General features: G+C 40.6%; 2 protein-coding genes across 3 annotated transcripts; both read left to right on the forward strand.

Moving 5' to 3' along the window:
* The first annotated feature begins 8,622 nt into the window (after nt 1-8,622).
* Nucleotides 8,623-54,718, forward strand: phactr3b (phosphatase and actin regulator 3b). 2 transcript variants are annotated; one of them, XM_058630691.1, is made up of 13 exons: nt 8,623-8,973; nt 33,993-34,151; nt 34,781-34,855; nt 35,015-35,152; nt 37,288-37,503; nt 37,572-37,779; nt 38,465-38,655; nt 42,483-42,636; nt 49,470-49,525; nt 52,260-52,321; nt 52,588-52,728; nt 54,028-54,104; nt 54,314-54,718. In XM_058630691.1, the coding sequence occupies exons 1-13, from the start codon at nt 8,784-8,786 to the stop codon at nt 54,327-54,329; spliced, it is 1,683 nt and encodes a 560-aa protein (XP_058486674.1). In that variant the 5' UTR covers nt 8,623-8,783; the 3' UTR covers nt 54,330-54,718. The 2 variants fall into 2 exon arrangements, with proteins under 2 accessions (XP_058486674.1, XP_058486675.1); XM_058630692.1 differs by having other exon boundaries at nt 33,996-34,151.
* Nucleotides 54,719-60,930: 6,212 nt separating this feature from the next.
* Nucleotides 60,931-71,820, forward strand: LOC131461454 (SRSF protein kinase 2-like). Its single transcript, XM_058632726.1, has 15 exons — nt 60,931-61,040; nt 61,861-62,060; nt 62,140-62,248; nt 62,325-62,412; nt 62,660-62,747; nt 63,437-63,543; nt 63,644-63,803; nt 64,015-64,040; nt 64,136-64,192; nt 65,205-65,490; nt 65,569-65,666; nt 69,437-69,544; nt 69,611-69,680; nt 69,764-69,856; nt 71,099-71,820. The coding sequence occupies exons 2-15, from the start codon at nt 61,883-61,885 to the stop codon at nt 71,281-71,283; spliced, it is 1,653 nt and encodes a 550-aa protein (XP_058488709.1). The 5' UTR covers nt 60,931-61,040; nt 61,861-61,882; the 3' UTR covers nt 71,284-71,820.
* The last annotated feature ends 269 nt before the right edge of the window (nt 71,821-72,089 follow it).

The following is a 72,089-nucleotide window of genomic DNA, read 5'->3' on the forward strand; positions in this document are numbered from 1 at the left end:
CTAGTCTTGATGACCATTCAACTATGCTTTCCACCACAGTTTTGCCATTCACCCATTCACCCATTCACCCATTCACTCACACTTTCATACAGCATCTCTGTGCAGCGTATTTTCTGTCACTCATCTTTCAAGTGGGCTGGTACGAGCCATGAAAGTCCAGGGCTGAAAATGAGTCCCACTTTTTATATATAAGATAATCTAAGGTTTATATATAATAAATAATAAACATGCATTTCCAAGAAAGTACAATATACGTAGAGAGATATTAACAATATGACTATAAAAAGTTACAATAGAATGTACATTATAGACAGTTTGCAGAATATATGAGCTTGATATTTACAGTATAAACAAGATTGAACATGAGATATTATATATGTATATTGCACTTCCTGCAGGGAGGAATCACCTGTGAATGAGCTGTGGACCACTATGTTAGGATGTGCAGAGAATAAGACTCTCCTCCTGGTAACTTATTTTGCTTTTTATTTGTTTATCCATTTTTGCCCCTGCCTGCCCTGACTAGCCTGCCTCTTTGATGTTGTAGTTTGGGTTTTCTGAGTGCATTTTCATCATGGACACATAGTGCTAGCTCAGTAGCCCCACAATATGTGATGTTGATTATCTTAGACAAAATGTGTTGGTTTTTGTTGTTGCCTAATCCCTCTCCTGTAGCCTTCAAGCTGCATAGCCATATTTTCATTGCCAAACATTGTCCTTGTGTTTTCTGTTCATGCTTTGTTTTGTTTTAAATCAGTAATACACATGTGAATTTATTTATGACGAGAGTCTAAAAGATTTTTGAATTTTTTTCATGAAGCTTTGAACCCTTGTACAGCCTTGGAAAGGAGTTTGTTTGTGAGAATGACAAAGCATTTTACATTATACGTTATAGTATGTTAAAATAAATCATTTTCCCCCTATAATTCACAACATTTTAAATTTTTATAATTTATAATTATTGATTGGAAATTACACACTGGCCAGAGCAAATATTTACAGGGTTCAGTGAGGCTGTGGGTGTAATAATGATATATGTTTTATTTACATTGTACTTGTGTGATTTTTTATTCAGACATTTTCTCTACAGAGGGTTTAGAGGTCTCGAGGTCTAGATTTGAAGAAGACGCTTTCTCACAGCACAGAAGATGCCTAATGTGATCTGTCCAGAGGAGGAACAGACAGATATCTGCAGTCGCTTTCTTTGATTTTCTGACATCTTCTGCATCTTTGTCAAGAAGCTTCCACAGGTCAATGTTATGTCTCGTCAAGTTTGTTAGGTTAAATCACTCATGTTTTATTTTTATATGCACTTCCTGTTTTATTTTGTATTCACCTTTCCCTCTCATTTCAGAGCCTGACCTCCTTCCCTTCTGTGAATTCCCGCCACTGTGATTGTCTGCCCCGCCCCTGATTGTATTCACCTGTTACCACTTCCACCTTGCTTAAATAGTCCTGGTCTTCCCCTGTCATGTTGCCAGTTCTTCTTGTTCATGAGCTACTTCGTCAAGTTATTTCACAGTCTAGTCATTCATGCTTCCCTGGTTCAGTTTATGCGTACTGAGAAATTGTTTGACCTTCCTGAAGAGCGCTTTTCGTTAATGATTTTTGAATCCTCCCAGTGAGTGTTTTTGTTGATAATCTTATTACATAAACTTTTTGTTAAACCTTATATTGTCTGGAGTCGTGCATTTGAGTCCATCAGTCTTGTGCCTGAAACCATAACAGTCAATGCCTGAAAATAAAGCACACTTAAAGTATTTAAATACATGCATGTATATGTTTATATATATATGTGTATATATATATACACATATATATACATATATACATATATATATATAAATACAAATTAAATGATTGGTTTACTGTACCTGTGGAAGCTGCAGCAGGCTCTCGCTGTGCCGGTGTTGATGATGATGATGATGGTGCATTTGGGATGAAGGCAGCACACTAAGACTTGGAGAGGCACACATCTTCATCAGTGTTTGTTGGAATGTGAAAGCCAAGCGTTTTAAACCTTGGATCCAGCAAAGTTGCAAGAGAACTGATGCTCTCTGCTGCAGACAGTTTCTCACCAAGTATACAGTTGAGATTTAGTCCCAGTTGCTGTTGTCATTAAGTGCATGTTTCAGCATATGTGTCAGTGGAATTCTTTGCTCTTGAGAGAGCTTGACTGTGGTGAAATGGTGAAAGTATTCTAACACACTGGAGTGTTGTCAGTTGTGACTGCATCCCTCTGCTGATACAGGCGAGGCAGCATCTCATAAGTGCTGTTCCTGTTTGAAAGTAACAATCTTCCTTGTTCTAAATCTAACGTCATCAAGGCAAGGAGTGGGATCCATTCATCTTCTTACAATAATATTCAGGGCAAGTGCAAGGCAGATGTCATACATAACATGAAGAAAGTTGTGCAGTAGCATCATATTTGCCTCTGCATCAGTCACCAACCTTGTGTTTCCCATTCTCCCGTGAACTCCCCAACATTCCCGATGTCATTTGTCTTTTTTTATTTGTATTTTTTTTTATTTGTATTTTCTTGTTAGTTGGTGGTGATTTGCACTTCAGGGCCACTGTAAATAACAGACAGTTAAAAAATCTAATGTGCAAATGTATGTGAGCGAGATAGAAGTGAGTGTTCATGTGCTTTATACAGATATGAGTCAAAGGTCTGGTGCGATGTACAGTATGTATTTGTTACCTCTTTAGGACCTTTCATGTCATAAACACTGACCTTGTCAGGACCAGCAGTCCTCAGGGTCCAAAACCCGGACCTAATGAGGTAAAACCTCAGCCTCTATGGCTGCGGTTAACGTTTGGATTATGTTGTAAACTGTGGCTGTGTGGTTAGTTTGAGGTTAGGTTTAGGCATTAAATGGTTAAGGGTATGGTTGTGATGAGACTGTATGAAACATAACACAGAACATCTGATGTGGTGTGCACATTTAAACCCGTGATCCAGGGAGCCATTTCAACAGATTATTGTAGACAGCGGAATAGGTTGGACAACATAAAGGGATATTAAAAATTTGAAATCAAGTCAAAAGGTTTCATATAAGGGGCCGTATAGGCCATAATCCAAACTCCCCTCTCACATAGACTACTGAAACCTCTCACCCAACTACTGGAAATCAAACCTCTCACACACACTACTGACAATCATTATTTTGAGATACTTTATCAGTTTGACTAGGCTAGGTTTCAGTAGTCTATGTGAGAGGTTTCCCGAGTATTTGTGAAAGGTTTGATTTTCAGTAGTCTATGTGAGAGGTTTCACTAGTATTTGTGAGAGGTTTGATTTTCAGTAGTCTGTGTGAGAGGTTTCACTAGTATTTGTGAGAGGTTTGATTTTTCAGTAGTCTATGTGAGAGGTTTCACTAATATTTGTGAGAGGTTTGATTTTCAGTAGTCTGTGTGAGAGGTTTCACTAGTATTTGTGAGAGGTTTGATTTTTCAGTAGTCTATGTGAGAGGTTTCACTAGTATTTGTGAGAGGTTTGATTTTCAGTAGTCTGTGTGAGATGTTTCACTAGTATTTGTGAGAGGTTTGATTTTCAGTAGTCTATGTGAGAGGTTTCACTAGTATTTGTGAGAGGTTTGATTTTCAGTAGTCTATGTGAGAGGTTTCACTAGTATTTGTGAGAGGTTTGATTTTCAGTAGTCTGTGTGAGATGTTTCACTAGTATTTGTGAGAGGTTTGATTTTCAGTAGTCTGTGTGAGAGGTTTCACTAGTGTTTGTGAGAGGTTTGATTTTCAGTAGTCTGTGTGAGAGGTTTCACTAGTATTTGTGAGAGGTTTCACTAGTATTTGTGAGAAGTTTGATTTTTCAGTAGTCTATGTGAGAGGCTTCACTAGTATTTGTGAGAGGTTTGATTTTTCAGTAGTCTATGTGAGAGGCTTCACTAGTATTTGTGAGAGGTTTGATTTTTCAGTAGTCTATGTGAGATGTTTCACTAGTATTTGTGAGAGGTTTGATTTTCAGTAGTCTATGTGAGAGGTTTCACTAGTAATTGTGAGAGGTTTGATTTTCAGTAGTCTGTGTGAGAGGTTTCACTAGTATTTGTGAGAAGTTTGATTTTCAGTAGTCTGTGTGAGAGGTTTCACTCGTGTTTGTGAGAGGTTTGATTTTCAGTAGTCTATGTGAGAGGTTTCACTAGTATTTGTGAGAGGTTTGATTTTTCAGTAGTCTATGTGAGAGGCTTCACTAGTATTTGTGAGAGGTTTGATTTTTCAGTAGTCTATGTGAGATGTTTCACTAGTATTTGTGAGAGGTTTGATTTTCAGTAGTCTATGTGAGAGGTTTCACTAGTATTTGTGAGAGGTTTGATTTTCAGTAGTCTATGTGAGAGGTTTCACTAGTATTTGTGAGAGGTTTGATTTTCAGTAGTCTGTGTGAGAGGTTTCACTAGTATTTGTGAGAGGTTTGATTTTCAGTAGTCTGTGTGAGAGGTTTCACTAGTGTTTGTGAGAGGTTTGATTTTCAGTAGTCTATGTGAGAGGTTTCACTAGTATTTGTGAGAGGTTTGATTTTCAGTAGTCTGTGTGAGATTTTCACTAGTATTTGTGAGAGGTTTGATTTTCAGTAGTCTATGTGAGATGTTTCACTAGTATTTGTGAGAGGTTTGATTTTCAGTAGTCTGTGTGAGATGTTTCACTAGTATTTGTGAGAGGTTTGATTTTCAGTAGTCTATGTGAGAGGTTTCACTAGTATTTGTGAGAAGTTTGATTTTCAGTAGTCTGTGTGAGAGGTTTCACTCGTGTTTGTGAGAGGTTTGATTTTCAGTAGTCTGTGTGAGAGGTTTCACTAGTGTTTGTGAGAGGTTTGATTTTCAGTAGTCTATGTGAGAGGTTTCACTAGTATTTGTGAGAGGTTTGATTTTCAGTAGTCTGTGTGAGATTTTCACTAGTATTTGTGAGAGGTTTGATTTTCAGTAGTCTATGTGAGATGTTTCACTAGTATTTGTGAGAGGTTTGATTTTCAGTAGTCTGTGTGAGATGTTTCACTAGTATTTGTGAGAGGTTTGATTTTCAGTAGTCTATGTGAGAGGTTTCACTAGTATTTGTGAGAGGTTTGATTTTCAGTAGTCTGTGTGAGAGGTTTCACTAGTGTTTGTGAGAGGTTTGATTTTCAGTAGTCTGTGTGAGAGGTTTCACTAGTATTTGTGAGAGGTTTCACTAGTATTTGTGAGAAGTTTGATTTTTCAGTAGTCTATGTGAGAGGCTTCACTAGTATTTGTGAGAGGTTTGATTTTCAGTAGTCTATGTGAGATGTTTCACTAGTATTTGTGAGAGGTTTGATTTTCAGTAGTCTATGTGAGAGGTTTCACTAGTAATTGTGAGAGGTTTGATTTTCAGTAGTCTGTGTGAGAGGTTTCACTAGTATTTGTGAGAAGTTTGATTTTCAGTAGTCTGTGTGAGAGGTTTCACTCGTGTTTGTGAGAGGTTTGATTTTCAGTAGTCTATGTGAGAGGTTTCACTAGTATTTGTGAGAGGTTTGATTTTTCAGTAGTCTATGTGAGAGGCTTCACTAGTATTTGTGAGAGGTTTGATTTTTCAGTAGTCTATGTGAGATGTTTCACTAGTATTTGTGAGAGGTTTGATTTTCAGTAGTCTATGTGAGAGGTTTCACTAGTATTTGTGAGAGGTTTGATTTTCAGTAGTCTATGTGAGAGGTTTCACTAGTATTTGTGAGAGGTTTGATTTTCAGTAGTCTGTGTGAGAGGTTTCACTAGTATTTGTGAGAGGTTTGATTTTCAGTAGTCTGTGTGAGATTTTCACTAGTATTTGTGAGAGGTTTCACTAGTATTTGTGAGAAGTTTGATTTTTCAGTAGTCTATGTGAGAGGCTTCACTACTATTTGTGAGAGGTTTGATTTTTCAGTTGTCTATGTGAGATGTTTCACTAGTATTTGTGAGAGGTTTGATTTTCAGTAGTCTATGTGAGAGGTTTCACTAGTATTTGTGAGAGGTTTGATTTTTCAGTAGTCTATGTGAGAGGCTTCACTAGTATTTGTGAGAGGTTTGATTTTTCAGTAGTCTATGTGAGATGTTTCACTAGTATTTGTGAGAGGTTTGATTTTCAGTAGTCTGTGAGAGGTTTCACTAGTATTTGTGAGAGGTTTGATTTTCAGTAGTCTATGTGAGAGGTTTCACTAGTATTTGTGAGAGGTTTGATTTTCAGTAGTCTGTGTGAGAGGTTTCACTAGTATTTGTGAGAGGTTTGATTTTCAGTAGTCTGTGTGAGAGGTTTCACTAGTGTTTGTAAGAGGTTTGATTTTCAGTAGTCTATGTGAGAGGTTTCACTAGTATTTGTGAGAGGTTTGATTTTCAGTAGTCTGTGTGAGATTTTCACTAGTATTTGTGAGAGGTTTGATTTTCAGTAGTCTATGTGAGAGGTTTCACTAGTGTTTGTGAGAGGTTTGATTTTCAGTAGTCTGTGTGAGATGTTTCACTAGTATTTGTGAGAGGTTTGATTTTCAGTAGTCTATGTGAGAGGTTTCCCGAGTATTTGTGAGAGGTTTGATTTTTTAGTAGTCTATGTGAGATGTTTCACTAGTATTTGTGAGAGGTTTGATTTTCAGTAGAGTATGTGAGAGGTTTCACTAGTATTTGTGAGAGGTTTGATTTTCAGTAGTCTATGTGAGAGGTTTCACTAGTATTTGTGAGAGGTTTGATTTTCAGTAGTCTGTGTGAGAGGTTTCACTAGTATTTGTGAGAGGTTTGATTTTCAGTAGTCTGTGTGAGATTTTCACTAGTATTTGTGAGAGGTTTCACTAGTATTTGTGAGAAGTTTGATTTTTCAGTAGTCTATGTGAGAGGCTTCACTAGTATTTGTGAGAGGTTTGATTTTTCAGTAGTCTATGTGAGATGTTTCACTAGTATTTGTGAGAGGTTTGACTAGTATTTGTGAGAAGTTTGATTTTTCAGTAGTCTATGTGAGAGGTTTCACTAGTATTTGTGAGAGGTTTGATTTTCAGTAGTCTATGTGAGAGGTTTCACTAGTATTTGTGAGAGGTTTGATTTTCAGTAGTCTGTGTGAGAGGTTTCACTAGTATTTGTGAGAGGTTTGATTTTCAGTAGTCTGTGTGAGAGGTTTCACTAGTGTTTGTAAGAGGTTTGATTTTCAGTAGTCTATGTGAGAGGTTTCACTAGTATTTGTGAGAGGTTTGATTTTCAGTAGTCTGTGTGAGATTTTCACTAGTATTTGTGAGAGGTTTGATTTTCAGTAGTCTATGTGAGAGGTTTCACTAGTATTTGTGAGAGGTTTGATTTTCAGTAGTCTGTGTGAGAGGTTTCACTAGTATTTGTGAGAGGTTTGATTTTCAGTAGTCTGTGTGAGAGGTTTCACTAGTGTTTGTAAGAGGTTTGATTTTCAGTAGTCTATGTGAGAGGTTTCACTAGTATTTGTGAGAGGTTTGATTTTCAGTAGTCTGTGTGAGATTTTCACTAGTATTTGTGAGAGGTTTGATTTTCAGTAGTCTATGTGAGAGGTTTCACTAGTGTTTGTGAGAGGTTTGATTTTCAGTAGTCTGTGTGAGATGTTTCACTAGTATTTGTGAGAGGTTTGATTTTCAGTAGTCTATGTGAGAGGTTTCCCGAGTATTTGTGAGAGGTTTGATTTTTTAGTAGTCTATGTGAGATGTTTCACTAGTATTTGTGAGAGGTTTGATTTTCAGTAGTCTATGTGAGAGGTTTCACTAGTGTTTGTGAGAGGTTTGATTTTCAGTAGTCTGTGTGAGAGGTTTCACTAGTGTTTGTGAGAGGTTTGATTTTCAGTAGTCTGTGTGAGAGGTTTCACTAGTATTTGTGAGAGGTTTGATTTTCAGTAGTCTGTGTGAGAGGTTTCACTAGTGTTTGTGAGAGGTTTGATTTTCAGTAGTATGTGTGAGAGGTTTCACTTGTATGTGTGAGAGGTTTGATTTTCAGTAGTCTGTGTGAGATGTTTCACTAGTATTTGTGAGAGGTTTGATTTTCAGTAGTCTGTGTGAGAGGTTTCACTCGTGTTTGTGAGAGGTTTGATTTTCAGTAGTATGTGTGAGAGGTTTCACTTGTATGTGTGAGAGGTGAGTTTGGATTATGGCCTATATGGCCCCTAATACCCTCATAGTTTCACCTTACTGTATGTCAGTAATGCATCCAAACCTTTACAGTGTATATGGCATTACTCAGGCCTTTAAACAAGGATAAAACAATATGAACATTCAAATAATATATGGAACAAATAAACATGGTAAACCTGAAAACTAGAAGTCTTTGTTTGAAAATAGGTCAAAGTGGGTGGAGTTTTTACAACTGTTTTTTTTTTTGTGATTGTATAAACACTTTTAAATATTTCAAAATCTTAAATTCTATTCACAACATTTTCCAGTACATTCTCACCCTGATGCATGTTCTGTATTATGCATATCATTTGATTTAATATGTGATTGTTTATTATCTTATTGAGTGTGGGCTCAGTGCTGCTTGATGTGTTCTCGTTTTCTAGCATCTTTTGTTTTATTTTTTAATTCAATTCAGTTTTGCTTCTTTTTTTTTAAGCGTCAAGTCGAATTGTAACATTGGGGTTTGCTCCTTGCACTTGAAGGACATGATGCTGCGACACGCCGAGTGGATTTCCCAAGCAGCAGCAGTAACAGCATCGTCATCACCGCCAGCAGCAGCAGCATCACCGTCAGCAGCAGCAGCATCATCACCGTCATCATCATCATCAGCAGCAGCAGCATCACCGTCAGCAGCAATCAGCATCAGCAGCAGTAGCAGCCTTGAAAGCAGCTCCACCACTTGATGCTGCTGGCGATCTTGGCCGCCGGTGGCTCCGCCTGTCAGCGTTGCAAATTACGCTTCCTCTTCTTCTTCTTCACCATGGCATCGTCGGACGCGCTGGATGAACACTGCGTGCTGCAGCAGCGAGGAAGATCCCAGAGTGACCCGAGCAGCATCAGCGAGGTCCGCCTGGCTGAAGCGCACAGGGCAGGTAAGAGGATGTAGAAGGAGGAGGAAGAGGAGGAGGAGGAGGCTGAAGACGTGCTGCACAGCTGTCATCTGCTCTCCGTGTGGGCGTGTGTGCTTTAGACAGGTGCTTATGGAGAAGAGACGCACTATCTGCGGTCATGTCAATGGATTTCACGGGGATAAATGTTCCCCGTGAACGTGAATGTGCAGTCTTTGCTGTGCTCTGCTGTGCTCTGGCCTTAAAGCTGTAGTTATAGTGACACAATGAATCAGTGAAATACTGTGTCCTCCATCACACTGTACGAGATGTTGCCTCGAGTCATTTGGCCTATGATGACTCATTTGTATCAGTATCGCATACACAGGTGTGTGTGTGTGTGTGTGTGTGTGTGTGTAGAAACATGTAGGAATCATACAGAGGTGGCATGCATAAAACATATATATAAACATACTGTATTTCTAATATACTGTATGTACACACATCTAAGTTTACTATGTGCAACAATAATAACACCGTATATCACCATGAAGGTGAGATATCACCTATAACCTAGCTACTACAGATTACATTACACTAACAAACTAACTCACTATGTAATTCTATTGATCCGACTGGGGCCCTGGTGATCAGCAGCCACTTTAGCTTATTCCTCAGACTAGAGCTGTGAGTGACAAGTACAGAATTGGAAAATAATAATTAATAAAATGAGATAAATGTTAAAAAAGATATATATATGAAAAATGTAAAAATAGAAGCAATACAATTAGATATGGAACAAGGATGTAAAACATTGTTGAAGATATTGGCACATATACAATATACAACTACAAAAGGTTCAAAATATATTACTATGTGTCAAGCTATACAGAGGACTCAAGCGCAGGCAGCGTTTAAGAGTTCAAAAAGGCAGGATTTATTCGACAGGATGGTCAAACAAAACAAGTCAGGACACAGGCAGGAAAAACAGGCAGATAAATCCAAAAAAAACCATGTGTTCAGGAATCAGGGCAGGGCAGGTTTATGTAGGGAGGAAGGTGAGTGGAGAACAGAAACAGGTGTGGCAGGGAGGGGGAGTGAGCAGAGACAGCAGGTGAGTGGGAGAAACACAAGCAGACAAAATAAAGCAGAAAGAGACACAAAAGGAGACAAACAAGACACAGGCATGACACTATGTAAGATTGTGCAGTGCAATAACAAAACATTTTTAAAATATGCACCCCTAGTGGAAGTCTAAATAACAGCAATCTGGTACCTTGGGTGTGTCGATGGGTATCCATGGGTCTTATTCTGAAACGTATCCATGGGTCTTATTCTAAAACTTATCCATGGGTCTTATTCTAAAACGTATCCATAGGGCTTATTCTTAAATATATCCATGGGTCTTATTCTAAAACGTATCCATGGGTCTTATTCTTAAATGTATCCATGGGTCTTATTCTTAAATGTATCCATGGGTCTTATTCTAAAACGTATCCATGGGTCTAATTCTAAAACGTATCCATGGGTCTTATTCTTAAATGTATCCATGGGTCTTATTCTTAAATGTATCCATGGGTCTTATTTTAAAACGTATCCATGGGTCTTATTCTTAAATGTATCCATGGGTCTTATTCTTAAATGTATCCATGGGTCTTATTCTAAAACGTATCCATGGGTCTTATTCTAAAACGTATCCATGGGTCTTATTCTTAAATGTATCCATGGGTCTTATTCTTAAATGTATCCATGGGTCTTATTCTTAAATGTATCCATGGGTCTTATTCTAAAACATATCCATGGGTCTTATTCTTAAATGTATCCATGGGTCTTATTCTTAAACGTATCCATGGGTCTTATTCTAAAACGTATCCATGGGTCTTATTCTAAAACGTATCCATGGGTCTTATTCTAAAACGTATCCATGGGTCTTATTCTTAAATGTATCCATGGGTCTTATTCTTAAATGTATCCATGGGTCTTATTCTAAAACGTATCCATGGGTCTTATTCTAAAACGTATCCATGGGTCTTATTCTTAAATGTATCCATGGGTCTTATTCTTAAATGTATCCATGGGTCTTATTCTAAAACATATCCATGGGTCTTATTCTAAAACGTATCCATGTGTCTTATTCTTAAATGTATCCATGGGTCTTATTCTAAAACGTATCCATAGGGCTTATTCTTAAATATATCCATGGGTCTTATTCTAAAACGTATCCATGGGTCTTATTCTTAAATGTATCCATGGGTCTTATTCTAAAACTTATCCATGGGTCTTATTCAGGGGCCAAAATGACCCATAGTTACGTTTCAGTTGGAGGACGTAACACACAATAAGTTCATCATAGAGCAGGAAAAAAAAAATCATAATTTCCTTAGTAAACAACAGTGACCAACAACAGTCCTAGTGATTTATTTTGAGCTGCCACAAGGGGTAGTCTGCATCTTTTAACTAATTTTATCATGATAGGTTTTCATTCTAAAAATGCAGTATTTATTTTGCTGCAAAAAGCTGTTTGTTTCTTACTAAAATGTAAGGAATTTAAAATGTTATTTTTTTGTCAGGATACTATATGGACATATGGATATATATGTATATATACAGTATATAAAGAACTGTATATATATATGTATGTATATATATATATATATATATATATATATATATATATACATATATACACAGTATATATGTATATATACAGTTCTGTATGGGTTAGTTGTTCTTCTGCCTTTTGCATTTATTTTTATTAGCATTTGTTGTTATATAATAATGAACATGCATGATGCACTAATGTTATACATTCCCACATCAAATTCTTTGAATACATTTGTGTTTTTGCAGCAGGGGAAGATTGAATATCACACACAGACTTGACTGCAGTGTGTTAAGATGAAGCTGATGAGAGTGATAGTTGTGTATTTGGCTGTTTCCATAGTGACCCAAATGGCAGGAGGCAGATTTTGGCTCCCCAGCTGTGAGTGGACATACTGTTTAGTCTGCTGCACTTTACACTGGTTGTTGTTGGCTTTGTTTTTTTGGTTTTGTTTCTCTTCGTTACACTCAGCGCTGTACAGCAGCCGGTCAAAGTGAAACCCTGCCCCACTGTGACTCATGAGAGGGGAGTCACATTTCAGTCATTGGATATAGTGTTTTGAAAGGTATTGGTGAATCAATGTGAAAACATGATAAATCACTTGTTTAAACTTTGACATCAATCATCGCACATGTGCTGTAGATTCACCTGGTTTCACAACCAGAAGAAGAGATGAGTTGATCAGGGACGTTGTATTATCTGCACAAGAACAGGACTTAGTTACTGAGTCATTGGTCTTTTCAGTCTGTCAGAGAATATTTGATTTATTGTAAAGAGGTAAATTGTCAATGAAAACGATATTTGCCAATTATAATAATCTGCATCAGTCAAGTATTAGCGTTTTTGCTGGTAAAACTTTATATTCTCATCAAATATTAAAGAGGAACTAAACCCCTAACCACTTCACGTTCAAACTAGTGTATAAGGTTATCTAGTAATATTATTCAGTGATCCAGGTCCTTGGTAGTTTTGTGTAAAGTATTTGAATGACATATTTTGTGTTAAAATGTGTACTGCCTTCTCTGGACAAACACCTCCCATTACATTGGAATTTTCCTATTAGCTGGCTCTTCCCGGGCTGTCGTCACTAACCGTTCTCCTCTGGCCACGCCCCCAGAGACACAGCAGGCTGTGTGTGCATAAATTCAGCGGAATTCAGCACGAGCGGGAGAGGAAGTGGGAAAATAAAAAGATGGTACTTCACTTTACTACATCACAGAAAGAGTCCTTTTGCAGGCTCAGCGTGCTCCTGTGTTTTCGCTCAGTACAAACTCTGCTCTGTTTGTTGTGTTTACAACATTTACAGTGGATTTCCACTCGTCTCTGACTCCAGCTGTGCAGCTGTGGAAGCGGGCGGACATGAGACGGCAGCAGTGAAGTGGAACTTGGCTGAGCGGAGCGCGTCCATTCCGCCCAGCAACAGTGAATACTATTTTCTGATTGGCTGATTGGTTGCTCATTCAAGACAGCTGTATGAATGGACGACACAGAGCAATCTGCCTTCACATCAGAGATTCATAGATTATTCGTCGATAATTATTTGCGCTGATTTTAATTACTTAATAATAATAATAATAATAATAATAATAATAGATTTTATTTGTATTGCACTTTACATTTGAACAACAAACCTCAAAGTCAGTCAGTCATCATCTACCGCTTTATCCTCAACCAGAGGGTCGCGGGGGGTGCTGTGCCAATCTCAGCTACATCGGGCGATAGGCGGGGTACACCCTGGACAGTTCGCCAGTCCATCGCAGGGTCACACACAGATAGAGACAAACAACCATTCACTCTCACACTCACTCCTATGGTCAATTTAGAGTGTCCAATTCACCTATCCCCACATTGCATGTTTTTGGACTGTGGGAGGAAGCCGGAGAACCCGGAGAGAACCCACGCACACACGGGGAGAACATGCAAACTCTATGCAGAAAGGCCCTTGTTCCGACCGGGGCTCGAACCCGGGTCTTCTCGCTGCAAGGCGAGAGTGCTAACCACTACACCACCGTGTGGCCCACAAACCTCAAAGTGCTACATTTAAAAACAAGATAATAAAAGAAATAAATTAGCTGTATGCTTTTCTAAAAAGGTAGGTTTTGAGTTCTTTTTTAAAAGCATCCTCCGTCTGTGGAGCTCTGAGGTGGTCAGGAAGGGCATTCCACAGACAGGGAGCGGCAGCTTCAAAAGCTCTGTCCCCCATGGTCTTGAGCCGTGTCCTGGGTGCGAGCAGACGGTGCTGTTGGCCTGACCGGGTCCTGGCTGACGAGTGTGGTGTGAGGAGGTCAGTGAGATAAGTGGGGGCATCACCTGGCAGACAGTGGTGGGTGTGCAGGAGGACCTTGTACTCAATGCGGGCGGAGATAGGGAGCCAGTGAAGTGAGTGGAGGATGGGGGTGATGTGCTCGTACTTCCGCATCCTCATCAGGACCCTGGCAGCGCTATTCTGAACATACTGGAGCTTTTTGAGGCTCCTGCCAGGGATCCCGATGAGGAGTGCGTTACAGTAATCCAGCCTGGAGGAGACAAAGGCATGGATGAGTTTCTCTGCAGCTGGAAGGGAGAGGAAGGGGCGAATTTTGGAGATGTTACGGAGGTTTTGCAGATGTGGGTGACATGATTGTCAAAGGAGAGGTGGGGGTCAAACTTGACCCCTAGGTTGGTAACGGAGGGAGAGAGGGGAATGTTGTGGCCAAAAAGTGAAACTGAGGTTATGGGGGAAGAACGGAGTTCTTATCAGCGTGTGAGTGTTTGAAGGTACTGAAATGTGTGTGTGTTGCGCTAAATGCAGCTCTAAGCTGCCGCTGCCGCGATTTGTACTTGCTGTCACTCGATCGTCACGCCCCCTGCGGTGCTTACTCACCGATACCTCCCTGCCCACTTTTTGTAGATTTTTTAAATCAGGCATTGGGCGGAGTCTGCTTCAGAAAAGGTTTAGTTCCTCTTTAATTAAATTTCAAAGTTCAATTCTATGAAATGGTTATTTTCCAGATCTGATTCAAATCTCATTTGGAGGTTGTTTTGTGTGTGATGTGTGTAAGAGAGCATGCGTGTGTGTTGCAGCTGAGACACTGTTACTGTTTCACAGGGCGTGCTATCTTTAGATGTGAAGGCCACATAGCAACACAGGAAGTTCTCTTGCCAACGGCAGATAATCTTGCATTCTTGCCCTCACTCTCCAGTGCTTGTCATGCTGTGGTAGCCATGGTTACGTAATATAACATTGGTGTATGGGCAAGTCTGAGACAATGCTGTCAGGAGCATCCTATTATAACACTCTGCTGTTTGTAATCATTTCAAAATCTATTGTTGACGCCTTAATTATCTATTAATTTTGTTTATTAAAGATGGGGGCAATATTTATTGTGGCACGGTTAATTTGGGAAATATTTTGGCTTTATTTTCATCTGGGATGTTTGTTATAATAATAATGCTTGTGTTCATTTATTGTGTTTTTGGATAATTGATGTTTGGATGGGAGGGGCAGAGGAGGTCTACGTCCCACTCGAGCAGTGTATATTGGGTTACAGAGGAGGTAACACCTATTTTTGCTCACCACTAAATTAAATTATTTTGATTGAGACTTGTACAGGTTTTTTTTTTTGGAAATAGCACTTTCGGACATTTCATATTTTTTTTCTCGATTTTCACCTGTAAATATTTTTTCACGGTATGCAACTTGGGTTGGACAAATAAACAGAGAAACAATATCTTAATATTTTATATCAATATTTTAACCAGACTTTGAAGAGGGTGCTGCAAAAGTTTGTTGATGACACAGGCAAAGATTGGGACCGCTGGTTGCCTTTCCTCCTCTTCACCTACCGTGAAGTTCCCCAGGCATCAACTGGTTTCTCCCCGTTTGAACTGCTGTATGGTTGGGACGTCCAGGGGCCAATGGATCTGCTTCGAAAGCACTGGGAGGCCCCATCTTCCAACTTGCATGACAGAGGAGTAGTGCAGTATGGCCAGGCCAAAAAGTCTTCTGCCATCATCTAATAACAAACTTTTGGCCAAATGGCAAGGCCCATATGTCATTACACGGAAGATAGGCCCAGTCACATATGAGGTACATCATCCTGAGAACAAACGCCAAGGCAAAAGTACCATGTCAACCTTCTGAAGGAGTGGAAGGAGCGTCCAGCCTCCATTACCTTGGACTTGTGCAAAGGATACTGGCAAGTGCCATTGGCGATCTCATGTCGACCATATACTGCCTTCCGAACTCCAGCAGGACTTTACCAGTTTACTGTGATGCCTTTTGGACTACATGGGGCACCTGCTACATTCCAGCGATTGATGGAATGTAGAAGTGGTTGTGACCACTGCAGTGCTGCCTACCTTGATGATGTGGTTATCTTCAGCAACAACTGGGAGGAGCATGTCTGTGATCTAGCACTGGTCCTGGGGAAGATTCAGAAAGCTGGACTGACACTTAACCTCTCCAAGTGTGAATGGCCGAAATGGGAAACAAGTTACCTAGGATATCAACTGGGCCGAGGAGAGGTGCGCCCACAAGTGGATAAGGTTGAAGCTATCCAGAAATGCCCTTGTCCTCGAACAAAGAAAGAGATTTGTGCCCCAATTCGCAACCATTGCCGCCCCACTCACTGAGTTGACCCGTAAGGACCAGAAGAACCTGGTGAATTGGTCAGATGACTGTGAGGCCCCTTTCAGCACCTTGAAAGCTCACCTGTGCTCTTCCCCAGTTCTTCGGAGTCCAGACTTCAAACAGAGGTTCCTGGTGCAAGTTGATGCATCTGCCATTGGTCTAGGAGCAGTGCTAGCCCAAGGCATTCCGTGAGAGGAGTGTCCAATCTTGTACCTGAGCCGCAAGCTCCAGCCACGTGAAACAAGGTGGAAAAAGAGGGCCTTGTCATTAAATGGACACTGGAGAGCCTCAGATATTACCTATTAGGACTGGAGTTTGACTTAGAAACGGACCACAGAGCACTGACCTGGATGAACACCATGAAAGACAACAACAGTCGCCTGACTCGATGGTACCTCTCCCTCCAACCTTTCAGATTCAGCATCCGTCACCGCTCTGGTAAAGTCAATGTGGTAGCAGACTGCCTTTCCAGTTTGCCGCACACTGACAACCTCCCAGAGGAGGGGGATGATGTGACGGAGTGACACGTAACTAATGGCACACACACACACTCGCTGATAGAGCGCAAAGACACACACACACCCGCTGAGAGAGTGGCCGCGCACACGCACACACGCCGCCACACACTCGCTGATAGAGCGCACAGACAGACGCATACACATACCGAAATGCTTTGTCAGTTTTCAGTAACATTTGTAGATCGCCAAGGGTGCGCACTTGCCGCTCCTACATAATCATCCTGTTAACGATTAACTTGGTTCAAACTTACTTACCCCTCATCCTCAGTTTGCGTCTGCAGCATTCCAAACATTGTTTACGCCAGCGGCGCACTTAAATGACGACTATGGCGGGACGCTTAGTGTGACGTCACTATTGTTTGTAGTTCTATTAATTATCTATTCATTTTGTTTATTAAAGGTGGGGTATGTATAGAGTATAGGATAATAAAAAATACTGTAGGTTAATAATTGTGCACCCCATGTATTTCATATGTCCACCTTAAGACTGAGGTCTGGTGACGGGTCTGAATGGGTGAATGGCAAAACTGAAGTGTAGTGGTCATCAAGACTAGAAAAGTGCTATATAAATATAGACCATTTACCATTTACCATTATTTCTATGTCTACAGGTTAGTATTGAACAGAAAGAGGCAAAGAAAAATAAAAGTATGCAAAATGAATGTAATATAAATGTGGCCAGATATCGACAAACCAGGAACAAGTGTGCCGAGGGGCATTTGAGTTATTTGATTTCTAAGCTTTCCAACAATGTGTAACACATGCAAATCTGAAAAATACTTGAAATACTTGAAGAAGATGTGGCCATTTGAATGTAGAAACTCCTTAAACTGCTTTAGGGAGAATTTTAGCCTCAAAGATTTTCACCTTCTAGGAGCCAAGAGACAGAATCCTCACATTTACATAGTCCAACCCCCTCCTGGTCTCAGCTGTCAGTGACATCTGATATCTGTTGACCCACAGGTAGTAGTTTGAACAATGGTTATTGAAGAGGTCCCAGAGGGTTCCCAGAGAGAAATAAAATGAAATATGAATTTACATTTTATAACAATTAAAAACAAGAAATGTAATATACTTACAAGGATCAAAGATAGACACATATTTCTAATATCAAATGAAATCAGATACATTTAAGTGGCTCTGTGGTGTAGTGTGGATGGATGTGATGATGATGTGCTAATTCTCAGCTAGTAGCTAAATCCTTAGCATCACAGTCAATACGTCATACCCGAAGCTGTGTCATTCACACATTATTCAATCAGGTTGGTTTGTTATTCATATTAAAGAACCCATAGTCCTATCTCACTGCAAACCCCTCTTCATTTTTGAGATTTTTGTTCATCATTAGTTGAGATTTCAAAGAAGCAACTTCCTTCACATATATGACAAACCTTAGGGAAACAGAAGTATTTCAGCAGTGACGTTTCGTTTATTGGATTAACAGGAAATATCTAATAAAAACAAGATTAGACTGGTGCATAATTTTGGGCACCTCAACGAAGGGGCCTGACCATTAAGTGCTTTGTACGTGAGGAGGAGGATTTTAAATTGAATTCTAAACTGTGGGTGGAGCCAGTGTAGAGAAGCTAACACTGGAGTTATATGGTCTCTCTTTCTAGTTCCTGTCAGAACTCGTGCTGCAGCATTTTGAATGAACTGAAGGGTTCTAACAGACTGGTTGGAACATCCTGATAATAAGGAGTTACAGTAATCTAATCTAGATGTAACAAAAGCATGAACTAGTTTTTCAGCATCCTGTAAAGACAGAATGTTTCTAATTTTCATAATGTTCCGCAGGTGGAAGAAGGCTGTTCTGGAAATGAGTTTTATGTGTGAATCAAATGTAGATTGATGTCATCTAAAGTGACAATGTGATCAGAAAGTTTTTCTCTAAGGTGTTTAGGGCCAAGTATAATGACCTCAGTTTTTTCTGAGTTTAAAAGTAGAAAGTTACAGGTCATCCAGGACTTAATGTCTCTGAGACATTGTGTAAGAATGAGCCTTACACAATGAACAAGCATGCTTTACTGAGACTGCCATCTTCACCTGACATGTTTCTACAGCAGCCTGAACAGATGAAGAAATATGGCTCCACCCACATCAACCTAATTCATAAACAATCAACTTTTTTAGGGAATTCACATCAATTCAGACAAAACCCTTCAGTTTAGTATAGCTTCAATATTCACAGGGTATTAATCACATGACATATGCTTTGTCCAAGGTCGTTCTTCATATAAAGTATCATACTGTGAGATGAACGTTGGCTCTTTATCACATTGTCCTTTAGAGTGTGTGACAGGACGAGGCGTTGTGCAGACAGTGTTGTTAGAAAAGGCTTTAAAAAGTAAGATGGGTGTCACTCTGTGGACACAACTCCTCAGGGTGTTTTAGAAGACGTGGAACATGTGAAAGCAGTGATGAGAAACTTAGTATTGTATTGTCAGTAAAGCCGTGATCAGTGTGGATCATTACAGGTGGGATGTGATGGGTCTTTAAAGGATTGTAATAGTTTTATTCCCCAACCAATCTTACCCTCGGTCGTTGGTGCAGCGAGCGGAGACTACACCTGAGCAGTTGATGTTGAGAGGAGTCTGCTACTTGATCACTGTGAATCATTCATGTGGCCTCTAATCTGAGGTGCTATTAATCTGTGGTAACTCTGATGAAGTTCTCTGCAGCAGCAGTAACTCTTGGTCTTCCTGTCCTGGTGCAGTCCTCATGAGAGCCACTTTCATCGTAGCGTTTGATGGTCTTTGCGACTGCACTTGAGGATAATGTTCAAAGTTCTTGACCTTTATGTTTTAAAGGAATGGACTGTTGCTTCTCTTTACTTGATTCTTGCCATAATATGGATTAGAACAGTGGTCAAATAGAGCTATTGACTGTTATAGAGCTTTGTACCAACTCTATCTCTGCACAACACAACTGATGCTCTCAAATATAACAGGAACCTCTGGGAACTCCTTCAGGACTGAAAACCATTCCAGGTCATGACCTGATGAAGCTGATTGAGAGAAGCCGTCATCTAAGCAAAAGAATATAAAATTTAAACATATCCTGGTTTCTTTAACACTTACTATATAATGTGTTCCTTCATAGTTTGGATGTCTTCAGTCTTAGCGCATGGTTTCACATCATAACAGCAGCCTGCAAATGTGTGCATGTGCATGAAATCACAGGCTTTTTATGTCATGTACAGACTGAACAGCAGAAACAGAAATGGTTATGCAGTGCCACCCCCGCCCCTGCCACACACACACACAGTCTCCCCTCCCCCAGCAACCAAACACAGGATCTCTGAACACGGAGGTCACACGTACAGTAGGACTGAAACATTGCTTATATTGCTCAAATATAATCTGAAAATGACGATAAAACATGTTTAAGCTGACCGAGCATGTCGGCAGAACTTACTCCTGCTGCCAGGGTGATGTATGGTTTTTGAATGTTTCATGTGCTGACCTAATTCCTTTCAAGTAGAACCAGAACATTGCACATGAGAACACAGACACATGGCATCATCATGCTGAATGAAGGGGCGGCGTGGAAATGGAGCCACAATAACTTGGAAGCTGTGGACAGGCAGAAGGTCCAGACCATGCAATTACACTAAAACAACCACTAGGTCTCAGCAGTGTTAAAGAAACATACTGGAAGTAATGGCCTTTGAGTGTGATTTAAGCAAACTCAATGAAATACATGCAATTATAAGTGTAGTTTGATTGTAGATTGCTGCTGTTATTATCTTGGGAGATTTCAACCACTGTACTCTCCGGAAAACTCAGTTTGTGAACTTTCCCACCAGGGAAAACAAAATACTGGATCACTGCTACAGCAACATTAAAAATGCCTTTTCAGCTGAACCACAACCCCACTTTGGAAAGTCTGATCACCTGGCGATCCAGCTCAAACCGGTTTATAACAAAAGGCTCAAGTCAAGCCCAGTCACAGTCAGAACCATTAACCATGGACTGATAGTGCACAAGCTAGCCTGCAGGGGTGCTTAGAGGCCACAGAATGGAGCATTTTCAAAGAGGCCACTAGTGACATCCATGAATACACAGTGACTGTTAGTGACTACATCAGCTGGTGCACGACCATCTGCGCACCCCCCAGGACTGTGCGTATGTTCCCCAAACAAACACCGGTTTAATGTGGTCATAAAGCGGAAAATAAGGTAGAGGCGGGAGGCCTTCAAGTCAGGAGACCACGGGGAGTACAAGAGAGCCTGGTACGAGCTGCAGAAGTCCATCAGAGCAGCAAACAGGGCTCACTCCCAAAAGCTTGAAGGTTACTACCTCAACCACAACACACGCAGCATGTGGCAGGGAATCCAGTCCGTCACAAACTACAGGAGGACCACAACAACCACAGACCCCCGGGACGTCATGCTCCCAGACGGCCTGAGCAACTTCTATGCGAGGTTTGACAGGCTGAACGCAGACACACCCTCAAAAAATCCTGTGACCCCACAGACACTGCCTTCCAGGTGACACACACACAGGTCCTGAAGGCTCTGAAGAAGGTGAACCCCCACAAAGCGGTGGGACCCGGCGGAGTGCCTCCCAGAGTACTGAAGGCCTGTGGAGAACAACTGGCCGGTGTGTATACCGATATCTTCAACACATCACTATCTCAGGCTGTAGTCCCCCGTATCTTCAAAACCTCCTAGTCCTCTGTACTTCATCATTCTGCTCAGGAAAGCCGGACTGAACCACCGCCCTCTCACCCTGGCCTACAGAGGACTTATAGAGAGCATCCTCACCGCAGGCATCACTGTCTGGTACGGAAACACCACACAGGCAGAGAGGAAGGCTCTGCAGAGAGTCATAAAGACTGCGGAGAGGATTATTGGGACAAAACTTCCTACCATGGACTCCATGTATACGCAGTGTTGTAGGAAAAGAGCAGAGGGAATCATCAGAGTCTCACTCCACCAGAGACTCACACTCTGCTCAAACACAAACGCTGCAAGTACAACCTGAGGCACAGCAGAGCGGACAGCATTATAACACACAGAACTCGCTTTTTTAACAGCTTTTTCCCGGCCACAGTCAGACTGATGGCAAATCAAAACCACTGAACTCTCTGTAAAATAACCAGACACCACCTCACTGTAACCATGTGTAATATTATGTGCAATATTCCTCTCCCTGATAAATGTGCAATACATCCCAGGGCAATACTGCAATTCTCTCTGTTTGTGTTTCTGTATGTATATATATATATATATATATATATACATATATATATATATATATATATATACATATATATGTATATATACATATAAAAGTGCTGTATATTTGTATATTTTTATTTTTTCTACATCTTCTTTTACATTTTTTTAATATTTTTATACTCTGTATAGATTTTATTTTGAGCTCTATATTTATTCTTTCAACTTCTCCTCTCAGGCTGTCACTCTTCAGTCACGCTGACTCAGAGCTAAACTGTGAGCTAGCTGCAACATAGCACTCAGTAGCTTCATCGCTGTCCCTCTTCGTTGCTCCTCACATTTGTAAATAAATATTTCTCAGCATTTGTACAAAGCTGCCATGGTCAGTGGTCACAAGCTACAACCTCTGTGATCAATGAGCCAGGACTTCTTTTGGCTCTACAGGTTATGATGCCACATCAGTTACTTTGTCAAATACTGTTACACAGTAGATTACTGTGTATTTGTGCATTCAACATGCACGTCCAGTGGACGTCTGCTTATGGAGCATCATTTTGTTTGTTGTTAACCAGGTGAGGTTTATCCTAAAGTAAGAAAAACAACTCTATTATTGACCATGTAAACTTTACAAATTCAACAGTAATTTCAAAGTTACAATAAATGTATTCCAGCAACACACATGAAGCAGATGATCATTTTTCCTTGATTTATATGAATAAATAATAGTTTACTGTATCTTCAATTACGTCATTGTTTTGTTGATGACGATGTTTCCATGAAAAATCCTCAGGGCACTGATCATGACTTCAGAAACTAAATATACTTGACTCACTTTTCATGATTTCTCTGAAATCTGCTCCAATGTTACTGTCAGATAATGAACTTCACACACAATGAGCCGTTAGCCTGCTAACTTTGTGCTAACAGGGAGCAGAGACACACACACACACACACACACACATACACTTCCCTTTTAGTCCGGTAGCAGTAAGCTTAGAATAATTAATGTAAAATCCTTCATCAAGACTCTAAACTGACCATAGATGGCAAGTTTGAATAGTCTCTGTATATTGACTCTGAACTCTGTCTCCTGCTGTAGCTTATGCTCCTGGTGTTAGAGATGGTCCACACTGGTCAGTCTGTCTGCTGACAACTCCACACTGGTCAGTCTGTCTGCTGACGGCTCCACACTGGTCAGTCTGTCTGCTGACGACTCCACACTGGTCAGTGTGTCTGCTGGCTCCACACTGGTCAGTCTGTCTGCTGACGACTCCACACTGGTCAGTGTGTCTGCTGGCTCCACACTGGTCAGTCTGTCTGCTGACAACTCCACACTGGTCAGTCTGTCTGCTGACAACTCCACACTGGTCAATGTGTCTGCTGACGACTCCACACTGGTCAGTGTGTCTGCTGGCTCCACACTGGTCAGTCTGTCTGCTGATGACTCCACACTGGTCAGTCCGTCTGCTGACGACTCCACACTGGTCAGTGTGTCTGCTGACGACTCCACACTGGTCAGTCTGTCTGATGGCTCCACACTGGTCAGTCTGTCTGCTGATGACTCCACACTGGTCAGTCTGTCTGCTGGCTCCACACTGGTCAGTCTGGCCCCACACTGGTCAACCTGCTGGTTATACCTATAGCGGCAGACCAGAGAGACCCAGCAGCACAGCAACCGTCTGCAGCAGGTTGTGTAGAGTGGCAGGACGCAAGATGTGGAAGTGCCTCAGCCAAACACAAGAGAGAAAGAGAGAGCAAGATCAATGCCACCTCCCTTTATATGCCCTGTGGTGGCGATTGGTGGGAAATTGCCTCTCCTGCCACTAATCTGTGAAACACAGCTGCTCTCCCTTCACTAAGAGTGTGATTACTGCGAGGTTTGTAATCAATTGTAAAGTACTTTGGTGCAAATGATCTCACAAATGGACACTCCATGACTGTGGATTTGAGCAGTTGGGTTGCTGGTGGTAAAGGAGTGGCAAGATGTCAAAACAGGGTGGCATTGGATGTCCTCAGTACACTGTGTGAAAATCCCCTATCCTCCTGACTACCAGGAAATAATATATATTATAAAATGTAATATGTAATATTGTAACCAATGCCCCACCCCTTCACATTTGTTATAATTGAAAAGCCCTAAATGTTCACTGTAGATAGCAAAAGGAGTTTATTCAGTAGTATGCAGTGGGAGATATTCAGGTTTACTAATGTCCTCCACAGAGAACACATTATATGTTAAAGGAGTCAACAAGAGATTCACACAAACAACTATTTATTGTATCATTATCCTGTTGAAGAAAACGAAAGGCTGTATTTACTCTGACACAGTCACTGGACTGAAATAAAGCTGCTTGTCGGACGCAATCAGCAGTACTGTTGCTAAATACACTGACTCCTCTGTTAAATATTGCGATTTTAGACAATTCCCTGGTAGTTGGTGGAGATTAACCCACATTTTCAGGACTGTCTTTTCAACGGATCTACAGTTCGGCATTGTTTGGCTTGATTCTTGTGGGACGTCTCCTCCTATGACAGCACTCTGACCAATCAGTGGCCGGAAGTCTGAAGACGTCACACATAGTACCTACAATTGGAACCTTGCCAGAGCAGGCACTAAAAAAACTACCTGGTACCAGATACTATGCTAGTGGAAACCCAACTAAACCATTCCGTGCCGAGGCTTGTTGAGTTGGTGGACACACGCCATAAACCACCTTTTTCACCCCGACAATTCAATAATTCAATTAGGACTAAAGATACCAAAGCCACCTCCAAGGCCTTTAAAGAGCAGAAGAGCAAAGAGGTTGCCACCATATGTTTCCCGTACTCTCACAGGTTGGAGAGGGGTCTGGCTGCAGACCTGCACTGTCAGGACCCTTCGTTGCAGACCTGCACTGTGAGGTCTCCTGCACTGTCGGGACCGGAAGTTGATTCAACGCCTTTCAAAATAAATGCGAGCATACCGGAAGCACATATCTTTCGTTCCCCATGTTTATTTCTTGGGTATTTATTTTATGTATACAATGTAAATATGTTTATGTGTATCCATGTGTTTAATTAAAGAGATTTAAAAAACTGTATATCTTTCCAGTTCAACTGGATAAGGTGAAAAAACGCAGGAAAATGTCAAGATAAAAACCAAACAAAACAAAAAAATACAAAATGTTATGACCACTTGTAGGGTTATTCTACAGATAATCAGCGCAAACTCGATGTCCAGCTATTGTTATGATCCCCTTAAAACCTTATTAGCCTACTCAAAACGCATTATTTTACTCCAGTATTTAAATTTAATTTAATTTAATTTAATTTAATTCATAAAAAGGACAGCTGTTAGTTTAGTGTGCACTACAAATTCATTTTGAAACAATAAATCTCTGTAAATACACCTTAATGTGCGATGGCATAATGCATCTACACTACAACCTATTGCTGACTGTTCTTTGCTTCTATACCATTATTTAGCATTGAAAATGTAGCCCCCTGCACTGTTGGACCCATTTACATATTGATTTACTAATTGTTTTATATAGGCATATCTTATGTGTGTTTGCAATTGTAACACCTCATAATTCATTTACTAATTGCTTAATATTGTTTGTGCTATGTTCTTACCTTGTGCTGTCGGACCACATGGATTTGCCAATGAATACTACTGAATACCTAGTTACATGACCCAGATAACCAATAACCTCTGTTACAAGAGAAAACAGTAGACACAAAACACACTTTCAAATGTCTTTTTATTTTATTTTATTATTTTTGATGATTTTAATGATTAATGATCTAAAACTGTACATCATTAACATCATTTCAGAACAGTAAGACACACAGAAAAGTGAGGTGTCAGGTGTTCTTCACTGCAACTTACATTCCCTTCATTTTCCTTTTCCCCTTTTACCAGCCAAACCACAACCTGTCAGAAGTTAGTAGCGTTGGCTCATACTTATGAGTACAAACACACAGACAAATACATTGTGCTTACCTTTAAATAAAATGCCACCTTTCCTATGTGCCTCTAAGTGGCTCTGCAGCTTGGACAATTGTGTTGGTTTCACTTTTAGGCACAAGGGGGCAGTGAAATCGCTTGCAGCATGACGTGCAGCGTTCAACTTTGGGCGTAGTGCCGGTACTTAAGATTGAAATATGCATCTGTAAGAGACAAATAATGTCGTAATAAGTAAAACAAAATGATATAAAAACTATATGATATAACTCAGTTTTCTTGGTCTTTGAGTAGGAAAATGGCACATTTAAGTGAGCACTATCGATACGATAACAACGCTAAAAACTACCCAAAAGTCCAAAACCCAATTCTTTCAAATTAATATAACTTTATATAGTCAATATATAGTGTGCAACTGTGTTTCTGTTTCCTCGTATGACACAAAGTTGTTATCACTTGACTTTTACTCACCTCGTCGTCTCCACACTTCACATGGGGAACGAAAAATAGGTGCTTCCGGTATGCTCGCTTTTATTTTGAAAGGCTTCGAATCAACTTCCGGTCCTGACAGGAGACCTCACAGTGCAGGTCTGCAACGAAGGGTCCTGACATTGCAGGTCTGCAGCCAGACTGTCTTGACAGGTTGTGGCAGATGATAAACATTGAGTGTTGACCTGCAGTTGACCGTGCCTTTTGTTGGACTTCCTCTTTAACAGGATAAGGGTGCATGGCTGATGGAAGCGCTTTATGGGCAAGTGGTTAACTCCATTCACAGGAGCAGGTGGCACTGTAGGATTTAACCCAGTTGGGGCATCAGCAGATGACAGGTGCAATGGCTAAGGAGAGACATGCTGGTCATAGTTTGGTCATGGTGCTCCTGAACCAGCAAACTCTCAAAGTTGCGGCCTTGATTGGAGTGGAAAACAGAAACAGAGCGGAAACACCGAACTTTGAGAACCATTCAGTTACCAATGCCTGAGCCACCATGGAGGCCCATTGGTCATGGTTGGTGGGAACGTCATGCTCCCTTTCAGTTTTGTGTGTGTGTGTGTGTAAAAGAGTGAGAGAGAGAAAATGTGATGTGTGTGGTAATGCAGTATAAATAATCAATGACTTTAATTAATGTAATGCTCAATGTTTACACATCCTGAGATACTGGTTATAACTCTACATTAGAGTTCTCAGCGGGCCTGAAAATTACAACCTGACCCGACCCGAAATACATTTTCCCATTGATCGAAGCGCAGTGTTTTATTTGCAGTGGTAGCTGCTGCTGCCACTGAATTTGAATTTTCTGTAATTAATGTATTTATCCTATTTACTCTCAAAATTTTAGCTTTGATATCTTAAACAATTTTAAAATCACACAAACTGTCAGTCAATATGAACCACATTTTAATTGTGCTACACGTTGGTGTGTGCATCTTTGTAACTTAGGCTACTCAATAAATTTAAGAGGTTGACCTACTAAAGTGTGAACACAGGAGAAGCATTAAAAGAATAATCAATGTTGCTCTCGCCGTTCACTTCAGAGCCGGTGTTGTGCCGTTACAGTTACAGTTCTACATATGCTGCATTATTGTATTCATTATTATACTGTAAAAAGTGCAAGTTATCCAAAAAGTGACTTAAGCAAATGTAATTATGTAAATGTAGCTCGTTATTACCCACCTCTGATAGTTCTTACTGATTTCTCACTATGTGTTATGTGATTGCTAGGGCTACAGGACATTTCTATTGCACAGTAAAAAAGAAAAAAAAATTCTCTCAGTGCTGCGCGTTCCCGACGGGGGCAGTAGTTTTTCGGCAAGCAGTCTCTTTTCGACTCAACACCAGATCGTTTGCGACCGACACGTCACAACAAGGCCGCCATCTAGCTAACTAACTGTTCAGAGCAACGTCGCATTAAGCTACCCACCACTACACGTCAGGATGACCTGTGCACAGGCGTGATCATAGACCCCAGAGCACCACACGTGCCGAAAATATTTAGAAAAGTAAAGCGGCTGCGTCTTGCTGCTTCGTCATCTGCGAGTGCCAGTACACATGACGAAGTAAAGATAAAACCATATACAATCGTCACAAACTACGTAGATTCAATATAAATGAATTGATATTATTGTAATATGATTAAAAACACATGCACCAATGTAAATAGATAAAGGATGGCTCGGAATACTCACCGTTAAACATGAGGCACCACATGTTACAGCGCGGTCGTAATGGCGTCCAGTGGAAAGATGTCATTTCTGGTTTCTTGATTTCACTCCCCCCAAGTTGTATGTAAACTAATCACATATATTTTAGATAAAATAATCTTGTTTGTTTCACAGCTTTGATTATTTAAACCATGTTAATAAGTATTAAGTAATTACATTCAATATTTTTTAGTATTGAAAGAATTTAACAGATTATAATTAATTTCAATACATACATTTAAGAAATGTGAGTATTTAAATCAAATCAAATAGTTTTATATGGTTAAAATTAAACTCTACCATGATTCATTTCTGTGAGTGTATCTTCTCCGCAAGCAACAATACCTCGACCAATGGGATGAGCGTATTCTGTATCGTTATACTCGTGTGTGAATATGCTGTCAGCTCATTGGTCACAGAGCAGGACGGGGCCTGGTAACAAGTTTACCGTACATTTTTATATAAAGCACCCTGTTACTCATTTTCCATTGGCATTTTACTGACTATTTTTTGACTCTCACAGTAATACAGGACAAAGTGCGTCCCTTTTTATCTCAATATGGGACGGGTGCTTTTGTTTCTAAATACGGGACGATTCCGTTTTTCAAGGGACGGTTTGCAACCCTAGTCAGCACGTTTGCTGTGTGTGAGTCCTCTTAGATCACGGTTAGTTTAGTGATCCAAGTTTACTGGAAAGACACATTAACATTAACTAAAAGAAACCATAGCACTTTGATCAATATTTCAACATAAACTGTGATTTACATTCTGCATACTGGGCTGTGATTAGCTGCATCCTTCTCATCCACCCAGCAACTCCCTATTCCTCATACTACGCTGATCCTCTGCTTCTGAGGGACTTTTTTCCTTTTGCAGCATCCAGCAAAGTTACTATGGCAACGGCAGCCTGACCCTACATGGGCTCGCTCTTGCTGCTGTTACTACAAGCTTGACCTGAATTTGGTTCTGCATCCTCAGCAAAGATAGTCAAAAATGCTGTTCTACTTGTGCTACTTCTATTACATGTGTTACATACATGTTGATTGATCAGTGTTTCACAATTTTATTGTAATAATGATAATGATAAAAATAATAATAATAATATAAACATTTTAAATTAAAAAAATACTTTAACCAACCAATCAATCAATTAGCAAAATAGCTGGTGATTCATTTATGATTTGTTGCAGACCTAACGTGGGAGCACATTCTGGACATTTGGTTGAACAAAAATACACACATTAAGATACATTCTAACATTAGCCACATTTTGATGACAGAAATTTAAACAACAACAATGACATTCGATAGATTGGATAAGGACCCTCGGCCGGACATGGAGACTTCTTTGGGTCTTCAGATTTATTAATTAACACATTAATGGTGTTCTAATTTATTTGGTACAAAAATATTGATTTATCTTTTCAAAATGACATTCAGTCACATTTTATCACAGAAATTGTGATAAAAATATTCATGATTTGTATTGTGAAATAAACAGCTACTGGTTTTACCTCAGAATGAGCCTTTTATATTCATATTTGGAGGCGGGTCAGCTGTTCACAGCCATTTCTCCCACCATGTGTTACAGAAGCCCACAATGGACAAACTAAACTAATCTTTTGACTGAAGGCTAGAATACAAACCACATGAATGCAAACCACGAGAATACGATTTAAAAAGTTACAAATTTAAAAAAATATGAATCCACAGTTGTGAATTTAAGAATCTGCAGCTGTCACATAACTGTCACAGTTCATCAATTTTACACACTGTGCATGTGTTCAGAGCTAGCACTGAGTTAGCACTGAGTTAGCACTGAGCTAGCACCGAGATGAAAGAGGAAGAAGGTCTACAGTGAACTGAGTTTCAGGTTGTAAAGTACTACAAGCTACACCCTCCTCCGTCTCCACCCAGTGATGCTGCACGATCACAGCTGGTTCAGTGTCTGACTCGTTGCTCTTAACTACCACGGTCTCATTGAGGTCATGTGACCTAATGACTCCAAATCAGTGCAGGACCATATATGAAATTTAGTGAATCTTATAGTTTTTAATGTTCAAAAACAATCCCGTCAACAACAGGACTCAAACATTTCAGGAACAGAAATGTATTTGATGCATTTAATTTGACGTTACACCAAAAACAGAGAAGACGACATTGTAAACATTAGATATACAAACAGAGACAGAGACAGAATGGACAGAGCCAGAGGAAAGACAGGGACATAATGTCTGTTTGTTTACGTTAATGGTTTTTAAATTTATTAAAAAACTAACTTGTGACAAATCTACCGACTTTCTGGCATAAACCTAAATACTTTCTGTGAAGGAAATGCACAGAAAATTCTTCTGCTCGAGTGAGAGCCAATGAACTGTATTTACTGCGGGTGGAGACACACACACACACACACACACAGCGCACATAAACAGAGTCACAGACGAGCTGTGGATGTTCAGTGCAGATGTGTGTGTGTGTGTGTGGAACAATCCCTGATTTGTTTTGTTTATTTTAGTGTGTGAAATCTCTAAAGACATGACGTGTTCTTCTGATATCTCGTGTCTTTCACACTGACGTGAGTTACTTTCCATTGACAGTAGTTGGTAACACTGTCAAACAATCTCCAAACACAGGACAATCAATGACAGTGTAAGACAGAGACTCTGTGTCCACAGAACATGTGGACGGCCCCTAAATGTGGGATTTCCTGATCCTGCGAGCACAGGCAGTGTTAGGGAATAACGAGTGACATGTAACAACGTTACGTAATTTAATTACAAAAGGTACGTCGTTGTAATCTGTTACATTACTGGGAGCAAATGTGTCATTAAATTACAGTTTTGCTTTTGCAAATTTCCATGATTAAATTTTAGTAACATTTTAAAAATCGCAGGAAAAGCTCAGATTTATCTAACAGTTTTTTTCATAACAACATCCTCCTTCTAAACCAGAGAAACTTGTGATTGGCTTTCTCTGGTCATGTGACATTCTGCCGCTAGTTGACTTGTTAACGTTACGACAGTCAGCAGCAACAATGTCGGACGCGCACAAGACAAATACAAAAAAACACTTCACACAGACAGAAGATAACAAACATGTTAGTACAATGTAAAGAGTGTTATAGCCGACAGTGAAGAACCTGAGGACACGTAGCTACGTAGCTACGTAGCTAGAGCTGTAACTGCAAGCACTCAGCAGCAATTTGTGTTTCATGCTGAATCAATGACAACCCCACCTCACATGATCTTATCTTACTTATCTATAGCACCTAATACTCAGAGACAGTCTTCCTGGTATTCTGACCTGTTTGTTCTGCCTAGTTCTGGTTCCAGTCTGTGTAGGAGTCCCTTCCTATTTTTGGCCTTTCTTCAAAGATCTCTCTCTCTCTGTCTCTCTCTCTCTTTGTCTCTGTCTCTCTCTCTCTTTGTCTCTCTCTCTCTCTCTCTCTCTCTGTCTATCTCTCTCTTTGTCTCTGTCTCTCTCTCTCTCTCTTTGTCTCTGTCTCTCTCTCTCTTTGTCTCTGTCTCTCTCTCTCTTTGTCTGTCTCTTCGTCGCTGTCTCTCTCTCTCTCTCTTTGTCGCTGTCTCTCTCTCTTTGTCTCTGTCTCTCTCTCTCTTTGTCTCTGTCTCTCTCTCTCTTTGTCTCTGTCTCTCAGTGTCGTCAGCCTCAGTCACTTCCTCAGTAGAGTCGGGTGATAACACCATAATAGAGTTTCCTTAAATGATATTAAAGCTGCAGTTTGCAGACCTGCACATTTTGCATCAAATAGCAAGTGACAAAATCGATTTTATCCGTCTCGCTGCGTCTCATTAGTTTCGCTGGTTTGCCACAGGAGGGCGATGCTGAACACCGTTCCAGTGCTAAATGGACCGGGTTAGAGAATGTGAAATTGTGAAGTGTCAGTCAGTCAGTCATCATCTACCGCTTTATCCTCCACCAGAGGGTCGCGGGGGGTGCTGTGCCAATCTCAGCTACATCGGGCAATAGGCGGGGTCACACCCTGGACAGTTCGCCAGTCCATCGCAGGGCCACACACAGATAGAGACAAACAACCATTCACTCTCACACTCACTCCTATGGTCAATTTGGAGTGTCCAATTTACCTATCCCCACATTGCATGTTTTTGGACTGTGGGAGGAAGCCGGAGTACCCGGAGAGAACCCACGCACACACAGGGAGAACATGCAAACTCCATGCAGAAAGGCCCTTGTTCCAACCGGGGCTCGAACCCGGGTCTTCTCGCTGCAAGGCGAGAGTGCTAACCACTAAATTGTGAAGTGTGTTCATTTTAATTGTAATATATAGATAGATAAAATATAATGTTAGTGACATGACCGTTTTAATGTAACACTAATAAGATCGTCCTTTAGTGGTCCTGCAGCGAGGACATTTATGTCAAAGCTAGAACACGCGAGAGCTGCTGCAACAGAGACTGTTGACTGTTGATGGCACAGAAATAATACTATTGAAAAAATACGAGGATGATGTGTGTGTGTGTGCCCAGGTATTACTAATGGGGGGACCTAAACCTGTTTACACAGTCACAATATGGGGACTTGTCTTCCTTGTGGGGACAAAAATCAAATCCCCACAACGTAAATTTTAAGGTGAAGATGTGTTTTAGGGTTAGGGTAAGGTTAGGGTTAGGATTAGGCCAGTAATGTGGTTAGGGTTAGAGTAAGTCTCCAGGAAATTAATGTAAATCATTGCAATGTCCCCTCAAGTCATGAATGTCATATGTGTATGTGTGTGTGCATGAGACTGGCAGGAAGAGCGAGGGCAGCAAACCTGAACTTTTCAGTCAGCTTATGTCAGATATATTAATATTATTTCAATGTTAAATAAGAATTGCCTTAGTAAGCATGTGAGAGATACATATTAATGATGTGTCATCAGCCAAAATAATAAATCAAACAAGGGTTCATTGTTGGGGTGTGCGCGTGCACTGCACCACCTCCATATGTAAGAACACTAATATTGACAATAAATCCCCAGAAATGTGCTAGTCCAAAAATGTTTTCAGTCACTCACTCACTCACTCACTCACTCACTCACTCATTGTCTACTGCTTTATCCTCCACATGAGGGTTAGGGTTAGGTACAGGCAGGCAGGAACAGCGGGGCACACCCTGGACAGGTCGCCAACAACCACTCGCTCTCACATTCACACCTCATTAAAATGGGAACTTGATCGATTCTCTAAGTATTTGGACTGTGCACACGAAGAGAACATAAAGTGGGATTCAAACCGATGACCTTCTTCCTGTGAGGCAACAAGGCTCGCCACTGTCTGCAGTGTGTACCTGAACATTATTTGTATGCTGCGCATCATCTGAGAACAGGGTCTGTCAAGCAATACTATCAGACCTGACTGAGGGAGCGTTTGTGTGTATACAGCAGAGGTGCAGGGGCGAGCGGAAACAAGAAGCTTTTATCCCATCAAACATCTGAACGACTTTTTTTAATAATAGAATTCACTTCTGACGTGTTTTTATGTTTGAAATAAAGTCACTCCGTGTTGGCAGCATGGCAGACACTGAGAAACACACAGAGAGTCATGAGGAGCTCAATCAACCAAAGAAACATCAAAGAAAAATGGTCAGGATAAGGTCAGGTGGAGGTAAACCCACATCAATGAAAAACAACGTACTGTATCTCATCACAGTATGGTAATGCAACAGATCCTTGTGTTCTTGCCCAACGTATTTACCTAAATGAGGCACATGCTGATGTCTGCACTGACCTCAGAGCTGAAGCAGTGTGTGTTTGAAGAAAACTTCCATCGTGTGTGTTTTCTGGCTGCTCTGAATCCATGTTAGTCATTCACTAACCATGTGATTCTCTGTCTCCTCAGAATTAGACTGGAATCAAGAAGTCCAAAAGTTCATGGATGCCAGTAGTGTTCAGCCAGTGTTGTGACAATGTTGGGATGTAAGAAATGTCTCAAATCTGATCTGATCATCTGCAGCCCATTTGAAAGAAGTGTGTTTTGTCTTGTGTTATAGAAGGGATGGACCAGCAGAGGGCGCTGCATTCAGGTTGCCTGGTATCAGGGGTTCGCACACCTCCCGTCCACCGCAGCAGCAGACTGGCCAGCCTGGGACGCATCTTCAAGCCGTGGAAATGGAGGAAAAAGAAAAATGAGAAGATGAAGCCCTCAGCGTGTGAGTGTGACACAGGCTTCTTAATGTCAGTGCATTTCTTTATGTATAAACAAGCATTAATAATCAAATCAGATTATATTGATGATTATATTCATTCACCACCTGAACTGATGCATTTGGCTGACGTGTGCTCAAATACCTGTAAACATCAGGCGCCATCTGGTTTGTGTACTAACGTTTTGATTCGCCCTTGAACATCTTGTCTTATCTCATCATATTCTCAATCTCAGCCTCATCTTCAGAAGAGCCGCCAGAGGCCACTGCTGCTCCAGCTGCTGCAGCTGCTCCAGCTGCTGCAGCTGCTCCAACGTTAACTTTAATGGATGCAGTTACATAACTCGGTTCACCTTTCAGAAAGAAAGCAGTCGGCATTTGCTTCCCCTCATTCTGCTTCTTTCTTTTTCTTTCCACTCTTTCGTTTTATGATTCCCCGATGTATTATTTTCAGGCAGCATGATGACAGCTAACCCCCGGGTCATTCAATCTGGGCTCACTGACGCTGTCTGTGGGCGGACTAAACCATTTAGGCACATAAAAAAAGAAGGAAGAGGAAAAACAGTGGATAAAACTGAAAGACTACATTGTATTCAGCAAACTGCCTCCATAAATGTTTGTTTTGTTCTATTTAGCCGCTGAGAAGAGAGCAGCTGTAAGACAGAAGAGGGAGGACCTCGTCATGAGGAACCCTGGGGAGACGGAAACAGGTGCACACACACACACACACACACACACACACACACGCACAAACACACACACTAACCTTAACCACCACAACTAAATGCATAACCCTATGGTTATAGGTTTGGTCCTCACAGAGCCACACACATACATGCCTAACTTACTCCTGTGCTGTGTGTTTGCAGAGTCACTTGTTGCCTGTGTGGGTAACAGTGAAGATCCGGATACTCACTCTGAGGGTGAAGACAGAGAAGAGGCGGAGCCTGTGGCCCCACTGGCCAGCACCACTGAAGACCTGGGCAGTGATTTAGAAGCATCAACAGGTACAGAGTAGAACACTGTGAGCCACAGTAATTAAGACAATGATGAAGGATGAAGGATTTAAAAACATTCTTCACTGGTCAAAGGACTGAATCTGAATTATCATTATTATTATTATTGTTATTAGTATTATTGTTATTACTGTTGTTATTTTTACTATTATTGTTATTATTATTACTGTTGTTATTATTATGAGTATAATTATTATTAATATTATCATTATTATTATTGTTATTATTATTATTACTGTTTTTTCCACATTTTCTTCTCTAGACCGACCCCCTCTTTACCAGACTAGATGCTCATTGGCCCCCATGTAATTTGAGTTTGACACCCCTGGTTTACAGGTTCCTCAAATCTTAAAATAACAAGGTTGACAGCTGGCACCACTTAAGAATCAGTCACATAAACAACTGTGTCTCAATGTGAGATGACAAAACAAATGTAAATACATTGACTTACATTACACTTCCTTATTACGTGCTCTTTCCTACATGTAAATGCAATAGAATTCTCTAAAATCCTCTCATTTTGGTACATACAGATATTTAGTACCTTAACAGTCCATACCTCCTGTTGTGTAGCACACTGCAGCTCTGTACAGCTCCAAAGCACATGGCGTTGTGGCATCTCGTCCTTCCAGAAATGACTCCAGCAGGTTTTTAGTGACATTCTGTTGAACTCGACACTCTGAAACAGACCAATGACAAAATGACCAAAAAATAGACTGAAATGTTTGAGAAAACCTTGATTCCAGCTGCTCAAACAGGACCATGTTCAGGTATCTGACACATTTGTGTCAAAACAACTATTCTTTGACATTTCATAAATCAATTGTACCTGATAAGTAATCAAGTAAATCAGTTGAATTTCAACTGTGAAAATAATTGTAGTTGCAGCCTTTTTTTTATTAAATTAGAAACTGTGGAGAAAATACCAGCGACACAGTTCACAGTAAATGCTTCAATTACTTCAATTCAATATTGTCCCTTGTTTCTATAAATAAAAATGATATCTCTGAGCAGCAAAATCTCAACATCACAAAAATATTGTAATAAAATGTCCCTTACATTCATCTGTTTTTTTCAAAATCAGATAATTCTTTTAAATCACTGATTTAAAAACAAAAAAACAATCTGTTTGAAATAAATGAAAGTCTTCCAGTAAACTAAAGCCTGTCACAATCTGAACATGATTCAGTTTAACTGTATATATATAAACTAGAATATCCATAACTTTAACACATATAGAACACTGCATACTACACATGTATTTGAAAGGTTTTTATAATATATATATGAAAAAGTGTCCAATTTTAATGTTCAGCGTTACTGACCCTCATTTTAACCACTTATCAAAAGGTTTGAAAATAATAAGCAGATGTTTGCTAGTATGCATGATGTAATAATAATAATAATATATAATATAATAATAGCGTGTGAGATCTCGTCTACTGCTGCCTGTTAACTTTGTGTCACTTAAGTAAATCCAAACAGAGGATTTCAAAAGCTGAAGTCACAATATAAGACATTTGAACTTCCTGATGCAGGCAGAGGTGTATCAGTTGTAAAATCAATGATTTTCTCTATGGCCTCAGGTTACCAGTCTAATGGCAAGATAAAGCAACAGACATATTCTTAAGATATAGACTTTTAAGCAGACACACATGTTAGTGAGACTTTTGGTCACTAGTTCAAATCTGTGTTTTCTGTCTTTATCTGGTCAGTTATAATAAATCCCTCCAAGAATTCAGCCCATTGTTCTGGTTTTATGGTGGTGAATTTCCCATAGAGAAATGCGTGAGTTACTGTTGTAATACAACAAATATACAACATACTATTATCAAGCTAAATGCAAAAAAATAAAACAACAGTTTTCCCCCAATTATAGACCAAAAAAAGCCATTGGGTTAACTTTTGTTGTTTTAAATAAATGATTGACAATTAAGGAAAACTGTCATGATATTCAGAGGGAGCAACATCCTGCTCCATGTAAAAGAGCTTTGTGGTAACATGATGCCTTCAATGTTCTCACAAATGTTGCTGTCAGTGTTTTTTATTTAGTACAGTCTGCAACATCATGTCCCTGATTGTCCACTAAGTGGAGACAGAGACCAATCACTGCTGCTTTGTCTCAGTGCAAGATGTGACTGAGGCCTCGAAGACGGTGGGAGACTCCTGCCAGAGCGACGACGGAGGAGACGACAGCAACTCGCTGAGCGACCCCAGTGAGGAGCCGTCGACTGGGAAGGGGAAAGAAGACGTGACGTTGACCAAGCCCCAGAGACGAGCGAGCACCCCTCCTCTACCCAGCATGCCAGTCAAACTGCTCCCCAGGCTGGGCAGCCTCGACTGTGAGTACACCAGGTCGCTGCTGCGCTGCTCTGAGGTGGAGTCTGACTCTGACTGTCGTCCTCCTCAGGTGCTCCTTCTGTGCCAGTGAAGAAGTCTCCAGCCACCTTACCCAGAAACTTCACACTTCCCAAAGACCCTCATGGCTCCCTGTTGAGAGGCAGGATCTCCACACCGACTGGGTCCCCCCACCTCAGAATGCTGCACCCACAGCTGCCCCCTAGCTGTATCATTGAGGAACTGCACTGGGCCTTGGCCACGAAACACAGACAGGAAAGGTCGGACTCAGCATTTCTAAAACATGCACACAACACAAAGTAACCTTTGTTTTAGTTATTTATATCTGCCAAGGGAATCACATTTAGCAGTCAAACTTAAAGCTCACATTCAAACCATTGTCAAATGCTATTAAAGACTGTGTTTAGATCTAAAGGAAGTGATTCCTCGCATGTGTCAAGACAGAAGGAGGAAACAGCAACATTGCTGTAGTAAAGTCAGACGGCTGTAAATAAGTTGGAGAATGGAATGAAATAAAATGAATTTTACTATTGAGAAAAACCCGCTCATTCAGCAGTTTGACAGGATGCACACACACACACACACACACACACGCTCCCCTCAGTCAGGTGATGCAGCAGAGCCATGATTTACTTCACGACTGTGTCTTACCACATTCTGAATGTGTGTATCTGCCTTGTTGTCATGACATGAGTGATCATTGTGCTCTGTGTACATGTTTGTATTACAAATCACCAGCTAAGCTAATTAACTAATGGGAGTTATCAGTAAATGCTGTAATAAAACTGTTAATGTTTTATCAAGAGATGGTTAATACTAAACATTTGTGGAACATGTTTCCCACTTAACAAGGGAAACACATTTTCAACTGTTCAACTTTTCAACTTTTGAATTTTGTAACTAAACCTCAGGTTAGAATTAACAGGTTGTGTCGTGTGATTTTAGTTTCCAGGGAAAGGATGTGCGTTCATCCCCAAAGCGGCGGCTGGAAGGCCGACTGTCCCGCACATCCAGCACAGAGAGAGAGCCTGGTGCTGAGTCTGACTGCAAGAAGAACTCTGATGAGAACAAGGAGAACCGGCCTCTGGATGAGTACCTGAGCGACCAGGAGAGCTGGAACCAGTCTGTGATCTCTGGTAGGTTCTAGCTTATCTATTTCATTATCCACTCACTGCTGCCCTTTATTTACAATGTGAACATTACTGGGAGATTTAGAGTGACGTCCAGGAGCAGACTTTCCCGTGTTACATTTTCCTGGCTGTTCACGTGGCTCAGTTTTCGGCCGCCTGCCATTCACATGTTCACGAAAACCAAATAACCAAAACTAAAATTAAATAGACATTTTTTACAAAAATAAAAACTAGTTTAAAAAAAAACCAATAACTAAATGAAAGTGAATTGTGTGTTTATTAAACTAACTGAAATTGTAGTGAAAAGGTGCTCAGTTTTTGTCTTTGTAAATTCATTTCATACATAAAAAACACTCACAGACACGAAAAAATACAGTTCACAAATTACAACCTCCTAAATTGAACGAGTTGATTTGATATTGAAAACAACAAACAACACATGTACATGTATATGTCACAGGCAGTTTGAGAATCTCTGACATTTCAAAACATGATTATGTTACTTGCTTGTCACCTCACGGACCACTAGGGGTCGCTCATGGACCACCATTAGTGCATGGACCACACATTGAGGCTGATCTCAGTGAATCAAACCTTTTTATTGTCTGACACACCAATGTCATGTGTCTCATGAGGGTTATTCATTATTATTATATCTGCTATGTTCATGTGTGTCTTTAGTTTGTTGGCTCTTTTGATTTTTACCTGACACACTTTAGCTAATCTCAGCAGTATTGTACACATGTTGCACTTCAGGTTCATTTCTTGTTGTATTTGATTCTGTGATGGTTGTTCGTCTGTCCTTATACATTATCTTGCATCTGGCAAATACTCCATATTAAAAATAACTAACACTAAAACTAATAAAAACTGAAAACAAAAAAGTCTAATACTGAAATTAAAATGATGCTCTACAGTTAAAACACGTTCAAACTGGAGTTACTGATGCACACTGGTCTCATAACAAACTTTAAACAAACTGGACAACATTAGCACTTACTAATCTGCATGTGCATCCCAGTTGGTATTTATTAGGGATTGGCACGAGTATTCAATTATTCAGTTATTAGCTTGAATATAAATTGTCAATCCTTTACTGTTAATCTGTTTGTAATATATTAGAAAGATACCAACAAAATGTTTTATCAATGATTGCAGTCATAAAGAACAAACCTACCTCGCAGCTAAGCTCAACACATTCTGCATTACTTTAACTCGTGCTAGAGTTTAGAATATATCTTATTTTGTTAATTCGACAAAATAATGAATAATGAATAAATGTTGACTTTTGCAGCAAAAAGACCCAGGTTTGCACGCATTGGTTTACATGATCATCTTCTCCGGGCTCTCCGGCTTCCTCCCACAGTCCAAAAACGTCAGGGGGTTAATTGGACACTCTTAATTAAACATAGGTGTGAATGTGAGGGTGAGTGGTTTTTCATCACTGTATGTTTGCCCTGCCATGTTCTGGTGACCTGCCAGGGTGTACCCTGGCTCCAGTTCCCCATGACCCTCATGTGGAGGTTAACGTCATGCATGTACACATGTTGAAAGCAACTGAGAGATGCCGGCCTACCAGATACATGACACATCAGATCTATAGGTACCCACAACTCAGTTATCTGTCTGACTGAGGCACCATTAAAATGAGCGTCAGCGCTGTCCTTGGTGCTGATCACGTCCTCAGTCACTCAGATCACAGTTGACACCACTGATATTAGCAGCACCATCATTAACACACCTGCCCTCAGTATCAGGCAGCCTTTTCACAACAACAGCGTTACTAGGGGAGTCAAGTCAACCATTTTACACTCAATGACTATTTGACAGCCTCGCGCACATTAATCAAGTGAGCACACACTAACGCACTTACGCACACACAACACAAAATACACAAAGGCTTCAGTCAATACACAACAGCAGTGCAAGTAGACAGTGTTACTATGATTGATTTAAACACATCTTACCTTGGCTCTGTGTGTCACTGACCTCTTCTGTGTTGGTTATTTTACAATTTTTGAATTTTGAATGAGTTCCTCAGTATACATGTCCTTAAAATAATGGAAATATACACCATCGTTTAATGTTTATGATATTTAAACATTACTTTTTCTTTCTAATATTTTGAAGTTTAAGGTTATTGATAAGTGAAAGATGCAGGGTCTCCAGCCACCACCAGGGGGGGCTGGACCTTGAGGTCAGCACCAAACATGAAGCCAAAGCTACAGAAGAATCAGGATCATTCTCCCTCTGACCTTGAGTCAGAATCCGGACTTTAATCCAGACATTTGTGTTAGTTGTTCTCATGCAACTCAAAGGAGTTTGATGACTTTTTGATAGAATAACTTGATTCAATTCAATTCAATGTTATTTGTATAGCGCCAAATCATAACATACATTATCTCAAGGCACTGTACATAGACGACATCAAGGAGAGCAGAGAAACACAACAGTTCACACAATGAGCAAACACTAGGCATCAGTGGAGAGAAAACAGAAGAAGAAATCTGTGACAGAACCAGACTCAGAGATGTGCGGTCATCTGCCTCGACCGGTTGGGGTGAAAGGAAAATGGGGGACAGCGGAGAGGTGGGGGACAGAAAGGGGGGAGAGAAAGGACAAGAGGGAGATGAGGTAGAGACAGAAGAGAGAGAGAGACCAGGAGCAGATACACAACAACTGTATCAAGTTACAAGTTTATACAGTTAATGAAATCGACTTTTTAATTATAGCACAATAATAATGGTGATGATATGGGTAGCCTCAAATGATGAATTGATGAAACCTTGTTATTAATGTTGTCAGTTGTACAGTTTTATTCTAAACTGTACAATGACTATAAAACAGGGGTGGGCAATTATTTTCCCCAAGGGGCCACATGAGTAACAAAAAATATTGTTGAGGGCCGGGCCAAATTTGAATTAATTTTAATTTAATTGTATCTCTTTTATCTAAAAGCAGTGCATTTTATTGTTTTGGTGTAAACTGGGCAGCATACAAACACACAATAAACACAATTACTAACCAACTCTTTTAAAAATATCAAATGACTACACTATATAATAAATACTATTATACTATACTACTGTGGTGTAGTGCAGTGACCACAACCCGCACAGAGCGCACCTGCACGCTTACACACGCACACACACACACACACACACTAATGCTGCAATCATACCGGGTGAGTTTACATACGAATGACGGTGCTTCGCTGGTTAGATAATAAGATAATAAACATGGAGGGAGATAATGATAACTCCTGAACTTAAACTGAGACACTTGTAGAAGAAAAGAACCACGGACCTCGTTCTTAACGTTGCCTCTGACTTCTTTGTGCGCTCTTTATCAGATAAATTCTTGTGTTTGGTCACGCAGTAGCGATTCAGATTATAATTCTAAAACTCAGCGACTTATGTAGCACAAACTAAGCACACGGCGTTACCTTTGACGCGTGTAAAGAAATATTTAGCAGTCCATGTCTTGTTGAAAACGCACCATTCGGAATTAACTTTTTTTTACGTGAGCCGACATTTTTAGGGGTAACTGGCTAACGTCACCTGTCGCTGTGCAGACAGACACAGATATGTGAGTCCATAGGTCAGGCTTTTCAAAATAAAAGCAACACAGTTGTATTGCATGCGCAGCATAAATACTTGTTCATCTGTGTTTATGACTGACCTGCGTAAAATGCCCAGGTCTGCTATAAAAGGTCAAAACATCACAACATTTGTATTGTTATTTAAAAGAATATAACACTTACGGTTTTCTTTCTTAACCTGAAATATGTTTGTATGCATGTATTTAACATCTCCTGTGTTCCTGGACAACAGGGACACTCCCACGCAGAATGAGGAAAGAGCTGCTGACTGTGAAGCTGCGGAACAGGCCCAGCAAGCAGGAGCTGGAGGAGCGCAACATCTTCCCTGTCCGCACTGACCAGGAGCGGCAGGAACTCCGGCAGCAGATCGAGATGAAGCTGGCCAAGTGAGTCACTCTGTGTGAACCAGCTGTCATCCACCCTCTCACAACACCTTACACAGCTGCAACTCTATGTCAGATTTCACATCAGTGATCCCCACTACCTGCCATCTCCCTCGCTCAGCTCACTGCCCACTTCTTGGCATTATTATAGTTAGCTTTAATGACAGTACATGAAAACAAGTAAAGTACGTTCATGTAAGCGGAAATCGCTGTAAAATAAAAAATGGTTTGTAGCCTTACAATTAGCCTTTAAAGGGGAAGTTCGTAGTTGCTAGTGACACCTAGAGGAGAGGCTGACATTTACAACAGAGAAATGCTCCTCTGCTCACCCCCTCCCTTCCCTGAGCGCTACGGTGGCCTCCACTGATCAAATGACGTCCTCGTCATCTGTGACCGTATCAACAGATGAGGTTCTGTATAAAGTTTTACTTGTGTATATTGTTATTGTATAGATCATAGACGTGTATGATATGATTTTTTCATATCCTGTTAGCATCTCATGGCTAGCTGCAATAATTACATTTTACTGTACGTTGTCAGTCTGAATGAGAGGAAGGAAGAGAGGGAGGAAGAGAGAGGGAGGGGGAGCGAACATCTGCTCCCCCTCCCCCTCTTCTTCAGAAAAGAAGAGAAGAGATGAGATGAGAAGAGAGGTTTGGTTTTTCCCTTTATTACACATTTCAGGGAGGCAACCTACATCACTGACCAATCAGAACAAAAAAAAACCTGGAACAACAAAATAACAGCAAAACACATGAGAACTTTCCCCAGAACACAAATTTACAAATAGCTCCCCATCCCTTCCCACCGAACACAAAGCCCCCCCCCAGAGCCCACACACTCTTCCATATTGACTGTCACTTTATAGAAAGCATGTTCCACCCTCAATCGGGCCTTCAGTAGACCCTTCAAAACTGACACCGTGTCCACACTCCTAGAACCATGGGCCCTGTTTCTGCAAGTCAGCCAAATAGCCAACTTGGCAGAGCCAGACAAAAAGTTCAACAATGTCAAAAAAGGTTTCCCTTTTTCTCCCCAAGATCCTGAAACAACTTTTTAAGAAGAATAAACTAAGATGCCAACCTATGACACTCAACAAACAAATGTGTGAGGGTTTCGGTCTGAAAACAAAACAAACACTCATCCTTAACCCCAGGATCAATCTGTGTCTGTTCATAGCTATGAGGCTATGATAAAGGCTTGATAAAGTTCCTTCTTGCCTACATCCTGAAACTTGCCCAGATGTGGTGTTGTAAGGGACAGCAGCTTACCCGCTCCTTCCTGCCACTCCCCCACAGCTGGGGAGATAGACAGAGATGGGAAGCTGTACTCGCTGCCCTCACTCCACTGTTCACACAGAGTTTGGTCTGTCGCAAATGCTCTCAGATGTTGCGGCAGAGCAGCACAGACTTCTTCCACCACCCTGTTGATCAGTCTGATGGAGGTGATTTTTCCTCTCCCCCTCAGGATGTCACTTTATTAGATGGCCCAGTTTGGTGCATCCTCCCTCTCTGAGTGCTCGGACAGAAGATGCTCTTGAAAGAGCTGGGTTTTCAAGAGCTTCTTGAAGATAGACAGGGACCTGGTAGCGTTTGGTAGGTCATTCTCCCAGCGTGAAACAACACATGAAAAGAGACTGTATTGTAATGTGTGGGGTGTTGGCATCGCCAGACGACAGACGGAGTAGACGAGGGGTAACATAAGCCTTTAGGAGAGCATTTAATGAGGTGGGAGCAGACCCATGAAGCATTTTGTCATGTTGGAGGATTGGTGAGGCCCTTTAATGGAGGAGCAGTGAACTGACTGCTGATAGCTGCCACTTTGTCAATGAAAAATACAGCAGTGACACTGGATGAGAAGGTCAGTAGTGATAGGAATTTGTTTAGGTCAGAGGTTGACCGGTTTAGTCACCAAGATGGCATGGTATTCAAAGAAGTTGTACTTGACAGAGGGTAGTAGTTGTTTGTAAGAAAAAGAAAGTGCAGCCGGCGTAGGATTGTTTTCAAGTTTAATCCAGGTCTCAGTGAGAACAAGGATGTCCAGTGATAGGTGGTTGGCATGGGCAGCCTTGTTCACTGCTGACTGGAACTGCCAGTGAGTGAGGTGTGTTTCAAAGAGTGGAGGTTCACAGGGTTATGATGCCGTTTGCTGTTGTGAGACCTTCTGCGTAATCCAGCGATAACAGGAATGGGGCAGGGACACATTTTTATTTTACAGCGATGAAGTAGAGACCGAGCTCGGGTTTGCCTTTGTTCAGTGGCCTTGCTCTATGAACACACAAGAAGGTGTAACCCCTGCTTATATATGCTACATTACTTGGACACGGCTGTTCTTGCGTTTACTGATTGCAACCAGCTGAGACCGCCCACCGAGGGTCAGACAAGGGAGGGTTCAGAGAGGGAGTGATTAGCTGTTCACAGCCCAGCCGTTTCACCTTATCCTCTTTACAAACTGACAGCTGCTGTGTTTAGAACACCAGGGAGAAGTTTCATGAAGGACAGTACACTGGTTTCACACTTGTTTCACACTGGTTTCATACTGGTTTCACACTGGTTTCATACCTGGTTTCATACCTGGCCTCAGAGTTTCCTTCCAAGTCTCTGACATGTTCACATAAAGCAATAGTAAGTATCCAAACATCACAATGTTCATATCAGGGCATCAAACTTCATTTTTATATATGATACTACCTAAAATCTGTATTTTAAAATAATTGTATACTAATTTACTTATATTTATACCTGTGTATATATATATATATATATATATACATATATGAATATATGTATATATATATGTTTATATATATATACATATATGAATATATGTATATATGTATATATATATACATATATGAATATATGTATATATATATACATATATATATACATATATGAATATATGTTTATATACATATATGTATATACATGTATATATGTATAGCAGCAAGGCCATATAATAAACATAATAATATTATAATAATGATAATAATAGTAATAATAATAATAATAATATATTATATTATATGATAATAAATCCTATCAGTTACAGAATGTTTCAGAATCTTCTTTTCCCCTTGGTAAATTGCTGTGGGAATTCCTTATATGGGCGTGTTTATAGATCACATCATCAGGCTTTACAAAATGTGTTGTTTTTTTTTGTGTTATGTTTTGTTGAGTCAAAGTTATGATTCATTTAGTTCACTTAAAAAAAAGTAGTAGTGATAGTAGTGATACTTTTCTTGTTCATTAATTATATATATAATTATAATAATTATATATATATATATATATATATAATTATATAATATATATATATGACCTATTTCCAAATTTAACAAATTCAATTCGATATATATGTTTTAATATAGTGATGGAAATAAACAGCCTCAATGCTCTGTGTTGTAAAGGTTAAATAAAACATATTAAAATCATTATAGCTATCATGATTTCATGTCTCGGGGTAAAACAGGACATGATATTGCATCATAGTAAAAAAAACTCTTCCTACACTCTTAAATATTAATTATTGATTAATGATTCATTTATCATTGTCAGATGGGCTTTTATACTGTCGTTTATACTGTCGTGTCGTGTCGATGTCAGACTGAATCTTAGTGAGATCCTCCTGACTTTGCACCAATGTCTTCTGCAGCTTCACAGTCTGGGTCTTATCTGGGGCCTCAGTTTACTCTGCTCCACTACCTTCTTGACATTGACTTCCTGGAACTCTGTCACTTGACCCTTTAGTTTCTCCTGCTCCACTTCAAAGGACTCTGTGGTACCCGCTTGCGCCTGGATACTCTCCCAATCAGCCTTCCTGTTCCCGGAGATCTTAGGCAAGCTTATCGGTGTGATCTCAGGTTGTCCAGGGTGCGAAGGGCTGGTAACACATCTAGTACCCTGCCTGTCAACAGGCAAAGAAACAACAGTCGAGTGGGTGTGAACAGATGGGATGGTACGAGCACTGGTTACTGGTCGGATATGCCCGTTTGTTTTGCATGCCCACCCATCCATCAGTTCCTCCTTTTTAATTTCTAATGTTTAAAGGAGTCTCCATTTCTCTTTTCCGTAAGGCCGATAGTCTTTCCAAACATACAAGTGTCCCTGAGTTCGTGGAGTTTTTGATCCAGTCTTTTCCTTCTGGCCTCTTGCTGATTCCACTGTAGTGCATTTTTTCCTCTCGAGTACCTCAGCCTGATCGAAAGCTGAATTGAACTGTGTTACGAGGGTGCTGACAAGCTGGTTCAGAGAGGCCTCAGATGCAGAGGCCTTTTAATAGTCTTTATTAGCACTCGTTAGCAAAACGCAAGACAAAGATCCTCTTACTGAGGGAAAACAAAAGCTAGGCTATGAAAAACCATAACGAATGGGGAACGCAGCGCTCTTCAAAAGAAACACTATGAACGGGAAACAAAAATCACTCCGAAGAGGAAACTAACTCAGACTATGGTTAACACCTAAAACTCAAAACAGAAAACTCTCCAAACGGAGGAAAACAAAGCTCTAAACACTTCAAAACGGAAACTAACTCAAAAGCACAATCCTATTGATTGGCGATCTTTAACTAACTGAGAACATGGTTGAAAACAAAAATCTATCAAATAAAAAATAAATCACAATCCTAGTGATTGGAGTTCCTAAAATGACTGAAAATTTAGAAACAGAAATCTCCCCCAAGGAGGAAAACAAAAGGGCTATAAATCTTAACTAAGGTATCAGCTGAAAGGCTATGATAAGAAAACTTACAAACAAAAGCGTCGCTCACTAAGAGGATTGAAAACTTGTGGATTCTTTGACAAAACTGTGGCTGTGACGAAGAGCTCTGGTGATCTGGCATGGACGAAACACACTGGCTCTGAAACAAGGAAACAGAGAGTTTTTAAAAGTTCACATGACTTAATTGTGAGCAGGTGTGTGTAATCAGGACCCGCAGGCCGGCGGAGGAGGGGGCGGGGCAAACTGCCGGAGTGACAGGTGCTTATATCTGGCTCAGCATCCTTGAACCACAGCATTTCCATAGTCCCACGGTACCTTCGCACAATGGCATCCCTCTCTGCTAGGGCATTGCTCAGTTCACAGTTGTCGTCCTGCCAACTCTTCCGACAATTCATCTAGGTGGCCAGCGTTAACTTTGAGGCGGTACTTTGAGGTAGGACCAGTTTTCCTCAGTCCTCATGAGGACCAAAGCCTGACAAACAAAAACTGTTAATCTTGCATGATGGAATGCATGCGAGTGAAATCCCAACACAGTCAGGCTTTAGCTACTAAAGCTTCAGAAAACAACCACAACTAAGCGCAAGTGTCGATACGCCTCATGACAAGACTTCAAAAGAGGCAGATATAACCGACTCCATTGCACATTACTGTAATACACTATTTAGACCCTAGGGTTTCTATTTCTTTATGTTCTTTTTTATTTGTATTTTAATGTTGAGAAATAAACATTTCAAAACTGATTATTCACAGTATTTTCCTTAATGATGCAGGAAGCAGGCTCATGATAACATTTATTATGACGTAAATCGCAATATTTCCTCTAAATTCGCAGCACTAAATGGCAGTCACTTAAAGTTACATACTGAAGCTTTAAGTGAAGTATGGTGAAGGTAAAGTATGAGGCTTGATGACTCTGTCCTTCAATCAATAAAACTCCACAAACACGTGCACAAGATTCCTGCGCGTTCATGAGGGAATCTCACAGAGCGAGCTTCAGGTCCAGCTCCAGGTCCAGGTCCAGGTCGATGTGTAAAAACAACAACATATGGACAAAGAAACTACATCTAATAATAATAAGTGTCTCACAGTTCGTCGTGCTGCAGCCTTGGTAGAGGAGGAGGTTTTCAGTTGTCTCTTGGTAAAATAGGAGGTGTATTTGTAGGTGTGGTTTGAGATACTATTACTGGTTCAGAGAACCTCAGATTAATTAGAAGCAGTGGATGGCAGCCTGGGATTGACTTCAGCTGGTTGGTTTCCTGCATTTCATTGTTTTATGTCATATACATTCATTAGTTGAGTCGTGGAGACTGGATCTCTCAGGCTGCTGAAAATAGTACCTGGATCTCTCAGGCGGTACCAGGTACTATTTTAGTGCTATACTAGTGGAAACACGGTGAGTAGAGCCGGTGGAAATACACCATTAAAGTACTCAACTAATAAATTCTCCACCTAACAATCACAATATATAATGTTACTTACAGAGGCCATAGGATGGTTCTGTCTCACTTCTATGTGAGATATGGAGGTGTACTTACAAACATGAAGTAGTTTTTATGGTGCAGGACGCCTGGAGCTTGGATAACGTTGTGGTTACTGAGATGATAAACACACATACATGCAAATGAGCGTGTAGCTTAGCCTGTAGCCAACTATCGCTAATGCTAAACAACAGAACAAGCACACAAAGACAGTCTTACAGTTTGTAAATATTGTAATATACGTATTGTTTTAGGTGAAGTTTGGTGCTGTGTCCTGATTTATATTGCCCCAAGTTTGTGTGACAATCCCCCGTGAAGTGGTTGCTGCATACATGGAGGTATTATGTCCAGGTCCAGCTCTCAGAGACTGACACTGGAACTATGACCAGTGCCTCTATCGCTAACTAGGAACCAACCAAATCCCGCTTTTCAAAGGAAAATTTTCTGCATTAGACTGGTTCAGACGCGTGCTGGTAAACGCACAGCCTGACTTTATTTTGGCCGATGTGGATCCTTAAATCAGTCCAGTTCTGGACTCACACATTCATCCACAGTTGTAGTGGAAGTGAAAGACCTAAAGACTTTTATAAAAAGAAAAGAAAGATATGTTCCAGAACGTAATCCCAGTGTTTTTCCGCAGGAGACTGAGCCAAAGGCCGGCGGTGGAAGAGCTGGAGAGTCGCAACATCTTAAAACGTAAGTTGACACACTGATCAATGTTTATTCATTCACACATCAGTGTTTGTTCTTACACACGCATGTGATCCAAGAGTCTTCATTTATTGACAAAAACATTTGAATAGTAATTGTGTAAAGTTCCTATGAAACGTTATTTGACTTTAAAGTAATGGAATATTATATTAACTGATTATTTCAAAATAAGATTTCTGTTTGCACAGCAACTATTGCTGTTTCATTCATTCATTCATTCATTTATTTAACAGTAAACCAGGGTTTATTAAACTCTTGGGTTAGTGTTATAATATATCTGAAAGAGTTAAATTTAAAGCGACCATAGACCACAAACTCCACTTAACAATTCTTTTTTTGTGTGTATCTGCATCATTACCTGGTTTATGAAGTCCTAAAGTTTCATAACAAACACTTGAGCCACTGCTGAGTTTTCCTGAACTCTCCTCAGAGGATCTGAAAAGTGCTTGCTCGTGACGTAACGACCAGATCAGACCACTCCTCTGAACAGCAGCTCCTACTCCTCCTGAGTCCTCCTGAGTCCTCCTGAGTCTTCCTGAGTCTTCCTGAGAGACACAGAGAACATGATGTACACAAAGTTCTGTTACACATTTCATAGATTTATCATTTCCTCATAAAAGCAAATGAAATTACTTTTCTCACAGTCCCACCAGGTCGCTATGACGATGTGTAAAAACAACAACATATGGACAAAGAAACTACATCTAATAATAAAAAGTGTCTCACAGTTCGTCGTGCTGCAGCCTTGGTAGAGGAGGAGGTTTTCAGTTGTCTATTGGTAAAATAAGAGGTGTATTTGTAGGTGTGGTTTGAGATACCATTACTGGTTCAGAGAACCTCAGATTAATTAGAAGCAGTGGATGACAGCCTGGGATTGACTTCAGCTGGTTGGTTTCCTGCATTTCATTGTTTTATGTCATATACATTCATTAGTTGAGTTGTGGAGACTGAGAGATCCAGGTACTATACTAGTGGAAACATGTAATGGAAACGCTACTTAAAGGTGAGGCGCAGTGAGTAGAGCCGGTGGAAATACACCATTAAAGTACTCAACTAATAAATTCTCCACCTAACAGAGGCCATAGGATGGTTCTGTCTCACTTCTATGTGAGATATGGAGGTGTACTTACAAACATGAAGTAGTTTTTATGGTGCAGGACGCCTGGAGCTTGGATAACGTTGTGGTTACTGAGATGATAAACACACATACATGCAAATGAGCGTGTAGCTTAGCCTGTAGCCGACTATCGCTAAAGCTAAACAACAGAACAAGCACACAAAGACAGTTTTACAGTTTGTAAATATTGTAATATACGTATTGTTTTAGGTGAAGTTTGGTGCTGTGTCCTGATTTATATTGCCCTAAGTTTGTGTAACAATCCTCCGTGAAGTGGTTGCTGCATACATGGAGGTATTTGGGAAATGTAGCAGGGATATTCCCATCAAATATGAAAGATATCAACTGAGCTTCTCTTTGCTCATTGGCGGGAGCTTGTGGAGCGTCTGGTTTTGTTTATCACAAACACTCGCTGAACCTTTTTTCCACATGTTCTCAACCATAACGAGAGTAGTTCTTCTTCTTCTACGGTTGAAAGTACATCACCGGATGTGCCCGGACTCTAGTGCCCGGACTAGGTGGGGCTGCTGTTTACAGGAGTGGTGAAATTCGCCAGAGACGTATTTAGTCAACATAGTGCCTTGCTGCTTTGTAGCGCTCCGGAAAACAATGAAACCCTGCGCTCTCAGCAGTGGCTGAACTGATTGTTATGGACATTTAGGGCTTCATAGACGAGGTAATGACGCAGATACACATCCAAATGCAGCGTTAATTGGCACTTCCGGGCTGTGGCCTCTTTAATAAAACCAACATCAAATATAAGCTTCAATAGGAGTGGGAGCATTTTATGAACATTACAAATTCTCTGCTTCATTCTAACATTTACGCCAGGGGTCTGCGGCGACACACCTGACCCGTCTTGAAACAAGGACCAAGGAGTCTAACGTGCTCGCGAGTCAGAGGGCACACACACGGACTCTGTTATTAATGTAAACACAAATATTCTCCATATGCCAGCTCTGAGGAATCTTTGTATAATTAACAGTATTCATTCTGTAAAAATGTTTTCATAACAAAAATAATAAGAGTGGTATTGTAACTGAAATGTTCCGAATTGAATCAAATCGATCGATGTTGATCAAATCCAATTGAAACCTTGTTAATCAGAATCAAATGGATTCAGGAAATTGGTGGCGACACCCAGCGCTAAAATTCAGTTTTTACCAAGTCCGACTGTACAGATATCACTGATGTCAGTGAGTGTGTATGTGAGTGTGTCTGTGAATCAAAGCTCTGTGCTGCTGTATCATGAATATCACTCAGTGTTAATAACGCTGTGGTGTAAAACAGCTGTAGATGCTGCACATGAGGAGGAAGACTGTCGTACGTCCCGGGGACAGAATGTGTCATACCCAAAGTTAACAGTTAACTGACATGGTGACCAGTCTGCCTCATGTTAAGCTGCAGCTCTAGTTCAAAAGCTTTAATATTTGTTGGGGAATGATTAAGATTACATTACATCTAGTGACCTTTCATCACTCCCTGTGGTGTTCTGATCCATCCAGCTAGTTTACGAGTCCACACAGTGAGCAGCTGTTCACCACTGTGGGAAACACAGTCCATTCCAGGGTCATGTTTTTATCTCTTTCCTTGTTTCAACAGAGAGAAATGACCAGACAGAGCAGGAGGAGAGGAGAGAAATCAAACAGCGTTTGAACAGAAAGGTACACAGCTATTTCAGTTTAATCTCATATTAACCCTGTCCCTTTACATGACTCTGTCTGTCTGTCTGTCTGTCTGTCTGTCTGTGAACTGTCCGGGTCACCTCACAGGTCTCAGACTCAGCAGTTGACTTATTGAGGACACCAGTGTGTGCAGTGCCGACTGTGAAGTTGTTTGGATACAAAATACAAGATAAATGTGCTGCACTCGTGCTTTAAATGCTGTCATGAGCTGAGGAGAGCCACTGACATCCATGTGTGTCCTCCAGCTGAACCAGCGGCCGACGGTGGACGAACTGCGGGACAGAAAGATCCTGATCCGCTTCAGTGACTACGTGGAAGTGGCCAAAGCTCAGGACTATGACAGGCGAGCTGACAAACCCTGGACCAGACTGTCAGCTGCTGATAAGGTAGATAAAACGACACCTCTGACAAAGCACTGGAATTTTCATGATTAAAATAGTAGAAAACTTACATTTGGTCGGTCTCCTCCTCTTTATTCCATTTTATTTAGTAAATAGAGGCCAGTTGAAGGTTAAAGGGAAGGACAGATATTACATGAATATTGAATTTCAATATTCTCTGTGTTAAAAAAACCCCCACAAAATTCAACCATCAAAAAACAACAGTGTTTCCTCCAGCAGCTAACAAAACAACCTATTTACTGAATGGCTTATATATATATATATATATATATATATATATATATATATGTATATATATATACACACATATATATGTATATATATAATCAGTAGCAAAGATTGCACCCAGGCTCAGAACAATTATTTTTTTTATAGAAGAGATGGCATTATTGATAATTGCTCGTACAATGGAAATACACTGAATTTATTTATAATTTTATTTTTTATTTATTGAACAGAAGTATTGACATGTATGTTAAAAAAGGTTGATCAACACTTACCATCATCATTGTGGTAGAGCCATGAGTGGCCTGTGCTTCCCTTCAGCTCTCCTTCACTTTCTTCGTCTGCTCCTCTCTGTCTAATGTTACTTGTCTTATACGATTACATAAAACATGAACGTCACATCATTTACACTTACATCACATCTGATTACAAGTGTGAACAGTAAATGTAAAAGTAATTATTCTTCATCTTCATCAGGCGTCTCTCTCTTCAAGAGTAGATACTGAGCAAGATATTTATCTGTAGTTTACCGTAGAACTCGTGAGTACCTGACCGTGGCGCTGGTGCAGCGAGGATTTAGGATGGGCGGCCCGTCACTCCTTCATGAATGTAGAGGAAACGCTGCATTATAGACATAGTCACACATGACAAAGTAATAATAATCATTTAGAAAAAGGATCTCAACCAAGCGTCTTAAATACAGTACCTCATGGATTTGATGATTGTGTAAAGGAAGTGCTGGAGTCTCATAAACATCCACAGAGAGACAAGTCTCTTTCAGGAGAAAACTCCAGAGAAAAACAAAAAGATTTCTTATGAGTGGACGCTGTAACAGAAATGTAACAGTGAGGCTTCAAACGTCTGCTGGTTGGTACCAAAAAATGTCATGTTCTGGGTTCTACATATAAAGCTTCGATAAATAGATATTAAATGTCATTACTAATCTAACCGTTGGTTTTCCATATTCTCCTGTTTCTACTTAAACAACAGACACTACACTGCTACCTTTCATCACCCCGGCTCACGCCTGATGTTGCTTGTTTGTCTGTTTTCCTGCAGGCGGCGATACGAAAGGAGCTGAACGAGTTTAAAAGTCATGAGATGGAAGTTCACTCTTTGAGCAAACATCTGACGAGGTCAGTACTTTCTCGTCTGTTGTTCACAGATCATGTCTCAGGAAGGTCGTGCTAAACACTCACTTACACAATGGTGATCTGAATTTAACCTGAAACCAGGTCCTGGAGATGAGAAAGTGACTTGTTGATGGCTGTGTCATTATGATGTTCTTTAAGAGTGCAGCCTACTGTGATAATAATACAACACTGTTTTAACCAACGTTCACCAGGTTCCACCGGCCTTAGCAAGGTTTCTTCTGTGAAGAGTTGCTGAAACCTGGTTGTGTCAGTGAAGACCTGGACCCTGGCCCACAGTCAGTGGGTGTCCTGATATCAGGGTCCCAGTCACCCTTGGAGGCTATGTCTCTGGAAACTGAGCCACCAGTGGACATGTAGTGAGCTCCACTTCTGCTCAGAGGAATCATGACTCTCACTTCACCCTGTCACAGAAGAGCAGCGACGTCGTTCCTTTTTTTTTGTTTTCTTTTGTTTTTTGAAAGATTTTTTTTTTGTGCATGTGACGGTCAACCAGTGCCACTCCACTGATGAATTCATTTCATATCAACAGTGTAAACGTTCTTCAAACAGAAATCCCTTTGTATTTACTGTCTGCACAATACACATGTTCAGTTTGTAACAAACTTTGTTTTGTCTTCAATCTCAGATGAAACGTGTAAAACGAGTTCTAGAAAAAGAATGCATGTGTCCTTCAGTTAGCATCAAAAGTCAAAAGATGTTTAGTTTGTCCATTGTAGGCCACTGTAAAAACATGGTGCCTCCGTAGCGCTCATATGAACTCATTCTGGGCTTAAAAAAACACCATCAAATCATCGTCCATTCATTAAAATCCATTTGATCTTCAATTATTTTTCTTGACCTTAAATGTCCAGTATACACTGGACCTTGATTATCATGGTATGCTGTAGCTAAAATGCACTATATTTATAAAATGTGATTTCACAAGGTCTCAATTAAATTTGATTCAATTCCAATGTAATTAGGAATATTTCCATTACAATAGCTCTCTTAGTTTCTCATGGAAACCTTTTTACAGAATTAAAACTGTTATAGAAAGATTTGTGTTCACATAAACAACAGAATCCAAAGCAGTGACATTAATGTAGTTTTTATTGAACTGATCACATGACAGGTAGAATACATCATAAATGTCATTACAGGTATTTATTTAACATGTAATTAACAAATGAACAGAGCGTGAGACAATAAGTTCACACACCACACATGACATGTACTGCACATGAATGAGTCATCTATGAATCCATGATGTTCATTCATACAGCTGTCTTGAATTAGCGACCTATCAGCCAATCAGAAATTAGTATTTGTTGTTGACTCTTTCCACGAACGTCTTCTTCACACGGCCAAACCTCAATCTTGTGTGATTAATGAGATTAAAGCCTTCTCGCCTCAGTAAAAGGTTTGTATTAAGAGATCAATCATGAGTTTTATGAATCAATATCATATTATTAAACAGAAGATTGATTTTGGGTATCTGAAATCAATGGGTATTCTGGGTATCTCATAGGACTACTGGAATTAAGCTAAGTATCACTTCTGTAGGTCTTTCTTATTTGGTTGCTATTTCATCAACTGCTATTGTATCTATCTGGGTTTCTTGACTTTTGACTTGTCTGTTTAGTTAAGGTGAAAGTTTGTTGTTGATATTTTGTCTGCTAGGTCAAAGAGAAAGTTGTTATTGTTGCTGCTTTGACCTAGTTTCTATTGAGCCATCACCATCACCAGGTGTGAGGTTTCATTGGCTACAGGGGAGTGGCCAACACAGCTGTAACCAATCAGCCCCTAATCAGGTGTCTTTTAAAAAGCAGCACTCACTTTGAAGCGGCAGCTTCAGCAGCAGACTCAGGAAGACAAAGACTCAGGAAGACAAAGACAAAGGAGTCTAAACCGGAGTCTAACAGGTACTAACGAGGCTAAGTACCTGTCTGCAATTGTTTTCTACCTTTCACATATGTGCACTTTTTCCATTCCTGTTCATGTCTCTTCTCATAGATATTACAAACCTCACATTCACTCACAGCATCACCGTAACCTGTCCTCACTTATCTATCCCACCCGCTCCACACACATCCAACAACTTGTCGCAGGGGGCCTGTGGAACTTCCAGTCAGCTACCCGCAAGACTGAGTTCATCTCCGGCTTTGCTACTGAGCAATGCCTGGACTTCCTTGCTCTCACTGAGACTTGGATAACACCCTCCAACACAGCCACCCCTGCAGCTCTCTCCTCCGCCCAGTCCTTCTCCCACACACCCAGATCCACTGGAAGAGGTGGCGGGACAGGTCTGCTCATCAACCCCAACTGGACTTTCACTCTTTACCCACTGCCACACTTCTCTTCACAGTCGTTTGAATTTCATGCTGTAACTGTAACTCACCCAGTCATCTACCGTCCACCAGGCCCATTGGGACACTTCTTGGAGGAACTAGATGTCCTCCTCTCAAACGTCCCAGAAAATGGCCCACCACTTGTTCTTCTTGGTGACCCAACATCCAGTCAGAGAAGTCATCCGATCTACTTCTTCTACTTTCGTCTCTTTCTCTCTCACTTGCTCCTTCTCCACCAACTCACAAAGCTGGCAACCACCTTGACCTCATCTTCACCAGAAACTGTTCCACCTCCGACCTCACGGTAACTCCACTTCATGTCTCTGATCATTTCTTCATATCCTACTCTCTCCCACTCTCCCAATCTGATGATCTCATCTCATCAGATACTGCACTTGTCCGTCGTAACATTCGCTCTCTCTCTCCCTCCTCTCTCTCCTCAACTGTTCTATCAGCACTTCCTTCAGCTGACTCCTTCTCCCTCATGCATCCCAACTCTGCCACAGACAGACCTCTCTAATCTGTCCTCCTCTCTGGACTCTCTCTGTCCTCTTACTTCACGGCGGGTTTGTAAGTCCTCCCCAGCCCCGTGGTTGTCTGACTCAGTGCTGAGAGAGCCACGATACGGGCAGCAGAAAGGAAATAGAGGAAATCAAAACACCCTGACGACCTGCTTTCCTATGACTCTCTTCTCTCCACCTTCACTGCCTCTATCTCTGCAGCCAAACAAGCTTTCTATCAGACTAAAATTCAATCCTCTTTCTCTAACCCCAAAACACTTTTCTCAATCTTCTCTAACCTCCTTGACCCCCCCACTCCCCCTCCTCCCTCCTCCCTTCTACCGTCAACTACTTCACAAAAAAGTAGATAACATTCGCTCTTCTTTCTCAACCCCACCTCCTGATCTCACCACTCCTTGAGAGTGGTGATCTCACCACTCTCCACAAATTCAGCTCCTTTTAGAGAATTAGAGAAAAAATGGATCATCTCCTCCCTCATATTGGGACTGACTCATCTTTTAGCACAAGAGCTTTAGAAGCACCAGGTGCACAGTTAGACAGTTTCTCCCCTATAGATCTCCTTGAGTTAACATCATTAGTTTCATCATCTAAGCCATCAACCTGTCAGTTAGATCCTATCCCCACCAAACTGTTTAAAGATGTGTTTCCTTTAATTAACAGCTCTATATTAACTCAAATTAATCTATCCTTATTAACTGGATATGTGCCCCAAACGTTTAAAATAGCAGTTATTAAACCCCTTCTCAAAAAAGCGACCCTTGACCCAGATATTTTAGCTAATTACCGACCTATATCTAATCTTCCCTTTGTTTCTAAAATCTTAGAAAAGGCAGTTGCTAATCAATGATGTGAATATTTGCGCATTAATGGCCTGTTTGAAGATTTTCAGTCAGGTTTTAGATTAAACCATAGCACAGAAACAGCACTAGTTAAAGTTAGTAATGATCTTCTCTTGGCTTCAGATAATGGTCTAGTTTCTTTACTTGTCCTGTTAGATCTTAGTGCTGCATTTGACACCATTGATCATAATATTCTACTGCAGAGATTGGAGAAGACTCTTGGGATCGCAGGTGCTGCCCTCTGCTGGTTTAAATCATACTTATCTGATAGATTCCAGTTTGTTCATGTTAATGATAAAGCCTCACTACAAACAAAGGTTAATTGTGGAGTTCCACAAGGCTCAGTGCTTGGGCCTATACTTTTTACCTTATATATGCTTCCTCTAGGGAACATTATTAGGAAGCACAACATACACTTTCATTGTTATGCAGATGACACACAGCTATATTTATCAATGAGGCCGGATGAAATAAATCAGGTTGTTCAACTCCAGGAATGTCTCAGAGACATTAAGTCCTGGATGACCTGTAACTTTCTACTTTTAAACTTTTATACTCGGCCCTAAACACCTCAGAGAAAAACTTTCTGATCACATTGTCACTTTAGATGACATCACCATGGCTTCCAGTTCCACTGTGAGGAACCTTGGAGTTACTTTTGACCAGGAAATGTCATTTGATTCACACATAAAACTCATTTCCAGAACAGCCTTCTTCCACCTGCGGAACATTATGAAAATTAGAAACATTCTGTCTTTACAGGATGCTGAAAAACTAGTTCATGCTTTTGTTACATCTAGATTAGTTTACTGTAACTCCTTATTATCAGGATGTTCCAACAAGTCTGTTAGAACCCTTCAGTTCATTCACAATGCTGCAGCACAAGTTCTGACAGGAACTAGAAAGAGAGACCATATAACTCCAGTGTTAGCTTCTCTACACTGGCTCCACCCACAGTTTAGAATTCAATTTAAAATCCTCCTCCTCACGTACAAAGCACTTAATGGTCAGGCCCCTTCATACCTGAAAGACCTAGTCTTACCTTATCACCCTAACAGACCACTTAGGTCACAAAATACAGGTTTACTTGTGGTTCCCAGTAAGAGCAGAATGGGAGGCGGAGCCTTCATTTACCAGGCTCCTCTTCTCCTGTGGAACCAGCTTCCAATGACAGTTCAGGAGGCGGAGCCTCTCTCTGTATTTAACGTTAGACCTAAAACTTTCCTTTTTGATAAAGCTTATAGTTAGAGCTGGTTCAGGGAAACCTGGACCATCTCTTAGTTCTGCTGCTATAGACCTAGACTGCTGGGGGATTTTCCTGTGGTGCACGCACATTCACTCTCTCACACTCAGGGTATGAATATGACTTTTTATATGTCATTAACCTTGTCTCTTTCTCTCCCTAGTTTGTGTCCTTCCTTCCTTCCTTCCTTCTCTCTCTCTCTGTATCCTCATCTTGCAGGTTGCAGGATCCAGATCCAGTTTTCGAGGCTATCCATATCATACATATCATCACCATTATTATTGTGCTATAATTAAAAGTCGATATCATTAACTGTATAAACTTGTAACTTGATACAGTTGTTGTGTATCTGCTCCTGGTCTCTCTCTCTCTTCTGTCTCTACCTCATCTCCCTCTTGTCCTTTCTCTCCCCCCTTTCTGTCCCCCACCTCTCCTCTGTCCCCCATTTTCCTTTCACCCCGACCGGTCGAGGCAGATGCTGCACATGTGTGAGTCTGGTTCTGTCAGAGATTTCTTCTTCTGTTAAGAGGGAGTTTTTTCTCTCCACTGATGCCTAGTGTTTGCTCATTGTGTGAACTGTTGTGTTTCTCTGCTCTCCTTGATGTTGTCTATGTACAGTGCCTTGAGATAATGTATGTTATGATTTGGCGCTATACAAATAAAATTGAATTGAATTAATTCATTCTGACATTAATAAGCTTCCTGTGGCATTATCATCAGAGTTATAAACAATTATAATTATACTGGAAATGTCATGTGGAGGATAAAACAGTAGAAAATGGAGGGACGTTGTACGCACATAACTTCACCCCAACTTTAATTCTTAGCAAAAAAAAAATATATTAACTTATTTATTAGAAAACGTTTTACAGAAAAATGATTCCCTGGGTGTCAATGATATATTTAACGCATAGACATACATAGAAAAAAGAGCTGTTGAACTTAAGGGCCACACGGTTGGTGCAGTGGTAAGTGCACCTGGATGCATGTTCTCCGTGTGTGTGTGTGTGTGTGTGTGTGTGTGGGTTTTCTCCGGGTTCTCCGACCTCACATGGTTTCACTTGTCACTTTCCTGGGTTGGTTCAGTGGTGATTGTGATATCTGCGAGTAAAAAACAGGAGTGACAGGATCGAGGATAAAAAATGCTGAATTAAAAAAAACAAGAGCTGAAAAATCAAGGGTTTAAAAAGGAACTTTGACGTTAAGAACTCGCCAGAGGTTGATGGGAGGGGAGGGCACACACATGTGTCTCTGCACAATAGCACACAGACACACACAGTCACGAGTGCGTGTGAAAAGAGGGAGAGGAGTATGGTGATTTATATTTCTCTGATGATGATACAGGTCATGACCCTTTGCCTCCACTGAAGACTGCACAGGATAAGGACATGTAAGTGATGATGAGGAAGAGGAGGTGGAGGAGTGGTGAAGGACGTCCCCATCCAATGACTGTTGGAAGAAGTCTGAAGGTAAATATTGACTTTAGACCAAATCCAATAATGGTGCAGTGCTTAAAATACGATTAAAACGCTTCACCTCATTTAAAACCAACACGGATGCATCTCCATTTGCTGCCTACACAATCTGGGCACTAGGTATGAAAATGAAGTTTCAAATGAATTCAAAATGACAGATTTTTGTTTGTATTTGGACAATCATGTTAAATCTCTGCTTCATATGTTCAATCCATGAAACACACTGAAAAAGAATAAAAGTGCTCCAAGTAGGTCACCATGGTCTCTTTTTCTTTTTCTTAAAACACCCCTGAATAGATGAGAGACTGACCTTGTCACCACCTTTAGAGCTGGCAGCCATGAAGTGAAAAATGCTGTCATACACTAACGCACCATGAAGCAAGAGCAGCTATTCCTGGACCTGACTGAGTGTCAGACACAGGCTGCAGAGCAGTCCAGCAGCTCCACTGTCCACGTGCCAAACTCCTTTTTTACTCCACCAAATATTAAACCCTGGATTTATTCTTCACAGCGGTGAGTAGTTTCTTTAATGTTTTGTGATACCAAGTAAGACACAGAACTCGTTAAAAAATGATACTATTTTACTTCATGTGTCTGTGAGATCAAAAGCCAAGAGAAGTCAGTAAACAGATTACATGTAGATTACATGTAGGCAGTTTACATGAATTAAGTCCAGCAGAGGAGTGTACTTGTATGTAGTTTAGCTATTTAACTATCTACAGCAGTAAAACCCAGCTCACTTTTCTTTGTCATACTGTACCAAAAATATAATATGTGATCATTAGGTTGTCACATATTTATGTTTATAAAGAAACTGACAGCAAATAGTTATTAAAAATACTCATAATGAATACGCTGCACTGTTAATATGTGGCAGGGTTTTGTATCCACTATAACCACGACTGATGTTTTCTCTCTCTGATTACTTCATCCGTCCGCACATAAATGTAATAGATAATGATAAATAAGCCAGTTTTACTTATTGAGTACAGTGAGAGATACTGTATATTAAAGAGTTTGCATTTCATATCAGTGCATTCTCATAAAATACTGATAAACTAAAATAGTCAAATCATTTGAATAGTTAATCCTTCGAGTGTGGAGTGTGGTGGCTGCTCTGTAGCAGTGCTGTTTCAGGAGGAGTTCAGTTGCAGCTGGGTCAGTTTACGTTGCCATTCAACAAGCTAAAAATAAACACACAGCTACTGGTCCTTTGAATGCAACCTACTGCTATCAGCATGAACCCGAACAAACAGCAACAGAATTATTCTTTCAGACATGTAAACATACAAGACCATCTTCTATTTTAACTTCCAAATCATTTGTGTTGTAGCTTTCCCCCCACAGTTGGCCTCATGTCGTCGTCATATGCTGCTGCTATATCAGCCCTCCTCACAGCCAGCTCCTCACCGGTCAGTCCCAGCCCTCAACTCTCCCGAGGCACAGCGGGGAGTCGGCCCTACAGACCTCAGTCACCAGATCCTTTAGGATCATATGAGGAACAACAGGAGGATCCTGCAGACTATGACACGGGTAGGCAGCAAAGGCAGTGCCAAACACCAACACACAGCTGAGGTGTCTTCTTTGATGCAGCTGGCATCGTATGTTGCAGGTGGTTATTACCTTGTGGAGATTGGAGAGATTTTTGTTGACCGTTATCAAGTAGTGAAAAAGTTGGGATGGGGTCACTTCTCGACTGTGTGGCTTGGCTGGGATATGGCGTAAGTACAAGTTTAACCTTTTAACTTTACATAATACACAGTAAGATAACTGAATACAGTGGTTGTTTACTTGCAGGAAAGGGCGTTTTGTGGCTCTGAAGATGGTGAAGAGCGCTAAAACATTCACAGACACAGCACTGGACGAGATCAAGCTTCTGAAATGTGTCAGTGTAATTACATGACTCACCTCTATAATTATGTATGTAGAATTTTTTTGTTGTTTGAGTTTGTAGTTGACAAAGAAAAAGCCAAAAAAGTGATTAATGATATATATATACATATATACATATATATATATATATATTTATACACATATATATATATATGTGTGTATACTGTATATTTAAACACAAGGATGACATAGTCAGCATCTGATTTATGTACATTAAATATTTTTTAAATGAACATCAGGTCAGGGACAGTGACCCCAAAGACCCTCAACGAGAAAGAATTGTGCAGCTCATTGATGACTTCAGGATCTGTGGAGCCAAAGGAGAACGTATCCTTTAAGCCTGAGAGACACCACCTTGATGGTTGGTTGTCATCATCTGGGCAGCTGTGAATTGTTGAATTGGTAATGCTATTTGTTAATAAGAGAGATCATTGATAGGCTGTTTAGAGCCAGCCAATCAGTTATGGGTTACTCCCTGTCTGGGACAATGGCTTGCAGACGTGTTCAGGACGAGCCCTTGGTCCCACATATCAAGTTTCAGGCCGATCGGTCGAGTTACAGGGCACTTAAAACGGTGGCGAAATAAAAAATTGGGTCAACTCTATGTTTGTACACGTGTTCAGGGTTGGTCTCTCGTGTCACATATGAAGTTTTGTGCCGATCAGTCAATGTACAATGAAGTTATAGCGCACTTCCTGTTTTGTGGTGAATCGCCAAAATTCGCCAAAATTCTGAATCTGTGAAACTTTCAATGACATTTCAGTAACTTTTGATCTTGGATGGGTCGAGTACAAATCGACACGTTTTTTGTGTTGCTACGATAAACGCCCTCAGTAGAGTTTATTCACTTATGAAATTTGCAAAACGCCAAGATGGACGCCAAATTCAAAATGGCCGACTTCTTGTTGAGTCGAGGTCATGGTCCCAAAGGAATAGGAGGAAAGAAAATATTCAAGACATTTTAGTGAGTGTGTTCACTACAGTAAGTAGTTAAGGTCCTTAATTGCTTTTATCAGATGTATGCATGGTTCTGGAGGTTCTTGGTCACCAGCTGCTGAGCTGGATAATCAAATCCAACTACACTGGCCTCCCCCTGCCCTGCATTAAGAGCATCATCCGACAGGTGCTGTGCAGCCCTCTATTCTCTTTGAAATGATTACACGTGTCTTTCATCACTTACTGCTCCTGACTGACAGTGACTGCATCTTCATTCATCATCTTAGATTCTGCAAGGTTTAGATTACTTGCACACTAAATGCAAGATAATCCACACTGACATCAAGCCAGAAAACATCCTCTTGAGGGTGGATGAGCTTTATCTACAGAAACTGGCTGCCACTCACAATATCTGGCAACTGCCAGTGTCTCCAACTACCTCCTCAGGTTAGTGATGTGGTGCATGTATATCCTCAGTATCATCTGTGTCTAGGTCCAAAGCGACTTACAATAAGTGCATTTGTTTAAATGCACTTATTGTAAGTCGCTTTGGATAAAAGCGTCTGCTAAATGACATGTAATGTAATGTAGGTTGAATTAAAGGGGAAGGCATGAGCTACATGCATCATTTTTCATTAATGATGTCACTTTCTTCCAGTACACAGGGGCTGCAGAGAAAAGAAGGTCTGTCGCATCAAAATATGCTTTATTCTGTATCATGTCATTGTCACACGTTGTAACACATGATGATTTGTGTTGTCTTGCTGTGAATTCTGAAGAGTTCGTCCAACTTCTGGGGGAAGCTGACTGGAGTTTTTCACACTTTCGGGGAGTGGGTAAGATGTTTTGTTGGGTTTTTGCATTTACACCTTGACGATGCATTAAACCTGGGATACACCAGATGACCTACCGTCATCAGACATTTAACTAACTTTGAGGCATATAATAATTCTGCAGGTCAGGTACTGCTGTACATCCTGCTATGTCACCTGGACAGCCTTGCTCCATATTGTAACATACATTTAATATACCATATTTATGGGAGACAGCTGAGGTTCTGCATTCATTCACAAAATGTGATGTATCCATTACTATTGGAATTAAAAACAGAAATGTTGAAATGATCTGTGATCATGTTGTCTCGGTCTGGAGGGAATCTTGTGTCACCTCAAAGTGAAGTGCAGTCCAGTCAGACCCACTTTCATTGATTAAAGGTTCACTCTGTAGAATTTAGCAGGATCTATGAACTGAAGTTTAAAACATCATTTGTATGCAAGTTTTCACTAACCTGATAATTTAGTACTGCCGTTTTTTATAACCTTAGAATGAGCCTCTCATATGACATTGGGAGTATGTTCTCCTGCATACATTAGCACAGAATGAACAATGAAATAGTGGCTATACAAATACATGTTTCTATGTGACCTAAGGACAATTGTAGTTTCTTATATACAACTGAATGGGAAAAGTGAGGCAAAAGGTTTTCATTTGGGTGCAACTTCACCCCGAGATGTCACTGAATCCCATACACTGCTCTTTTAATGTCCCTCTAACGACCCCCAAGTAGTTTCAACATAGCCACTAGTTTGCTGTACAACATGTAGAGGAAGGGATTAAAATGCAGGCTAAACTAAACTAAACTAAAGAGTGTGGAATCAGTACACATGCCAAAGCAAACACGAACAATGAACATTTTCTAAACACCTTTAATATACAGTGTCTTTTTGACACCACCTTTCATTTGCATGAGTTGCAGCACTTTAAGAACAGGTCTGAAGTTGTTGTAATGATTCACTTTACGTTGCCTACATATCCTGATTAATGCAGTGTTTGTTTTCCGCCCTGCAGTCCAGCAAGATCTCCAGGAGCCCAATGAACCCACTGATGAAGAAAGACAGGCCTCATCGAGGGAGAGAGACCACACCAGAGCACAAACACACACAGTCTCACCTCACGGGCGCTAATCTCACGTTAAGGAGGCGGACCCTGCTGTTAGAGGACAGACTGGACCACAGAGACTCCATCTGCTCATGGCCCGACCTTGATACAGATGCACCTGTCTCTCACTCTAGATCAGTGTTATTAAATCATACTGCACAGTTACCAGCATCATCATCATCATCATCTCCCAGTGGTAAGTTTCAATCCCTCTAAACTCTGGTTGTGAAAGTTATACATTCTCTTACACATCAAATTCTTCACTGTGTTTCAGGTCTCAGTGGTTTGGATGTTCCTTTGGACTTACTGAATCCAGAGAACGCTGATAACATCAAGATCAAGATTGCTGACCTGGGCAATGCCTGCTGGGTGGTGAGTGATCTAGACAGTCTTCAATCTAGATTCAATGCAACAGGTGCTAGAGGTTTATTTACAACAGAATACCTGGGTGAATTACATTTTCTCCTTCATAATTCCCCTCTGAGGGATGAATGAAATGACTGTAGTGCAACATGAACAAGCACACCATTGATGAGGTGGGAAGCTCAGTAGCTTAACAAGCCTCCTCCTGTTTGACACAGAGCTCAGTTCCACCCATAACGTCACCTATATCACCTTCACCCTTGGTTTCATTTTATGGATTCTGTTGGCATCTGCTACCGTCAAACTGCTGCCCCAGCATGCCCCAGCATGCCCCAGCAATCAGGATAACACTGGCCACCACCGACTTATCAAACTGTATTAAACACATCAAAGTTCAGGAGTTACTGAAATGTTTAACAGATTCAAAAGGGCGTGGCCACGGCAGCCAGCGGAATTTGGGCGATTCGCCAGAAAAGTGGGCTGTAACTTTGCATTGGCCTATCGACACAAAACTTAATACACAACACGAGAGACCGACCACAACACCAGAGACCGACCACAACACCAGAGACCGACCACAACACCAGAGACCGACCACAACACCAGAGACCCTGAACACATCTACAAAAACAAACTTGACCCAAATGCAATGTCATTTTTAATTCCGCTGCTGTTTCGCCGCCAAACACAAAGTGCCCTTTAACTCGCCCAAACATTGACTGATCGGCTTGAAACTTGATATGTGAGACCAAAACCCTGCCCTGAACAAATCTGCAAGCCATGACCTGCACACAGGAAGTAGGTCGCCCGATACACGAAGCGCCCTGTAACTTGCCCGTACATTGATCGGTTGGCTCGAAACTTGATATGTGAGACCAATTGCCTGAACACATCTGCAAACTATGGCCGTTTCTCAATATCCGTACTTGTGCATACTTGTGCATACTTGTGTACTCTCATACTTGTGAAACATCAGTAGCATCTGTCCAAGTTCTGTTCCAATTCTCAAGTCCGTGAGCAGCGAGTACAGTTCTCAAACCCGGAAGTGTTCTCACTCCGCCGGTTTTACCAAGTATGCATCGGGTGGTGACTTGAGCATACTTGGGAAAGCAATGTATCCCAGAATGCATTTCAGCAGAACATAGCAGCAGATAATACAAATATAAACCTGAGGTAAATATTTTTCTCTGTCCTAGAACAAAGTTTTAAGATCATTTGAGGCGAGAAATGAGTCATTTAGAATTCAAACATGTGGTTTGTGTATTAATATCTGACGTATTTATAGTTTGGCAGCGACGTTTGTCTGAGGTGATAAGCTCACTGTGCCCGACGCAGAGCAGTGTTACCTCGGCCTGTCCAGATGAAATGATCCACTGCCTCAGATGTCGCCGTCATTAGATGCTCGGTGTGATCCATAGATTTGTTGTTGACGTGTTGCACCTGTATTTAAATATAATATGTACATATATATATATACACAAACACACACACTACTCTACAATGCTGTAATATATCTATTTTCTACATTGTACTGTACATTTTATTAAAATTAAATTAATAAATAAAGTTAAATATTGAAAATGTGAAAATAATAACTATATATATATGCATTTACTAAAAGTATTTCATATGTTCATTTATCAACACTGTAGGTGGCGGTAATGATTCAAACAGTAGAACAAGGAAGTAGCTGCTGTTCCAATTGAAGGATCATACTTGTGTACTCTGTACTTGTACTTGTACATCCTTGCGCACTTGGGTATTGAGAAAGGGCCTGAGAACTGCACATAGGAAATAGGTCTTCCCAGACAGGAAGTGCCCTGTGACTCGCACGTACATTGACCGGTCGGCTCGAAACTTGATATGTGAGACCAGGGACCTGCACTGAGCACGTCTGCAAGCCATGCCTGCACACAGGAAGTAATAATAATAATAATGATAATAAGAATAATAGGGCCACACGGTTGGTGTTGTGGTATGTATGTATATATATATATATATATATATGTATGTATATGTACATATGGTAAATATTGTAAATATTTCATGTAATATTGGACAACATGGACAAGAAAAACAGTGTTCCTTAAATGTTACTAACCTAGAATATGATTTACAATTTATGATTTGAACAGAAATAATTTATTCAGCAATAAAACAATATTTCTACAACAATAGTTTAACAACAATTTGCATGTCAGAAGCAGGTTAAAAGCACAAAGAAAAACATTAAAACATTAAAAATCAGTGACAGCCCTATTGGTGTGTGCGTGGAGAGGCTGCTGAAAAGGCTTGATCTCCCATTGTGTGGAGTTTGGTCCTGGGGGGAACACAGACTTTATGTATTTGTGGATTGGAGGCTTCTTGATGTGGATTGTGGTGTGAGGAGTTCTTTGAGGTTTTGTGGAGCTTGTCCATGAATGCACTGGTGAGTCAGCAGGCAGATTTTGTATTTGAGGTGGATGGGGAGCCAGTGAAGTGTAGTAGGTGTGATCAGTATCCTGCCAGCACTGTTTTGGATATGTTGAAGCTTTTGAAGACTCCTGCCAGGGATCCCACTGAGGAGTGCATTACAATAATCCAGCCTGGAGGAGACAAAGGCATGGACCAGCCTTTCAGCATCACTGAGGTAACAGGAGGGGCGGAGCTTAGCAATATTCCTGAGATGAAGGAGGTGGTGAAGGACCTAAAACCAATCCAGAGAGGTGCCAGAAAATCCAACAATGTGCTGGAGATGATGGAGGCAGCTGTGAGGTCCAGGAGGATGAGAAGTGATGGAGAGCTCTGGTCCATGTTTTTGTTTTTATCTATTGACAGCCCTAATAATTATACATTTTATCTTTTCTCGACTCTCAATGTCACCTTAAAATACAATACAAACAATAAGATAAAAAGAAAGGTCAATAAAAATGGACTGTGCAGTGTGGTCACTAGGAGTTTGACTCACCTGATCTTCATCAGGTGAGTCAAATGTAAGCACGTCGTGAGCACGTCAGAAGTTCTACGACCATAGAATCAACAGAGGGTAATACACGGTGTTTGCCTTGTTCTACACAGTTTGTATATAAGGTGTGTTACTACCTTTGTAGTCATCCTGTCCACAGACTTGTATCACAAGGTATGGTGACTTGTTATCCCTGTTTTGGAAGAGATAAAAACAGGCACAAGTATTAACCTAGTATATTTGGATGTGCTTTTTTCTTTCCTTTTTTGTACCTTTACTATATTTGTGTTAAGCTGGTTATTTGGTCTATCACTGTGACTGGGAGCCTTCTTGGTTAGGACTATCAAGGGGCTGCACTACCTGGAGTTTTTGGAAACAGGGTTTAGCCTGCAGCTTACCTGAGGGAGAGGCTCCGTGTTAATACTAACACGGTGTATGACTGGGATGTGATGGGTTGGTACAACCCCAGACAACCCCACCTCTCTTTCTTACACTCAGGTTTTTTGAGTAGTAGAATTTACTTCTGAAACTTTTTCTTTGTGTTTTCAGTCTGTCTCACTTTACAAGCACAATGTTGCTGTTGCCTCCGTCTGTCTTTACGTCAAACGATTCACTCACTGTGTGCAGTCCAGGGATGAAATGAGATCTAAACTGAGAAGCTGTTAGAATCAATCAGCATGGTGTGAACTCATTTGACAATGGTTTGAATGTAAAAAAGACCTTTTTTATTTTAAACATTTAAAACTGAACACTTTTAAAACTTAGTATCCAGTAGCTGCTACATTTAGATGCATTTCATTATAACCAAATAAACTGGACTCTATCTTGTTGTCAGCATAAACACTTCACTGAAGACATCCAGACTTGTCAGTACCGCTCTGTGGAAGTCTTGATTGGTGCTGATTATGACACACCAGCTGACATCTGGAGCGCTGCCTGCATGGTGAGACAAACACTTTTCTTTCGAACCTTTTCCACTGTTGAATACATGTGTTCCTCTGTCCTGCAGGCGTTTGAGCTGGCGACTGGGGACTATTTGTTTGATCCCCAGTCGGGAGCCACATTCTCCAGAGAGGAAGGTTTGTTTCTTTCATGTCACATCTTTGTCTTTAAATAAACCAAATGTATATACCAATACATTATCTGCCTTTTTCCATCCCAGATCACATTGCCCACATTATTGAGCTGCTGGGACCCCTGCCTTTGCAGTTTGCTTTATCAGGGAGAAACTCCAAACAATACTTAAACCAAAAAGGTACATTTAATAACTAAACACTTTACATAACAATATGGTAATATAATAGTTTTAATTTTGTAAAAGAGGTGATTTTATTATAATACATCTTACACAGAAGTTGCTTGGTAATAACAATGTATTAGTGTATAATGAGGAGATAACATCACAGCAATACCGTGTTATTGTCAAGACTAATGTCAGTGTAATACCTTCACATAAAAAAAGGTTTGTGAATCTGAGTTGACAATCAGTATATTATTCAATATATATTGAAGATATTGTGTATTATTGGAAAACTCAGCCACTGGAGGGCCACATCTATTGGTCTCCTAGTGCAGGGGAGGGTTGCATCAGGAAGGGCATCCGGCATAAAACCCTTTGCCAAAACAAATATGTGTTTTGTGTGTGTGTGTGTGTGTGTGTGTGTGTGTGTGTGTGTGTGTGTGTGTGTGTGTGTGCTCTTGGCAAACAGGAAGCCAGTGGAAAAGAGGTTCTATTGTTGTCAAGGGGAAAATTGCTTTTTGGGCCGCATGAGTATTTTTTTGTTGCAGTACCACGAGTGGCCACCATTTTCAGCACGATAAAACTTGTGGGGAAAAAAATCTGGTGCAGAGAGCGATGCCTTCACTTATACTACCAGAGCCAGTGGATGCCGTCTCCTGTCCTACACCAGCCGTTAGTGTGTGTGTGTGAGGAAAAGTAACTAATAAAGTTAATTTATATGTCACTAATTACTTTTGTAAAAGAGTAATCAGTACAGTAATTTGATTATTCTTTCAAGGAGTAATCAGTAATTAGATTACATTTCCAGAGTAACTTGCTGTTACTGTTTTTGTGTAATAACGATTATGTACAGGAGTTTCCCTGCTATAAACATCACATGAACAGTATGAAACATTATGGTATGGGACATAAGGAAGGATAGATTTGAACTTTATAATATTTTAATCATAAATTTTGGTTTACAAACATTTTCATGTGAAGGTATCACACTGATGAGGTCTATATTCATCTTAATTACTGAACTGTTACCTGGATATTATTTACTAAAATACTATCTCCTTATTACCACACTACCTCCTTATTACCTTTGCTAAGCTATTACCAGGTGATAACCATACAAATACATTACAACTTTATTGTAATGTAAAAAGTTACCAATTATGCAAAATAATTTGGACACTTTTCCAATACTAAAAATATAATATAATAATAATATATATAATAAAGTGTATTTTCTTTTCTTTTAACCTTGTCCAGGACAATTACGACACATCTCAAAGCTCAAGCCATGGAGCTTATCTGAAATCCTACAAGATAAGTATGAGTGGCCACGGGAGGAAGCTGCCAGGTTCAGCTCTTTCCTCTTGACTATGTTGGAACTGCTACCAGAGGAAAGAGCCACAGCTGCTCAGTGTCTTAAACACCCATGGATCAGCTTGTAGACAGTCTCTGTAGATTCTAGCTCTCTGTTCAGTGTTAGACTCAGGTCTGGGTCATACTTTTTACACCTACATACCTGCAAAGGTCTGTTGTGGTCTGTGTGACGTACATGTCATTGTCTCCTGCTGTTGTTATCCACCTATGTCTGCAGTGGTGCATGGTGACCCTTTGTGGATGGACCCCAGGGACTGTACACACTCAGTGCACATGCTCCCTTTTGCACTACACTTCCCAGTCCAGTTGGTGGTAACTCTTGATTTTGTAAAAAGACACTGAGATCTGCACCAGACAGCACAGAATAGCTTTGTTCACTGTGGTGAGATAAACAGTGATTGGATAAATTCGGCAAAATTCTCATTTCCAAGGAAGCTCCGCGTCTCTGGGAGTCACTGGAGCAGTGGGTGGGTGTGGAACCTTTTCTGTCTCAGTCCCATGTGGATTTTGTAGTTGAAGTCATGAATCAAAGAGCAAACCTCAGTGATATAGACCATGTCTGATTGTACATATTATACACTGTAAATAAAAGCACTACAGTTTTAGCACATTTGTTTTTTTCAGTTGACATGAGGCAGAACATTTATGACATGACGCAGAACATTTATACAAAAAGAATGGAGGGCAGAATTTATGTATAAATAACAGCACATGAAATCAACTTCCCCTGATTTAAAGACCAGCATCTGCCTCTGATACAAATGGGGGAGAACTCTACCGGAATAGAACGTGATTTGTAAAGTGTGTGAAAGTGCAAATGACTCAAGCCCTGCATATTTGATCATGCACACAGTGTTTGCCAAGCTAATACTTA

This window comes from Solea solea, chromosome 6, assembly GCF_958295425.1.
Source record: "Solea solea chromosome 6, fSolSol10.1, whole genome shotgun sequence".
NCBI lineage: Eukaryota > Metazoa > Chordata > Actinopteri > Pleuronectiformes > Soleidae > Solea > Solea solea.

Coding starts and splice junctions, on each gene's coding strand:
- LOC131461454 (XM_058632726.1), top strand. CDS start 61,883: ATGTCGTCGTCATATGCTGCTGCTATATCAGCCCTCCTCACAGCCAGC. Junction 69,681..69,763: donor CACATTCTCCAGAGAGGAAG/GTTTGTTTCTTT, acceptor TTTCCATCCCAG/ATCACATTGCCCACATTATT. Junction 69,857..71,098: donor ACAATACTTAAACCAAAAAG/GTACATTTAATA, acceptor AACCTTGTCCAG/GACAATTACGACACATCTCA.
- phactr3b (XM_058630691.1), top strand. CDS start 8,784: ATGCTGCTGGCGATCTTGGCCGCCGGTGGCTCCGCCTGTCAGCGTTGC. Junction 34,856..35,014: donor CCCTGGGGAGACGGAAACAG/GTGCACACACAC, acceptor GTGTGTTTGCAG/AGTCACTTGTTGCCTGTGTG. Junction 42,637..49,469: donor ATCGAGATGAAGCTGGCCAA/GTGAGTCACTCT, acceptor GTTTTTCCGCAG/GAGACTGAGCCAAAGGCCGG.